Raw genomic sequence first — 57,884 nt, 5'->3', positions numbered from 1 at the left:
GTACCCGGGGGGACAAGGGGAAAAAAAAATTTAAATAAAAAAAGCATATGGGGGACCAATGGGCTGTGGACCCAAATGGGACTGTGGGATACCAATGGGGCCTAAAATAATGATAAAAAGTCCCTTAGTGACATGGACCAATGGGCTGTGGGACCAATGGGTTGTTGGAGCCAATGGGGCGTGGGGAACATACTGTAAGTGTACCGCTCCGTCACACCTTCCACATTCTTTTCTGTTGATGGTCTATGAAGAAGTCGGTTACGTGGCGCTACTACGACAGTGTGCAAGTTTCTTGGGAGGGTCAGTTGGGGAATCCAAACGACAAAGCACCAGACAGGGCTTTTCGACCTGAATTTCGCGCACCGCAGAAATGGCAAGTGCCTTGTGTACGATAACTACCCGCTACAGCCGAAAATAGAACAAGAAAGATGTTAATACTGGGCTTGCGAGCGAACGTGCTGCGGTACATTTATAAAAACCAACTTTGTGGATGTTGAAGCCGAGGACCCAGACATCCGAATATTAAACCAGCCGGGCGAGCACACATACGAACCCGAAAGGGATCTGGTCGAAACGGGAGCGTACCTAGGTTTTCCCACGCCCCATTGGTCCCACAGCCCATTGGGCCACACGGCCCACTGTCCCACAGCCAATTGGTCCCCACGTCCACTAAGACGTTTTTTTCATTGTTTAGGCCCATTGGTCCCACGCCCATCTGGCCCACACGTCCATTGGTCCCCATGAGCTATTTTTATTTGAGTTTTTTGGCCCATTGGTCCCGACAGGACTCACGAATTCGACACCCTTTCGGGTACTTACCGCTTACGATCATACGGCCCCTAAACCGAAACCTTTAACCGAACCCTGTACCTTAAACCTAACCCCTAACCTTAACCCTAAACCTAAAACCCTTTAAAATTGCTGTTTGAATGTTTGATGACCATGTGAAGTACAGAGAGGGCGTCAAACTATTGGGTCCCTTGGTCCACAGCCCATTGAAGTGTTTGGTGAGTGGACCAATGGACTGTGGGACCACTGGACCTAAAAGAATGAAATAATCTTAGTGAGGTAGGACCAATGGCCTTGGGACCCAAATGGCTGGGGGGTACCAGTGGGCCTAATTTTGGGAGAAAAACGAAAAAGTCTTAGCTAGGTGGGACCAATGGGCCGTGGGAACATTGGGGCTGACCCCGGTCGTACGACAGCCCTTTCTGACCTGTTGCGCGTGGTGGCTAAGACCCTACCCCCGAGTTTATAAAATTCAGGTAAGGTTAAATAAGTTAATGGATTCAATTTGTAATGAGGGACTCATTGGGATCTAAGGTGCTAGAGCTTAATAATATGTGGACACGGTACCTACTAGATGCTAACAAGAGATAGGGTGCATTATAGCTGAGTGGCTGACGAGTCCCCGTGCCCATCAGAGAATTGGTGAGCGTATTTTCCTAGATATTGGTGTGTGCCATCTATTGTGGAACCCCACCCAATTAAACTGAACTTTTTAATTTGCATGATGCACTTGACCCACATGTTGACAACTGGGTCTTTCCAGCTGGGATAGCAGCTAAATTTGCCTTGAAAAAATCTCCACGCGACCCGCGCGTGTGAGGGCCCGGAATAAAAAATGGATGTGATGGCTTTAAAACAATCCAATATATTCTGATCCACAATATTCAGAACCTCAGCTGTGGATTCTTTTGAGGCACATAAAATCTGTAAATAAGGTCACCCCCTACGCTTGTTTTAGCCGACCATTGCATGAGTGACCATGTTCAGAGCTCAATTATACTCCAGATCTTTTTGTGTCAGAGTCATTAATATCGTCTCTCTAGTCGAGGCAGATGTTTTTGAAAAGGTTGCTTATTTAAGGTCCTGACAGGGGTCAAATCGCTGTTAATTTTTTTCGCTTATCACACTGATTTATGGGTAATCAAAGGGGTGCTGATCCAAAGTCTGCCGTATGGGGCCGGACGCAAAAAATGGTACACTAAATGGCCCTCACAACCGGGCATAAACCAATATGGCCTGCCGCCCACCTTGTGAAAAGTCCGGCAATCCCTTTTTTCTTTGGACTAAATAAGGTATGAAGTGTGAAAATAGCACTTATTTTTATGTTTTCAGACATGGGGAAAGCCATTATGTCATCAAATTGTAAGCTCCAGATTGGAGAGGAAAATGCTTATGTCATTGTCCTGGCACGCCATTTTTAAAAGGCAGAGAAGCCGTCAGATTGTCAACGATTTTTAACATTCTTACTAATTCTTTCAAGAATTTTTCACAGAAAAAAATGTTCTTGTTTTCTGTGTAATCACAAATACTACTATTCTAAACTGCACTGAACTGTCTACTTTACACCTGAAAGCTAAAAAAGAAGTTTGTGTCTACCTTTTTTCCATTCATTTAGTTAGTGGCAGGAGAAACATGGGATGACACCACACACAAAAAGCACAGATTTTTGACCAAAAAATACTGCACTTCTCACTGCCCATATTTTTGCTTTTAAGGACATATTGTCTTTGTATATAGTGTTCTTGTTTATACAACATGTTCCAGGGGGTTTTGAAGGGATGCTTAATGCCTATTAATTCCCATGGACATCAAAATGAAGAGGAATCCAATACGGACCCGCCCAAGGTCACCAGTCCTACAGTGTACATTTCTTTTGATTTACACAAGGTAAACATTATGGTAGCAGCAGGTTTTGCATTACAATGAGAATAAAATGTCCATACTCAGATTTAAGAAAGATATCAAATGGAAATTATTTCAGTGTAGACGGACGGAATTTCCATGTTTGCAACAGGAGATTATCTTTTCCATAAATTGACCATTTGTATTTTAAAAATCCTCTCCCATTATTTCCATTTACACTTTTAATGCAGTAATATATTTATACCATGAACAAATGAGTTCCCACCTCAAACACACCACACAATGTTTCCACACCTCTTCACCAACAACAATAAATGACCACCAAGAGTCCTCGAAATCAAAATCTATCTTTCTAAATATTATCCTTTGTACAATGGAGAATTACATTGCATGTTTGTTACCGGTTTTAATTGCTGTGCTGCTAGATCACAGTATATTTCTAGGACTATAAAAGGGGATCAAGAGGCAGGAGACTGATGTTGAAATGATACTACATAGCGAATAGAATAGAATAGAAGAGAATAATCGATAGATGAGAATATAGGAAATCTAGAATAGAAGAGTGTACAGATAAAGGTGATGTGGCATTGTGTGTGTGTGGGGATGTGTGTGTGTGGTTGTGTGTGTGTGTGTGTGTGTGTGCTTGTTGTTGGGTGTGCTGTGGTGTGTGGGGTGTGTTGTGTGTGTGTGAATATATACACAAAGGACATACTCAGTCTGGTATTGCACATCAGTCATCTAAAGTTATTGCATAGATTGCCTTGCTTAAATGTACATATTTCAGCTGAGATGGCCACTCTGTAACAATTATAACCATTAATTACAAGGCTGGCCTTTGTTCTGTTAGTACGGCAAGGAATTCAGCTCAAACACATTGCACTGTATCAATTATTTCACACACCGGAAAGGATGGAAGGAGATCAGGGGAACAAGAGATTGTAATGAACAGTCAGACAGTCCATGTGTTGTGAAATGTGGTTTTTAGGTCTTTGGTCCTTACTTTGATTGAACATCTGTAGTGCCAATGATACATCTGTAGAGACCCAAGAACTCAGAACCAGGATAATGTCCAGACAATGTTTTAGCTCTGTGACAGTCGGGAAGTTCAGAGAGGGCTAGGTCTATTCTTGACTATATGTGTGCCTCCTGAAGGGCAGCAATGGTCTCTTTGGTTTCTTTTCATTCAGAGCTAGGAGAAATTTGTGTCTTGGTCTCTGTACACCAGGCTGCCACCTTCACTCCCTTTTGCTGCCATGCTGCAGTCATGGACGGATTTAGACTTTAGATGGGGGCTCAGCATGCAGCCATGTGGGGATCCAGCCCTGCTGAACAGGGGAGCAGGAGGAAAAGAGAGGCCTGTCTTTTATCTTCTGTTGGTAGAATTGTGCAAGTATAGACCTTAAATTGGCCTAGTTGAAATATACTGGAATGTACATCCTGCCAGTGTATCAATAACGGTGCTCAGCTGGAGAGAGAGAGAGCCAATGGCAGGCAGAAGAGCAAGTGGTAGTTTTAAGGTGCCTAGGCACAGAAATGGGCACTTCCCTGTCTTTCTCACAGCACATGAACACAATACTAAAAAAATGGACTGCTAATTAACCCATTTTGTCCTACGCCCTTTTTGGGAAAGGGTGCCCTCTTCCTATTAAATCTGCAATGTCTCAGCCTCTGAAGCACATACAAACATGAAATGAGTTACATTTAAAGCCAATACCCTCCCCTTGCATGTGTAATGTGTTCATTCAGCTCCAACATAGCTCCCAACACAGTTAATAAAACAGCTAAAATCTCAAGATCCTGAAAAACCTATATGTGTTTCCAGGACACAATGGGTTAAGTTATACGAGGAGGAGGTATCAAAAATCAGAATGTCCTTGCTGACTTGGAATGTCCTTTTTTGAATATTGTGTTCATGTGCTGTGAGAAAGACAGGAGGGTGCCCATTTTTATTAACCTTGCGCACCATCCTACATATTTCCGCCAAGAGACTTGACTCCACACTACAGTACTTCTGATACCAGTTTATAGGCCTATATATGCACATACAGTCACCCTCCTCTACTCTAACCAAAATTGTTTACTTGGTATACTAAGTTAACCTATTCCTAATCACCCCTCCTTGAGTTGCTGAATTGCAGCAACTGCTTGACTCCATGTACTCCATGCCACTTCTTGCAGATGCAGTGTTAGATGAGGCAAGCACAAGTTGTGATGTCTTTGTGTGCCTTGAGAATACAGTACATGGGTTCTAAATTTTGTTTATAACCTGACTGCGAACCTAGCCGCGCACAAGTCAGCCTCTGATTGTTGGAAACCGCTGTCTGTCAAAAAAAAAAATAGCTCACGTGGTTGGCTGCCAGTGTCTTGCCCCTCTTCATAACATTGTGTTGATAAACAATGAGAACCCATGTATAAGTGGCAGATACAGGACCAGTGGGACTAAAGCCCTGTTCAATACCACCCATCCCACTTCGGTGACTGGCAGGAGGATAGGAAGGGGTGTGTGGGCCTGACTCAATATAGAGATTTGATGATATGGGGGCATTTTATGTAACCATGTGACATCTGAATTAGATAGGACTGATCATTGCAAAACGCCATACTTTGCTTTTGTTGCATTTGCAGCCAAAGTGCCATGCAGTGCATGATATTGTGTGTCCTGCCAAATCACTGGAGAGGAGGAGGTTGATAGGCCTAATGGTTGGGAATGAGTTAACATATATCAAGTAAATTCCTCACAATAACATAAACTGTTTTGATCCACGTTTCACCTTTCCACCATTCAAAGATATAATGTAAGCACCGCAATAAAATCGGCAAACAATGAATTCCTAATGCACAAAATGTAGATGTGCATATTATATATTTAGGCACATTCAGATTTATGGGTCATTCCACGCCAAATCTCCGAATCATCCCGCACGACCATCTCAGATTTGGCAGAAAAAAATCAAGGAGGTACACAAACGTCCCGATAGGAAAAGTGCAAAATTATAGCTCTCAACTCCTCATAGTTTTGTCATTAAAAATGTTTTTGTCAGGTACCCCCCTGACTCGTTTGGAACAGACTTCTCAGAGAGCCCACTTTCAGAGTGTTGTATCTAAAAAACTACTTTAAGTAGGTTCTTATGAATTTCAAGGGGTAACATTTGGAACATGTACTTGTGAAATGTGGATTTTCACACATCCTCTTGCCATTTACCACCGTTTTCTGGGGGCTTAAAGTTGCTTGAAAAATTCTCACCTTTGAATTTGTGGGCATCTTTGAAGGACTGTGGTAAGTGCAGTTTTAAAGACAGAGGTTTGATATGGACAATGTATGTTCCCAACCATTCTGTGCATGTTGTGTTGGAAGACTGATCTTCTGCGATTAACAGTTTAGAAGATATGACGTCTTTAAACTGGAAAAACTGAAACTTGGTGCCATCTTTGCCACGTTATTAAAAAAAAATGTCACGACTCACCACCATATTATCAACAGTTTTGGAAAGATTAGATGTCTGTTCTTAACATATCCAAAAACTGGGATGGTATTCTGCCTCATTTGGTCACAATGATTTTTTAAAAACCCACCGTTGTGTGACTTCCACTGCTCCTATGAAGACCTGATATTGAGGGGCAACTTTGCCATGCTATACCAAAACAATGACAGCAATCATCACAATGAACTAAACAGTTTTGGAAAGATAGGATGTCTGTTTGTAACATATCCAAAAACTGGGATGGTGTTCTGCATCAATGTCTTGTAATGACTCTTGAAAAACCCTTTGCTGTTACATCAGCAGCTCCTGTGAAAATGCCTAAGTCACATGAATTACCAGGGGCGGAGCTATAGGGGGACAAGCAGGGCATTTGTCCAGGGCCCTCCTGAATTTGTGGTAGGGGCCATAATCATGACCTTTGCAGACTTTTGGGTGCCAATCTATTTGGGCTGACACTGTGAATGACAGGCAGTTTGACTTGGGCATTTTTGATACAAGAAATGTGACGAGTATTTTAAGCACTCAATAAGAAACAGTTGAGTGATTTATATACCATTATTATTTTTCTTTTTCTTTTAGCTTTTAGGTAACTACATTTTTTGGTAACTAAATGTTCGTGAATTAAAGGTTATGGCCATGTGTTTAAACCTCAACACTGTAGGAGTTAACATTTTGCTATTGTACCGTAAAGTAAGTCTTGAATTGCAGTAGTGATAAAATATTCGAATCATTCTGATTTGTAAAGTAGCATTGTTAACACATATTCTTGATACAGGATGTTTGCCAAACTTTATTTCAGCATTTGAATTTTAAAACACATTTCTTTTAGCTGGAAAGATGTTTTGATATTTTACATCAATACATTTTATACTTTCCATCACTTCTGTAACTTTGCTATGTTAGTAGAGGTGCATATCAAATGATTGAACACACAGACTTTTGCCATGACCCAATACAATGCGCTAGGTTCCTCGGTCATGGTTAGGACTGGGGTGGGGCCAAGTTCTATGAACAGGTCACCTATGTCATGGTTTTTTTTTGGGGGGTGGGACACTTTTATTATCATGGAGAAGAGAAAAAAACAGTGATGATACAAAAGGAGGAGACTGTTCGTAAGGAGGTAACCTGACTAAACAGCTGTCCTGCCCCTCCAATCACCATGACTGAGCTACCCTGAGCATGGTGCTAGACCACTGCAATACTAACTAACTGCTCGACAAGGGTCAACTCTGTCACGGAGCTGAGCAATGCAAGCATTAATGTTTAATGTTCTACATTAACCCTGATGAGTTTGCACAAATGGACATACATGTATACATGGAATGAAACACATATCAAATGTAGAAAGATTAAACTCATGATAAAAGATAATATCTCATAAATAATCCACAGCAGGCCTCAGAACTGCATCAAAGTTGGTAAACAAGTTATTAAAGATTGTTATGAATTGTAATCAAAAGCATTGAGATGTGGAGATAGTCAGGATGTACTTGTTTCAAGATCTACAGGGATGTTTCAGTGATTCAACATTTCATCACTTTATTCCGGTATTTGGTTTTCAGTGTCTAAAGATGAAGTTTACACACGTCTATAACCTTTGATTTACTGAAATGTAGTTACAGAAAAAGCTGGAAAAAAAACTCTGTCAACAGCCACTTTTACTTTTTTGCCGTATTATATTGAGTGTGTCGAAAATGCTCAAGTCAAATATCTTGTATCAAAAATGTCTGACTCAAATTGCTCAAGTCATTCACAGTGGCGGAACAATTGCACACAGGGCCTCATGGCAAATACTGGTAGATAGGGCCCCCATGTAGCCTGCAAAGATCAGAGCAGGGGCCCCACCTCAATAGAGCAGCAAGCTGCAGATGTCACACAGCCGTTTTTACAAGTCCATTCTTAAAAAATGAGACAGAGCACCACCCCAGTTTTTGGATATGTTAAAAACAGACATTGAGTCTTCCTAAAACTGTAAATGTCATAGAGGTGAGTTCTGTCATTTCTTTTGTATAGCATGGCGAAGAAGCCACTAATATCAATTTTTCATAGGAGCTGTGGAAGTCACACAACAGTGGGTTTTTGAAAAATCATTGTGACCAAATGAGGCAGAATACCATCACAGTTTTTGGATATGTTAAGAACAGACATCTAATCTTTCCAAAACTGTTGATAATATGGTGGTAAGTCGTGACATTTTTTTTTAATAACATGGCAAAGATGGCACCAAGTTTCAGTTGTTCCATTTAAAGACTTCATATCTTCTAAACTGTTCATCGCAGAAGATCAGTCTTTCAACACAACAAGCACAGAATGGTTGGGAACATACATTGTCCATATCAAACCTCTGTCTTTAAAACTGTGCTTACCACGGTCCTTCAAAGATGCCCACAAATTCAAAGGTGAGAATTTTTCAAGCTACTTTAAGCCCCTAGAAAACGGTGGTAAATGACAAGAGGATGTGTGAAAATCCACATTTCATAAGTACATGTTCCAAATGTTACCCCTTGAAATTTGTAAGGACCTACTTATAGCAGTTTTTTAGATACGGCAATCTGAAAGTGGGCTCTCTGAGAAGTCTGTTCCAAACGAGTCAGGGGGGTACCTGACAAAAACATTTTTAATGACAAAACTATGAGGAGTTGAGAGCTATAATTTTGCACTTTTCCTATTGGGACGTTTCTGAACCTCCTTGATTTTTTTCTGCCAAATCTGAGATGGTCGTGCGGGATGATTCGGAGATTTGGCGTGGAATGACCCTTATGTGTGTAAATTTGTCTCATAATGGAAGAGGTGGATTGAGGTGGACATATTGCATCATGTTATAATAAGCATTAAAATAAAAGTGGAAGTAGAGAAAACATTTTCATTCAAAAGAACAGCTTATTGACATGAAAGTCAACTGTCACTTGTAAACATGAATTCAACCTATGAAATCATGACCTTTGATTCTAATCTTTAATCTGAGTATGGAGATGAATTGTATGACAACCTATAGCTACAATGTAATTAAGAGTCCACCTTGTCTGGTGATGGCGTCCATATCCGATTAATTCATTTTGAGGTAGGCCTATTAAAGAGGTTTTGAGCCTAATACACAGCATATTTGAATATTTGAATTAAGCACCCTTCAAAACCCCTGAAAATGCTGCATATCAAACATGAACACTATCAAAGACACTTTGTCCTTAAAGCACAAATGTGGGTTGAGACAAGTGCAGTATTTTGGGGTCAAAAAATATTGTTTTTTTTGTGTCACCCTATGTTCCTGTTGCAATCATGAATTCAGACTACACTGAAATAATTTCCTTTGATATCTATCTTAAATCTGAGTATGGAAATTAATTCTCCCTGTATGAAAACCTAATGCTACATAATGTAGCCCACTTAAGAGTTTACCTTGTGTAATCAAAGAAACATACACTGTAGACTGGTGACGGCGGCCATATTGGATTCCTTCATTTTGATGTACTATGGGAATATACATTTATTTATACATCATATTGGCATTAAGCACCCTTCAAACCCCCTGAAAATGTTGCACATCAAACATGAACACTATCAAAGACAATATGTCCTTAAAGCAAAAATATGGGCAGTGAGAAGTGCAGTATTTTGGGGTCAAAAATCAGTGTTTTTTGTGGTGTCATCCCATGTTCTACTGCCCATAACTAAAGAATGGAAAAAGGTAGACACAAACTTCTTTTTTCAGGTGAAAGTAGACAGTTCAGTGTAGTTTTCTGTAGTATTTGTGTTCATAGAGACAAAGAGCATTTTTTCTGTGAATCTTGAAAGATTAGTAAAAATGTTAAAAATCGCTGACAATATGAGGATCTCTGCTTTTAAAATGGCTGCCAACCAATGACATAAGCATTTTCTTCCAATCTGAGCTTAAATCTGATGACATAATGGCTTTCCCCATGTCTGAAAACATAAAAATAAGTGCTATTTTCAAATTCATACCTTATTTAGTCCAAAAGAAAAGTGATTGTAGGATTTTAACACGGTGGCGGCGGCCATATTGGATTTTGCCCGTTTGAGGCATTTCGGTACATTTTTGCGTCCGGCATACGGCAGATTTGGATTCAGCACCCTTGAATACCCCTAAATCAGTTGTATGCCGAAAATTAACATGATTTGCCTTCAGGTGTCAACTTTTTGGAAAAATGACCCTGACTATTCAGGGTTAAGAGTCCCAGACCTGAATATCATATATTACAATTTGCAGCACTGTAAGTCAAATCACACTGTAATAATGAGCCTCTACTTTTTGTAGATATCATATGTTCTAGGGTTTCCAAATGTCTGTAAAAACCTCTAAAGTTCTACATGTAAGGTTCATCCTTGGTAAATGGTCTGATATGTACCATGACTTTCACATCATAGTATATCTAACAAAAGGCTCCAATGTTTGTTGAGATACAGAAGTCCAAAGATGGGAAACAAATAATTCGCACCAATGTTTGGAGCAATATTTCCAATGTATGACACTAGTTAGGAACTTTCTGTTTGGTGTTTCTGAAAGAGGATGTTTTTTTTTAACAACATATCAAAAAATTGGGATGGTGTTTTGCCTCATTCTTTTTATAACGGACTTCAAAATCTCAATTGGCTACAATTACTTGAAGCTATGAGGACCATGTCACCAACCGACTTGTCGCAACTCTCAAATCCATGGCTCTGATGTCATCTTAACAGTGAAAACAAGATGGCTACCCTGTGAATGACAAAGGAAATTTCTAGGGAAACTACAACACTTGAACATGATTGATTGATGCCACACACAGCAAGAATAGCACATTGCACATGGCTTTGATAGACATTAATTATTTTATTTGTAAAATCATAATAATAATCATTATCATTTTAGTAGTAGTAGTAGTAGTGGTAGCGGTAGTTGTAGTAGTCTTGGAATAAAGTGATGAAATAGGAGAGGATTAAAGAATTGTAGCACTCTTGTTTCCAACAAGGACTCCCATCCTAACTTGTCTTTCAATCAGCACCTGTAACTTTATATTTGCTATGAAGCTTGTGTCTTACTCGTTAAGTTACCAGCTGTATTGCAAAATAACTTAATTCATACTGGCTAGAGATTCCCTCAGACTATTTTGACAGCATGGTCCTGGAGTTTTTGTTAGAAGAGTTTGCTTGCATGCAGTATTCAATATCAGGTGAATATTGAAGGCACAGAAGTTCATATTGGCACCAGACAACCATGTGGTTCTTGTCACATTGTTGCGATCTAATTCAGCTGCTTGCATCATTGTAATAATATCCCACTGCAATGCTGACAAGTGGATTGCAGGTTAGCAGCAGTGATTACAACAATCATGGTTTGGATGCTTGTACACAATGTTCATTACTTGTAAAGTTCATCATCACATTGATCCAGGTGAGATGATGGAAGCCGAAAGGAAGCTTTGCAGCATGCAAAAGCGTTCAGATATGGTGATGGATTGGGGGCGGGGCACAGTTCTACAGTCAGGGTACCTCTGTCGTGGTGACTGTTGGCGGGGGTGGGACTTTTTTATGGCCGCATAGGAAAGTAAAAAATGATTAGAGATGACACATAGGAGGAGACAGTTTGTAAAGAGGTATCCTGATTGTAGAACTTCCCGCCCCCCATCATCCTCCCCTGACCGAAGTGCCCTGAGCATGGTGGTGGTATGCTTACTGAAATCGATAATTCTATTGACCTTCAAGGTGTTCCTCATTGAATTGCCAATGAAGGAAGACTGCACACAACAATATGAGTGCAGATACCTAAGGCATCATCAATGACAATGGCAAGCTACCTTGTAAAGTCAAAATCAAGGTTGCATCAAGGAAATCATATCAACGCCTTGTTTCATTTCCAGAGGTTGTTTTGTTTCATGACTTCTCTCAAAATGGTACTTCTCTCAACCATCTTGAATGTATTGCTAAGGTAGTGCCAGTGAGAACATGTTGCGTAGTCACTTGATCATCTGGCCGATAGTACACTTAAAAAGATGAGGCCAGAATCCCAGAAAAAAAATCTGAAATACTGAGCTGAACAAGCAGGGGTGTTAACAGCTTTACCTGGGCCCGGGATAAAGTCGTCTGAAGAGACCCCTTCCCAATACATGCAATGTAATGAGTACCCAATCTTGATTCCCCCATGTCCTTGGCCCAGAACAATTCACCACTTCCGCTTCCCTCTGCACTATTTGATCACAGGCTTATGTCACACCGCAATGCGCTTTACGATCATTAAAATAAATGAGTCAAAACACCATTCTATTTTTTTGCTATGTTGTTAATAAAAATATCCTCTCCCAGACACAACAAAAAACAAGTGCACAGCTGGTGTCATACTTCGGAGGTATTGCTCTAAAAAATGGTGGTTTTTTTTTTTTCATGACGCCACTTTGGATGGATTTGAGGGATGCATGAGATTTGAAAAGGCATTATACACATAAAGGGGCAAAACACCATCCCAATTTTTAGATATGTTGTTAATAAGAATATCCTCTTCCAGAAACAATAAACAGCAAGTTTACAACCGCTGTCATATATTGGAAATATTGCTCCAAACAATGGTGTATTGTTTCCTTCCCATGATGCTGACTTCCTGGAACTATTTTGGAACTATGCCATTGGCTCCATGAGCCGCCATCTTTGTGTGAAAATGGAACACAAAAATCAAGGGGATTGGCCACCTTCTTAGAATGGAATTGAGGGTTAAGTCAGAAATACTGAAATACTGAGCTGAACAAGTATAAAATCACCTATTTGGTATCAGATATTTTAGGTTTTAGTGTACACTGACTTGGCTATTCATTTTAGGTGTAGTAAACCCAATTTTTCTAAGGTAACAGGGCTTCTAAGGTACACCTGTGTGTCACACAGGAATGAGTTTTTAAAATTCATTATAAAAATAATGGGGCAAAACACCATCCCAATTTTTAGATATGTTATGAATAATAATATTATCTTTCAGAGACACCAAACAGCAAGTTCACAACTGGTGTCATACATTGGGAATATTGCTCCAAATAATGGTATAAATTAGTTTTTGCCCATCTTTGGACCTCGGCATCTCAACAACCATTGGGCCCTTATATCAAATATGATGCGATGTGAAAGTCATGGAACATATCTGACCATGTACCAAGAATGAACCTTGAATGTTGAAATTTGAGGTTTTTATGGACATCTGAAAACCCTTGCAATTTTAATTTCAAAGAAAAGTAGAGGGCCAGTATTAAGGTGCAATTTGACATACAGTGCTGCAAATTGTAATGTATGCTTGTCAGGTCGATGACTCTTAGCCCTGAAAAAATAATTGACCTACCACAAATAGTGTTGGAGATAATTAAGTCTGAATATGGTCACTCAGGCAATGACACCAAATCAGGGGGAGGGGGTGTCCTTATTTACAGATTTTTTGTGGAAAAATTATGCACAGCTGAAATCCGTAATGGTGGATATGTTCTATTGGATGTTTAAGCCATCACATATATTTTTTTCAAGCAAATCCGAGGGGGTCGAGTGGGGACCATTTGCTGATTCCAGCTGGAATGACCCAACTGTTGTCTTGGTTGGATAGATTAAAAGAGATGAAAACGTGTTTAGGCTCGACTACTTTCACTGTACAGATGTGCTCTTCTCTATGCTGCAAAACAAGTCGCTATATCAGTGACACCATGGCGGTGCTGTCTTGCCTGAGAGAGGACCTCTGATATATTTGATCAACGATTTGAAGAAAGGTGTCAGCAGCTGAGCCTAGTGGAAACATCCTCGCGTGAGCAGTGTTGTCAAGTCTGCTTATAATAACCTTGGGCTTCTTTTTTTGAGCAGTCGCTTTAATTTTTGGAAAGTCGCGGGTTGCGTTTTGTTGGGCTTGATGTTTTCTTCTGTTCTGCCGCTGATTTGAATGTGTTTGGGTGTGTGTAACTTAATGTTTCTCAATGGCAATTGTTTTTTCCAATTCATCCTCACAAGTTACCCTGCTACAGCATTTCAGCAGGGTTTCATTTAATTGGTAAAAAGTTATCTGAGATTAAGTGCTGTAGGATCAATGGGAAATGTTGACGCATCGGATCAATGGGGCGTCGGAAAAACGAGCAGACCCCTTAAATGAAACCCTTTGTCCCGACAGTCCAATGTTCCGACCAAAAGCTGCTTTAGATCACCATCATCTCTGAAGCCTGCGCAGTGGTCATGCAGCTGTCTGTGACAGGTTAGGTTTAGGTTAAGTTTTGGTCAAGGCACAAATTTAATTTTTTAAAATCACATTGCAATAGCCTACTGACAGATTTTGGGTAGGGCACAATTGTAAAACTTGGCAACATTGCATTAATGACAGGTTATGTTTAGGGGTGGTTTTGGTATGGGCACAGCAAGACCGACTCGGACGGCATCTATGTGCTCGTTGCAGCGCATGCAGTTGAAATCTACTCGGCACGGGGAAAAGCAGGACATATGACCTGGGATGATGACCAACCCCAAACAGCCATTGGTCGGAACATTGAGCTGTCGCAGCAAAGGGTTGAATTTAATTATTTCGAGTTAGTGGGCTGTAGGATCAATGTATGGGCACAGCAAGACCGACTCAGACGGCATCTATGTGCTCGTCGCAGCGCATGCAGCTGAAATCTACTCGGCACGGGGAAAAGCAGGACATATGACCTGGGTAGTGTTGCTGTCGTCAACGACAACGAGGACGACATATCTCAGTCAACGAACATTTTGCAAGCCAATTGTCATGACGAAAACGTTAACTGCTTGACGTTTTTTAAACTAGAGGTGACTTAAATGCATGGCCACATGAGGAAATCTTAGAGGAAACGCAACGCAAATACTTGCTGCATGACGATGACTATGACTAAACATTATTGTGGAAATAAAAACCATGACGTGATCCAAAACAAAACAAAAAGAGAAACGAAACATTTGCATGCACCATTGCGCGCCCCACTTCTGAGACTACCGCTGCTTGGATAGACGTTTTCTTCCCGACAAGGCTAAGTAATCTGTGCACAAATACAACGGAGCCCAGACACGTTGACATGCCATTATGTTAAATGCTCATTAATGATACGAAAGTCTTGTTTGTGTGAGAAGTCAGATTTTGTTGAACAGCAGAAAATAATGCATTACCCACGCAGTGAACGCAAGCGAGATTTTTTTTCCGATGCTCCATCTGACCTGTTAATCAGTCCCATCCGTCAATCTTCCATCGCCAATGAATTATTTGACGTTGATGCAGCAACATTGGAAGCCGAACCCCAGAGAAAGAGCGACTTCTGGGCTATAAGAATAATGAAATAGCTAATTGACAACATTCCCATGCAGATGGCGCGAAGTGGCACAATCAACTTATCTTTGAAAACGTAGCCGATAGTGAAACATGAACCCTTTTCCCGTAATGTGTTGTGCGTTATGCGGCTGTCCCATGGGACACGGGGCAATAATAATTTGAATCTGGATTAACCTCCAAAGAAGTGCATATCGTCGGATTATTGAACGTTTGGAAGACAGGAGCTTCTAAGACGTGCGCGTCTCTCTTCCTCTCCCTCTCCCCCCCTCTCTCTCTTTGTACCCCGAGACAGCAACAAGTCCACGTTAACATGAAACTGGTCCGTCATTCTGTCGAATTTCAGTTTAAGTGCATTTAAACAAAGGTTAATATTTATGTTAATTATTGCAGTTATGGGCATGTCACAGGCACCGGCAGCTCTGCGCTTATCGTTAATACATTGGAAGGGACACGTCTTTCAAACTCAAAGTGAACTAACCATTTTATTGAACAAACATAAAATATGTCCATCAATATCATTTTGATAAAGAACAAGATTGCCTGCCTGCATTCTCCTTCGCCACAATATGCTGGATTCAAGTTGATGTATAGGCTAAGGCCAGACTTTTTTTTTTATTAAGACATTTCATGGTCAAAAACAAAATCCCAGGGCTATAAAAAAAAAAGTCCAACGCCTTGCGGCATTGTTGCCGCGATGTAGGGCCTATTGACGAATTAAAATTAGGCCTACTATTACGCATAGCCTACTATCAGTTTTATTATTATGATGATGATGATGATGATGATGATGATGATGATGATGATGATGATGATGATGATTAGGCTAATAATAATGATGCCAATTCGAATGGTGCATAACTGTGTAGGAAGGTGTCCATATTCAGCAGAATACACTAGCCTACATTGTTGACGCAATGCACCTGCTGACGAATTTCATAACACTTCTCCTCTACTCTTACTCCTCCTTCTCATTATTAATAATTCATACATAGGCCTACTTGAACAAAGTTCATTTAACTTCTGTTAGTTGTGTTGATATAAGCTTTGTCTGTACACACAACATTCAAATTAGTTTGATTCCTGACCTGCAATTGGTGTAAGGAAACCTGCCCCCCCCCCCCCCCTCTCCTCCCCTCCCTCCCTCCTCCTCCCCTCTCTCCCTCCTCCTCCCCTCCATAACTGAGGTAGCCTACCATGATCATGGTTCTGTCCCACCTCCCATCCTTCACCGTGACTGAAGCACTCTTAGCATGGAACCACTCTGCCACTGTTCTCTTTAACTACTTTCCAGAGCTGTCTCTCACAAGCATGAGATCTTGAGAATTTTATCGGAGGCTTGTGCCACAATCATAAAGAGTATTGGTTGGACTTGATATCACTTTCTCATCATAAACTTTATCGAGAGGATGTATAACCAATTGTCTGCCATGCGGATGGTTCTTCCCTTAAAACCTCTCACCTGCATGACATGTGCAATGCAGCAAGCTAGTTATCAAGTCATGTTACAAGCTAGCTCACAAAGCAATGCATGATGTGCCTAGCAAGTTAACAAAAGCCATGAGCTAAAATTGCCTCAGGCTGGCTCGCATGGAATACCCACAAAGCTGTCAAGCAAGCACTTTGCTGAGCCATGCCAGTAGGCAGTCAGGTAAGCAACTCAGGCACTGTGGCAGTCCAGCTTTATATACAGGTGAAAGTGTGTCATGTGACCAGAGTGATGAGGAATTTGCAGGTGCAAGCAGTAATTGATTCATGACCTACCAGCCCTTAGTAATCAGGTGCCAGGCACTGATTGAGAGATTGGTTGGGATGAGGCTGCTTGATGTCGGATTTTTTTTTTTACAAGTTCTCAAAACGTTTCAATGTATCACTTTTGTTATGACACGTTTGTTGTGTTGTGTGACAAACTTTAATATCAACCCAACAAAGTGAAGTTAAATGAATGGATGTTTGAGATTTTTTTTCTTTGATGCTAAATGTGCTTGATTTAATCTGGTGGAAATATTTTCCACAATTTTCTTAGGTTAATCCAATAAATCATTTTTGGTTATATCCTCGTTATGGGTACTGCCAACGATGATGCTGTTTTACTGTTTAAGTGGCAAAAAAGCTGTCATTAAATAGAAAAAGGAAAAAAATCCTCAATGTCAAATGTGTTCATTGGTGCATCTGCAAGATAATCATTACTTAACAAAAACTAGACTGCAACTGTAGTCAGTTTTCATCATCATAAATGTATGACAAAAAGCAGGCTATGTAACATTCATTGTGAGGAAAAGTACGTGACATTTTAGTCTAGCCATTGTAGTCAGAGGAACATTTTAGTCTTACTAGCCGACTAAAATGTTAAGACTAAAAGGCCTTGTGACTTGACTAGACTAAAACAAGTAACAACAAAGCTCTCAAAGACAAGACTAGCTAAAGACTAAAAGTCTTGTGACTTGACTAGACTAAAACAACCCAACAAAAAACACTGTCAAAACATGACTAACTAAGACTAAAAATAAAATGTGCTGCCAAAAGCAACACTAGACCTGGGATGATGACCAACCCCAAACAGCCATTGGTCGGAACATTGAGCTGTCGCAGCAAAGGGTTGAATTTAATTATTTCGAGTTAGTGGGCTGTAGGATCAATGGGAAATTTTCGGAATATTGACGCATCGGAGTAAAGAGACGTTGGAACAATGACATGCTACCTTCATTTAATTGGTAAAAAGTTATGAGACGAAGTGCTGTAGGATCAATGGGAAATGTTCGGAACATTGACGCATCGGACCAATGGGGCGTTGGAAAAACGAGCAGACCCCGTTGTAAGCAGTGCTAAGTAAAGCCGGGCATACACTGTGCGATATTTTCACTCGTGGGTCTTAAGCTTCTGCTCACACTGCACGATGGAATTTCACTGTTTAAAAGTTCACAACTCAAGACTCACGTCCTCACACTGCACGAGCCGACAGTCGGATGCGAGCGAAATGCTTCCACCGTTCGACGCGACAGGCATGTTTCCCCGGGCTGCAGAGGAGGGAACATGCGCACCTGAGGTGGAGATGAGGTCGCGCTCAACAGCGAATCTTACGGCCCTATTCATTTGTTGCACTTTGGGCAATTTGCATAATTAGCATAAATATATCGTTAAGGTAAGACTACTATAGGTGAATAGGCAAAAAAACTTAAATCATAGATATCACCTTGAAACTTTCTCAGTTCATTACTGGTGATGAGAGAAGAAAAAAATGTATTGGATATTTTTTGTATTTTGATGTTAAGATATGCAAATGAGGGCACGAATGATCAATTATGCACTAATTTGCATACACACGAAATCAGCTTTGTATGGTAAAACCAGACTCAAAATTATTTTTCTGTTGGTAAAATATGTATATTTCAGGGTTGAGTTAGTGATAACCCTTTGAGGAACCTGGTCAAGAAGATGTTTTGACCTGGATAGATTAAGGAATTGCCCCATACAATATTATATACAGTGTATTACATAGCCTACTGCATAGTTTGTATACAGCATGAAGATATGCAGTGTAGAATAACTATTTGCAGCATGCTTGTGTATACAAACACAAAATAACTATACAAAAGTAATTTTACTGGTTTGAGGAAGGGCTATAAGGCCTTAAATATCATATATGGTAGCGAAACATTTTGGAGCAAAATCTGATTGTAGTACACTTTCACTACCTACTACTGCTAAGATGCTGAACAAATGGGCTGCTCTCCGGAGCTCAGTGAATTCATGTGTGAATTCTATTCTCATAGAATGTCACCTGTGTTACAAATTCAGTTGTGAAATTTTCTCATTTATACGTATTCCACAATTAACTATCAGCTTTATTATAAGAAAATGGACACTGGGAACAACAGCTCAACCATACTAAAGTGGTAGGCCAAACTGACGGAGAAGGACATAATGCAAAGATGTCATTGAATAGAGTTGATTGCTACAGAGCCCCAAACGTCATGTGACCTTCAGATTAGCCCAAATACAATGTGCAGAGTGCTTCATGGAATGGATTTCCATGGCCAAAAAGCTACACCCAAGTCATGTATCATCAAGTGCTAAGCGAAGCCTCAGATGCAATGGTGTAAAGCACACTGCCACTGGACTCTAGATTGTTGGAGACTTCTGTGGTTCTTTGGAGTGATACACAGGCTTTTCCATCTGGCAATCTGATGGACAAGTCTGGGTTTTGGAGGATGCCAGGAGAAGGGTCAATTTCGGACTGCATTGTGCCAAGTATGACATTTGGTGCATGAGAAATTATGATGTGGGATTGTTTTGGAGTTGGCCTTGGCCCCTTTGTTCCGGTGAGATGAACTTTGAATGCTTCAGGATACCAAAACATTTTGAACAATTCCATGCTCCCAACCTTGAAGGAACAGTTTGGAGAAGGCCCCTTCCTCTTACAACATGACTATGTACCTTGTACCTTGTTTGTGCATTGGTGCACACAGACCTGAATGACAGAGTATGGTCGGTGTGGATAAACTTGACTGGCACAGAGCACAGAGTCCTAACCTGAGCCTGATAGAACACATTTGGTATGAATTACTCAGAGCCAATCCATTATTGTATACCATTGTGTAAGCAGGCGCACACATGTAAACACATTTAGAACCACATAGCCTTCACCATCTCCATATTCTGTTTTGAGACACTCTTCAGCCTCATTATCTACTTGGTATTCATCATTATGAACTGTGAATGGTTTATTTTTGTTGTGGAGTAAGATATGGTCCCCCCAAAACTTTTTAAATGGTGTGGTGAGGGATGCAAATTATTGATTCATGTTATCACGATTGATAGATTATGCATAGAGTAAGCTACAGCTGTTTAGCATGAAACACCTAATTCATCCATCTACGGTACATGTCAAAACTTCCTCTTAACCAGGGTCCTCAAAAGGTTTTCACTAACTCAACCCTGAAATACACATATTTTACCCACAGAAAAATAATTTGGAGTCTGTTTTACCATGCAAAGCTGATTTCGTGTGTATGCAAATTAGTGCATAATTGATGATTCATGCCCTCATTTGCATATCTTAACATCAAAATACAAAAAACATCCAATACATTTTTTCCTTCTCTTATCATCAGTAATGAACTGAGAAAGTTTCAAGGTGATATCTATGATTTAAGTTTTTTTGCCTATTCACCTATAGTAGTCTTACCTTAACGATATATTTATGCTAATTATGCAAATTGCCCAAAGTGCAACTTTGGGCAACCAAGCTAAATCCCCTTCATTTGACCTATAGATGGCATTTCTGCAATAAAACTTTAGGGTACTCAACATTTCTGGGTTCAGTATAGGGGCCTATGGGGATCACGACTGGACTATGCTTTAACTGTGCGATTTACGCACGAGCCACGACCAGAATTTCAAACCGTTTTGATTTTCTTGCGACCCTGCGATTGCACGATAGTTAGGCGAAATCGCTTGTCGTTACCTCATGTAAACTGCACGATGCGAGACTCACGATTGACCTGCGATTGAGCAAGAAATCGGCCCGACTCTCAAAAAGTCGTGCGAGTGCCAAATCGGGGCAAAAGTCGCACAGTGTAAGCCCAGCTTAAGTCATGACGTATGACATAAAAACGTTAAGCACGAGACGCTGATCTCTAGAAAACGTGCCCACATGCCTTCATTCACAGAAAAAATGGCCAATGCTAGCTACTGTTTGGAGATCAGAGCTTATCTGCAGGTCTGCTTAAAGGACCAGTTGCTGTCGTATTGGTCACGCTACCCCTTGACTTGTCAGTACCTGGTGATGCCACATTTTTCGACTCAGCCCTTTCCGAGATATGAGCTATTCTAATAAGGGTAGCGTTTGTTTACATTTAAAAAAAAGTGAACATAGGCCTAGGCCTACTCTAAATATTTTCCTAAACGGTACCGCTGTTTGCTAGTTGTCTGCTGGTGTTGTATAACCTTTTGGATGTTTTTTGGGAATAAATGAAAATGTTTTTTTGAAATGTTAACAAAGTGCTGCCCCCATTATATTGACCAGGATATCGGAAAAGGCTGAAGAAGAAGAAAACAAAATCTCAGGTACTGACAAGTCCAGGGTAGTGTGAGCATTACAACTGCATGTTGAAATTGAGTGAACTGATCTTTTAAGCGTGGGAAACGCTTCTGGTAGCATGTCATTTTTCCGACGCCTCTTTGGTCCTACGCGTCAATATTCCTAACATTTCCCTTTGATCCTACAGCCCATTCACTCGAAACAATTAAATTAAACCCTTTGCTCCGACCAATGGCTGTTTGGGGACAGTCATCATAATTCCCCTGGTCGTATGTCCTTCTCCTCTTTTCCTCGGTACTAGACTTCAGCTGCATGGGCTGCGACGAGCACATAGATTGCGCTTGATCAAGGTATGCCCTTACCAAAATCACCCCTAAACCTAACCTGTCATTAATGCAATGTTTCTGAGTTTAAAATTTGTGCCTAGACCGAAACTTTCCCTTAACCTAACCTCTCACAGACAGCTGCATAACCACTGCGCACCATCAGAGATGACGGTAATCTAAACTAAAGCAGCTTTTGTTCGGGACATTGGACTGTCGGGACAAAGGGTTTCATTTTATCGGGTAAAAGGTCTGTAAGACTAAGTGTTGTAGGATCAATAGAACATTTTCGGAATATTGACGCATCGGACTAATGGTGCGTCAGAAAAACGAGTAGTCCCCACACTTCTGATGGTGTCGCAGCGTTACTATGATTTTTCATTGAAATTGAGCATTTTAAAAAGACGTTAGATGCACCAAAAAGTCGCCAGATGAGTTTAGATTCGCCAGGAATGTCAGAAGGTCGCTAAACTTCGCGACAAAGACCCTAAATTGGCAAACCTCAAGTAGGCCTTTCTCATGGATACCAGTGACACGAAAATGCATTTTCCCTGATGGGACACCAAAGTCACGCCCTCTACTTTCTGGTTCATGTGGCGGACAGTTGCTAAAAATTGAATGGAAGTGAATGAGGCACGTTGTGTTGGACTTGTGGTGCATAAGTGGAGGTCCAAGGTTTGGATTGTTGTCGACAAACCATTCATTTCAAGCCCAGTAATTATTTTTACTCCCTCTGCCCCATGAACCAGGAAGTAGAGGGTGTCACTTAGGTACCCCATTGGCTCCCTCCTCCTCTGTGTTCATCTGAAGCTGGGCTTGCACTGTGCGACTTTTGCCCTGATTTGGCACTCGCACGACTTTTTGAGAGTCTGGCCGATTTCTTGCTCAATCGCAGGTCAATCGTGAGTCTGGCATCGTGCAGTGTACATGGGGTAACGACAAGCGATTTTGCCTCACGATCGTGCAATCGCAGGGTCGCAAGAAAATCTGGTCGTGGCTCGTGCGTAAATCGCACAGTTAAAGCAGCGCTACGTCCCGATTGGACACTTCACATGCACAAATTAATAGGGCCATGCAACTCGCTGTTGACCACAACCTCATCTCCACCTCAGGTGCGCATGTTCCCTTCTCTGCAGATCGGGGAAACATGCCTGTCGCGTCGTACAGTGGAAGCATTTTGCTCGCATCCGACTGTCGGCTCGTGTAGTGTGAGGACGTGAGCTGTGAACTTTTAAACAGTGAAATTCCATCGTGCAGTGTGAGCAGAAGCTTAAGACCCACGAGTGAAAATATCGCACAGTGTATGCCCGGCTTGAGTCAAGCTGATAGTAGCAGCTAGCTGGTACCTAGGCTAAGATAGGGTTCGTGCCACCAGCCGTCACTTGTTTTGAAAACAAGCAAGAAAAATGATGCTTGACATGTTTTTACAAAAAAAAATGGCCATTGACAAATCCAAGTGGGCAACGCCGTTTTTTTTTGCGGTGATGTAACAGAGACGGGCTCTTCCTGATTCGCTCCTGGCTCTGTATTGTTTATCTAATTTGGTTAACGCAACTTGGGGAGGTGACGCACCACTAGAAAGCCTTGCATGTGTATTTAACCAGCGGTGACCATCATTTTTCCAAAAGGAGCGAGTAAACCGCTTTTTATCGTAAGTGGACACTTAGTAATGTTGTTTTGTCTAGGGAGTTACTGTATCACTTCAAAGAGTAGGTTGATTCTATAGTGCCTATAAGGTAGGGTGAACAGATTTTTGTAGTCTGAAACCGGGACACTTCGTGCGTGACTGAAGGACAATATTTGGGGGGCGAAAAATTGTATTTTTTTTTATGCAATTTCCTGCATTCTGGTCAATTTTAGAGGGAGGATTGACAAATCGGAACTGACTCCTTCAGACTTCCTATGCTATGGCTGCTTGCATACTGCCGGCGAATTTTCGCTGCGACAAAAAATAAAAAGCACGGCCTCATCTGCATCACATATGGCAATGGTCCCAGTTCAGGAGATACCGAGAGCACAGAGGGAGGGGGTACATGCATTTTCCCTTCTTTGAGGCCCTCTCCTAAATTTGAGTTGGCATAGACACCTCGGTCACTATTGCTGCCATACCCCCCCACATCGACAGCCAAAAAGCGGTAATCCGCATCCACCAATGCCAGTAGTACAACAGAGTACCTTCCCGTATAATTGTAGAATTTGGTGCCAGAATTGGCTGGTGCCTGCATGGTGACGTGTTTTCCATCAAGTGCACCAAGGCAATGGGGGAACCCACACTTTGCATTAAACCTCCTGGCGGTACTCCTCCATGTCTCTTCAGTGGGCTCCGGCATGTACCTCTCTTGAAGGACCTCCCAGATCATCTGGCAGGTATCTTTCACTATGGAACCCACAGTGGAGATGCCCATCCGAAAGCTTTGTAGTGAAGGAATCCCCTGTGGAGAGGAATCTAAATGGCAAGAAGATGTGAATGTGTCACCATCATATCAAGTGGTAATGTTGTAATGTGTGAATACAATCGGAGTGAGTATCATAATGAATACAACAGTGGTTGACAGAGGCCAGCAGGCCTACCTACATCTACTTTGCTTTATTTGTGTAAACACCGCCATCTACTGGTCACTGTTAATTCGCCTACTCTGACAACACAGACTGCGTCTTTGCCAAGCCGACAGCTTATTTACTAGGCCTACTGGTTATATGCTTACCTTGTTTGTGTTCAGACTGCTGAATTGTGATTATTGGGTTATCGATCTGATAATCATTCTTGTCTCACCAGCCAGAGCGAAGGTAAAGACCTGATTGTTGGAAACCTCTGTCGGTCAAAAAAAAATTGCTCACGAGGTTGCCTGCCAGTGTCTTGCCTCTCCTCACTTCCTCCCTAAAAGGAACCCTTTAGTTCGAACATGTCAGGTTTTTGGGGATATTCTACACCAAAAATTAAATAGATTTCCATAAGGCTTTGTAGGGCATGAATGATGTCCATCTCTCCAGTTGTGATGGTTGCTCCATCCATCTTGATGGATTCGCTGGTACACAGCAGACTCGTAACGTTGAAGCAGTGTCTCAGAAAAAGCAGTAATGTTCCTGTATTTGCTACACCTGATGACATGTAGGGCTTTGATATCCTTCATGCGTTTAAATTTGAAGTGCCGACTAAGCACCATGAGACGTACTGAATTAAATGTTTTGTCATCACTGTAACGTCTTTGAAAGGCTTCTTTCTGTTGTGACCTTTCTTTCTTGCGAAATGCAGGGTCTTTGCGATAGTGACACATTTTCTCTTGTATTCTTTGTTTTTGCTTCTGTAGAAGAACAGGGTTCATGGAGAATTGATCTCGAACATACTGCTTTTGCTTCTGTCGGAAAGCAGGGTCAGTGGAGTATCGATCTTGAACATACTGCTTTTTCTTCTGCTGTCGGAAAGCAAGGTCAATGCGATATCGATGTGTGATGCGCTGACTCTCCCTCTGTTGACGTCTGTCGAAATGCAGCGTCATTGTGGTATTTATCCTTACGGTGTTCTTTTTTCCTCTGGTAATACTCCTTCGAATCATATAATGCTGTCTTTTCATTCGAAAAGCATCGCTGGTCCTGGAGAGTTCTCTTACTTTGTCTTTCCTTGACTGCATGACAGGGTTTTTGGTTTTCATTTTTTCAGCTCTGTTGTTGCTCTGGGTCTTCAGACTCTTTGGGGCAGTCTGTTGTCTCTTCAGTTTTTTCGCTGCACATGTCCTCTTATGCTTTGGAATGCTCTGGACATGTGCTAGGCGTTGTCCCTCAATGTGTGTCTCGGCCTCGGTCTCGGCCTGTTCAATGTTCTGTACAGTCTCAGTTTCTCTTGCTGCCACTGAATGATCTTCAGGCACCATGCTGTGAATGCTGACTGGTAGCAGGTCATACTGAAAGTCACCGGGGAATTCTAAGGCCTCACAGAACAACTGCTGCGACTGAAAGGTAACCATCACAGCTTTTCCGTTCTCCACCAAAGCTGAACCATTTGCATTTCGCGAATGAGGATCAAAAAATCCGTATCGTCTTTGACTGTCTTGGAAAATACTGATGCACAGGGAACCAGTAAACAGTAAGCCCTGTGAAAACGCATCTGCAAGCTGTTGCAGTCGTTGTGTGAGATTAATGTAGTTGCCTCTCATGTCTTCAATGGTATCTTGACACAAACATCCATGCAGAGTGTCATATTTTGTGACAAGGTATTGTTTCCCTTCTGAGGTAAAAAGCTCTGGTACTTCTTCACAATATAACCAGTCACTTTGGAACACCTGTCTGTCCAACAAGTCTTGCTTTATTGTCCTGTACAGTTTGTCGCCCTTCTGAAGAACTCGATCCATTGCCTGCTCTTCTTGCAGTTGAGTGAGAAACATGTGGGAGTTAGCCACACACTGGGTCCCTCTGCTGAATCCATCAAATCTTGGGTCATGTTGAGAGTAGGAAGCCCTCACTGAAATTTAATTTCCTTTCCTGTAGTGGCTAATACCAGCTTCCTTTCTCCTCCTTTCTCGATGTTTGGCCGCTCTTGAACGCTTCCCCTTACCAGGCATTTTGAATTCCTAACTGTTAAAGCACTTTGAACTAGATATCTTGTATGAATTTGTCCTACAGAAATAGTTGATGATGATGATTATTATTATTACTATTGTAGTGATTTTAAGAGATTCAAATAATGACCTATTTAAGAAAGCTCTCAGGTTTCTCCGCCTCTCTCACAACTGTGTGTGTGTGTATGTGTGTTTGTGATGAAGGAATATCCCCAACAAGGCCCACTTACTGTTCTTGGTCCTATTTGTTTTTGGTGCCTGCAGTGCTCTTACTGTTGAACCAGGAGTCTTAATCAGTTTCAGGTTATGACCTGGGAATGAAACAAATTCTAACTGACGCGCACCAATTGTGTTGTAGATCTCAGTTGCAAGGCATGTAATCAGTGGACTATTTGCAAAAGCCACACTGCTAGCCCCAGATCACTTGTCCTTGGCCTGGACACCTAGATCCCTCCTCAGTAGGTTACTTGCTGTCTCTTCCCCATGCATTATGTATGTTTTGCTTCTATTAGCGGGATACTTACATCCGTCATCAATTTGGAGTCCATAGATTCAATTATATGCCATATTATAAGCACATGCCAAATTTGACAATGGAGATGTTTGTGAAAATGTGTTTTTGTTGCTCTCCAAGTTGTACTGTAAGTTGGCCCGGCCACCGTGAAATAGTAGCCTAGGCGACAAGTATGCGGCCCACCAGCAAAGTTTTGCTCGCAATAATAGTTCTACAATCTTGCATGCTGTTACGATAGCCAACACGAACATCTCTCTCTACCATTGTAGTTTCATAGTAGCCTAGAAATCTAGACGCCCCTAGCGACCGTCAATTGAATTTGCTCCCGGGGGCAGTCTAGCGGACCCCGGTAATTTTGTGAGGCTGAAAGTTATCCGATGACCGGGCCAATCAAATCGCGAGGGGGGCCGGGCTACCTAGTAAACAGGAAGCTTTCTAAGAAGAAGCATGGTGTCCGTCTGTGCTACGTACAGCACGAAAGTGTTTACTTAATTAAAAAAGCCTGGATGATAATACATTTCGTGGCTGACATGGATTGATGTAATAATACACCATGAACTTATCGGACACAAATAGATCTCAACACATTACCATTTGATCATTCGATGTTTTAAACTAGCTCGGTAAGCTAAGTTGAGCATTTTACAGAACCAGATAGTCACACGCTATTATCAGACTACTACTGTAGGTGTAGAATGAAATTGCTGCCCCAATTTCAAATAAGACACGTGCCATTAAAAACGAGACATTTGGGAGCTTTGAAAGTCTTTGAGTAGCTTACTAAATAGATGGGAATGACACCTAGTCTACCAAGCTAGTGGCTAGCTAACCCGTCGTCAACAACACAGAGCTAGGTATCCAGCCTTGTATTATATGCCTGCCCCAAATTCTAATAAGATCCATGTCCTTAAAAACGAGACATTTGGGGCCTTTGAGAGTCTGTAAGTCGCTTACTAAATAGATGGGAATGACACCTTGTCTACCGAGCTAGCGGCTAGCCAATGTATCCAGCCATGTATTAGTTATGGGTATACAGCTATCTAGCTAACACCGAACATGCCATGTTGACAACAATCATAAATATAACCATTTAACAAGCCCCAAATTGCTCGACATTTCGCTGATTGATCAAGGAGGGCCATGTGGTTGAAAACGAGGCATTTTTGAACTGTATAAATGAAAACACGATTTATTAGGAAACTTGTTTGTGGCTGTGGTCATCACACGCATTCACTGATACGACGGCTGGAAGTTGCCGCTTCACAAGACAGCTGTGACGTTACACAGAAGTGTGTGGGGATTGGTTGTTTACCATCCAATTGCGTGGCGTTGAGTGCTGAAGCAACCGTTTATCCCGCCCACACTGCCGCCCAGCCCTCCTAGACCCTGGTACAGCTTTTTGCTCTACGGGTCTGGCTGCGCTAGGCTAGTTTCATAGCACTTGCAAGCAGTGTTGCCCCCCCTAAAAAACAATAGAGGTCGCTATTGTACAGCTGAAAAGTCGCTAGAGGGCATCACATGACCTTACGTATGACGTTGCATATGGCGTCACATCATCACGCACGACACGCTGATGTCTAGGAGCAGCCAGGCAGCCTTCATATCATACGACGAAAGTGACACAAGTATTCGTAGAACTAATACAGTACAAACGGGCACAGCTAGTGATATATTAGAGCTAGATACTTCTTATAAGTTCAGAGCTAAACTGCTGCCCTGCTTGACCGTGGGAAATGCGTCAGGGGAGTTACAATTAGGTTGAAAAACAAATGGGCACAGCTAGTGCTAGTACAGCTAGCTACTTTTTGGAGAGCTCAGAGCTTACACAGCCTTGCTTGACCGTGGATATAACTAACACTTCAGACAGCAGCGGAGTAACAAAAAGGTTGAAAAACAATGATTTTGTCAGTGAAAATGCTAGTTTTGAAAAGTAACCAGCTTAACCAAAAGTAATTTACGTCGCTAGATGAAGTGTTAGTCGCCAGGGACGGTCAAAAGTAGCTAAATCCAATTTGGCAACACTTGTCTCAAGTGCAGAACAGGGAGCAGCGGTACTGCAGACTTACTTCAGTTCTTCGAAATTGCGACATGGACCAGTATTGGGGAGATGGCTCAAAATATAACTTGTCTGCTTGCTGAACATGCGTTACATCTCTGTAAATAACAGTAAGTAATACTTTTCCATGCCGCCGGGATGTTGGCTCACCAATGGAACGGAACGTTGAACTGTTGAGATTAGCTTCCTTGGTTCCTAGCTAACCACTTTAACGGTTTGCAGGTTTCATTTCAATTCATATGCCCAGTCGAAGAGATCTGACTGTCTGACCACCCGTAATACACTCAGAGTTTAGAATAGAGAATCTTTGATTCACTGTCACTGGAAAACGACAATTAACCTTGATATTATTCTCTGGAGATTAGAAAAGGTGCATTGACTGACCTGGTGAAACGGGCAGAGATTGTAGCTGCAGGGGATACAACCTCTGTCGTGTTAGCTGATCAGGGAGAAACTTCAGTGGAAGCAGTGCTCGCCAAACCAAAGTAGTTGGTGGACGATATCGCAGGGATGCTCAGATGAAGCGCTCGCCAAAAAATGTCGCCCAGAAAGAATTCAAAAGATGCGTTTTTGTCGCTATATTGAACCTACCCATGGACGCTTGCCAATCAGATTTAATCAAATACCAAACATACTTGGCCTTCTCCAGTCAGCGTGCAATGTTATGATAACAGTTTCGAAGACCCCGCCTTTGGACATGGTATGGATGCATCGTTTCTCACCTGGCACCACATTTCGACATATTCGGTGAATGACAGCCATTATTAAGCCATTATTATTTTTATAAGACATTTACATGTGCATATTCTTTGTGTAACATAGCAACTAACAGAAGTATCATTTTGTTTCAGAACAAGAATGGCATCAAGAATGCAATCTTCGGGACAAGGTAGGTGACAAAGTTGACTGAATTTGGCTGTTACGTTGGCTGTGTTTTTCGACTTCGACCTAGACATGTGGCAATCCTCTGAAGGATAGCCTAGCATGACTGCCCTTTACCCTGCTAAAAAACAATGCCTACGCAGCTTTAGCCATGGCTTGGTCACTAGCAGCATTTGAGTCTCAAGCCAAGGCTGCACAAATATGGCTACAGCCGATACGACTAGATTGTTCTATATACACCGATTCCGAGAAGCGATTTATGGGCGCCGCCATCATAGACATACTTGGCTCCCATAAATCGCTTCTTCGGTGTGTATAATAGAACAACGTAGTCGTATCAGCTGTAGCCATATTTGTGCAGCCTTGGCCATCCATTTTCACCAGTCAGATAGCTGGTATATGGCCCTCGCTGCGGCGATGAAGCGGGATTGACAGTACCTCCAGCAGCGTTTCCCCAAAATGTTGATTGGATATTCGCCCAGAGACGCTGCTGGGGTCCTGTACGTCCGAAGAAAATCGAGCGTTCTCGAAAGTGGGTGAACAGTGAAATGGCTACCTTTGTTTTGGGGCTGAACGGGTTTATTGTGCGTCACGATGGCATACGCCATTACATGCCGGAGCTGTTTCTTAGGGATGACGTTCATATGTTCGATAGGGGCAATGACATTTTTTTAAATTCTTTTGTAGACTGTCTGAGGGCTTTATTTACATAGGGGTGAAATGGAAATTCTGCTCTACAGCAGCCAATTGGCAATCAGCTCCGGCTTGCAAAACTGTGTGTGATTGTTGGTGCACCTTTGGGTATAGACAGCATTGATCACATTGGTAGCCATGGTACTGTTCATTTCGACTGAAATTAATCATACAGTTACCCCCATCTTAATTACCCCCACCTTCTGATTCAGTGGTCTTCAACCTTTTATGAACAAACATCCCTTGGCCTGATCACCAACCACGGAAAACGGGCAATAACATGAATGCACCACAAAGTTTAAAGTTAATTTCCCCATAGGGCTCACAGGGGATATAGATGAAATACAGTTCTGTTCTGTCTCTGCCTTGAGTAGTATATTCTATGTAGTATCTTCTGTTCTGGAGTAGTATCTTCTCTGTCCAGGAGTCGCTTTGGCAGCAACAAAAGTGACAGTACTTGTTTCAGACACATCATGTTGTTTTATGTTTAGGACATGACCTCACCAAAACCTTCCACATCAATGGTGCCATCTCCCTGGTGCATTTCCTTCGGTTTTTCCCTATCCAAAGAGCACCTCCGTCAACCAAACTTTTTCTGAGTATATTTTGTTATCATTCCATACAATTTAAACATTTATATAACTAACAACGGTCAGATCAATAATACTTTCTCATCTAAATTTGAAACTGTAGCCCTCTTTCTTATGACAGGCGTCAGAGGAAGAAGTTTCGGCGCACAGTCCCAGGGTTGCCAGATGAGACTGATCATTTCCAGCCCAAAAAATGCTCAAAACCCGTCTAGACCCACTAAACCCCATCCAATTTGACCTAAATTCTATTGATTTCTATGGCTGTACTTGGGATGAGCGTCTGCGGGTAAAAACGGCAAAAATTGGCCATTTGGCGTTTTTTTCAGCCGTTTTGGGGCCATAGAAGTCAATGTAATTTGTTGAATTTTGGCGGTTTGTGAGAACCTTTTGGGCGGGATTTGGTCAGACACATCTGGCAACACTGCACAGTCCTCCCTCCTGCACTCCCTGAGGCCAGCAGCTTGACATAGCGACTGTATTATGTCCTCAGGGAATGGATTTTCTTGTTGAGCTCTTCGGCTAAAGAAAGACCGACGGAAAGAAAGTAATTTCAAGAATCATTAACCGTAAACATCACAAATGAGAACAGGTTCACCAGTTAAACAAAATCAAGTCACACTCCATACGTAGAAGACAAACACAGTAGCATTTTAGGCCTACATACAGGCTTACAGTCCCACGGCCCACATCTCTTCAACCTTTCTTTTTAAAACAGAGATAGAAAACCTTTCCCTATCCATAACCACAGTGGAATCATGCCTACACCCAGGTCACTTAATATCACAATACAATTCAAGCTATTTACCTATGTGGGAGCAGTTAGCCTAACAACTATTTCTTAAGTCTTTGTAATGTTGTGATGTTGGGCCAATGGACTGTGGCAACATAGGGCTGACCCACACTGACCTACAGCGTCAATGGGCTGCTGACCCCGTTTAATCAACATCATTTTCTGAACTCGTCTCTGATACAGTAGCGATACCTAAGCTCCAAATCGACACTGTATTGACAACTTAATCCATGTCAGGAAGACTTTTTAAATCACATGTAACCTAGGGGGGGCGGGCCTTCTAAATCGGACCCTGCCCGCGGGTCAAGAAAAAAACTCACTATTTGACACAAGTGCCTTGGCGATGCTCCTAAGGGCATTGCCCTTACTGCACTTGTTGCTGTATGCCTTTAAAGTCGGGTCATACAGACAAGGAAACTCCTCAAACAAAGAAATCAAACGCTCTTTGTGTTCATCTGTCCAAAAGTCGGCCATGATCCTATCCCTAGTGTTGAACTGACTAACACCCGTAACGTATTTTTAACAAATTGTACACACAACCTAAACTCGCGTGAACCTGCACGCGACATAAACACTCGAAATGGGTTTTGAAAGGAACACATAGCTCTACAGTCAAAAACATATCAGAGAAGTTATAATATGCTAACCATACCCGTGCTAACGCAGACGTATAGCATTATCTATAACAGTAAACAACACTTATCTTTAACAGAAGTGCAGTGTCCTTCACTCTTCTGGTCATCTTTCGACTAGATACGGCTTGACTTCCTTTGGTGTAGTACCCGAAATGTAGATAAGGAGAAATACTTATTTTGAAGCTATTATTTAGTGAATTGAAGAACTACCAAACGCCATAGCACTGCAATGGTAGCCTACTATCGTGACGTGACGATAGCAAAAGAGACTGCCAAAGAGGCGTCTTCTTCTATTCTGGACGAAAAGACCCTTGCCTACGGCAAGTCAAGTTGATCAAAATACGCACATTTGTCATGTGATTGTAAAGTACGGCTCTGCCATTCGATATGCTCTTGCGCCCTCTTGTGACTACTGTCCACCACCAACAACAAACAACACACGCACACACACAAACATTGTCGGATGATGGCTGGACGACAAGGCGTCATAGTGGCTTATGTTCTAAAACCTTGCGACTGCGATTTGACATGATTAATCTTTTGAAACTACTCGCAACAGCTCGCAACGCCTAAAGCGGCGTACACACACAAAGCTAGCTTTTCGCTTGCTCGCCTACTCGCAACTCTTTCATGGAACGTTCAATGAAAGTTCCCGCGGCTTTAACCCTCTGACGTCTAATTGCCCTTGAGAGGGCAATTTGACATGTCTCCAAAAACAAATCTGTAACTCTGTGAGTTTTTGTCATTGAAACATATAAGTTACACCATTAGAAACCTCAGACCTTCCAGATTTCAAATATATATATATTGAATAAATTATATAGCTGGCCCAATTTAAAGAAAGTGAAAAGAAATCTTCGCATATTCTGTACTCTCTGCCTGTAGCAGCCACACGTATAGCTATTCACATGTAAAGTACCGGTGCTTGAGTGGCTATTCAGAGGTGACAACACGCCCCTTTCATCTAGGGTAAACACAGCCATGCTCCTCACTTGGCCACAGGACAAAGAGAGTGACAGGGGTGTGTGTTATCAGAGCACATGGAGATTGACAGGGGGGTGTGGGCCATTAGAGGTTTTTCACACCTATCTCATTAGTATTCAAATGAGACAGGCAGTGGCCTGACATAGTGTTTCTTTTTTGCATTTTGTATGAAAACAACAAAACATTTCTAAATGCCCTTTTTACTTTTATGCAGCCAACACATTTGTTTACAAGATTCAAACTTCAAAAGTCTTGGCTAGATATATTTATTGTGTGTTTTCTTGCATCTTTTGAAGACCTCTGAACCTGTTTTTTTTTACAGTTGTGTTTATACTCAATTTAAATAAAACATGTTTGTATGACACCCAATTTTCTTTCAGATTATTTATTGTCAGGCTTTTCAGAATGCAACCATATATTTCACTTTTGCATAGATGCTTACTGTTTGTTGAAAATACTTGAAAATGTCAGGGTGGTGCAAGCAGCCTAAAAGCCTCTGATAGGCCTTAGACCTCAGAGGGTTAACTGCCAATGAACAGGCGAGAAGTACCGAACTCTGCATTCCAATTGGTTACTCACTTACTCTCCTCGCTCGAAGATAAAATATTTTCAACTCGGATTCCCCCTTCATCGCATCGCTTGTACAGTGCTCGCCTGCGAGTCGCACTGGAACACATCGACATTCTATTGACTTCATCCGCTGAGCGAGTAACTAGTGGCGACGTGTGTGTACGGCCCTTTACGACGATTGATTCACACCGCTGCAACCGTCTCGTCTTGTCGCGAACAGTGTTGCCAAGTCCGCTTATTATAAGCGACCTTGGGCTTCTTTTTTTGAGCAGTCGCTTTCAATTTTGTAAAGTCGCGGGTTGCGTTTTTTTTGGGCTTGTTCTTTTCAGGGTTGGGCTTGCTGTTTTCTCCTGCTCTGCCGGTCATTTGAATGTTTCTCAATGGCAACTCGTCTTTTCTCACTCATCCTTACAAGTGACCCTATTACAGCTTTGTTAACTGCCACTTTCTGTGGTCACTTCAGGGGATTTTAGCTGCCACGCAGACCCCCGCAAAGAGCAAGGTCTTCCCTGACTAGGCACTCAACTGACAACCCACCCCTTCGGTTGCTTATTTTGGGCTTGTTTTCACTACGCCCGTCAGTCGCTTCTTTTGGGTTTGTTTTCAGGACGTCAGTCGCTTATTTGTCGCAGAAAATCTGGCAACACTGGTCGCAAATCTTTGATGTGAACTGGCCTTAAAGTGGTGGTTCGCTATTTTAGACATTAAGCCCTGTTTGTGTGACTTCTGGGGTGAATTAGAGCTGTTCTCATCACAATTTTGACATTTGGTGCTGAACGGAGCATTTGGGTGTCCAAGACTGCAGCCCCCCCACCTTTACATTGACTCCAATAGAGCACTCAAGCAATCGATTATGAAATGGCATTAAAGTGCCCATGGCGTAAAATTTTGACCTTAAGATGTTTTGGGGCCTTAAAATGAGTTACTCTGACCTCCTGAAGCCATCCCAGTGGTTTGCAATGTGTTACTGTGTACACCGAGCTGTGCTGGAGGTTCCTCCCAGTTTGTAAACAAACTCTGACACAGCATCCAATTGACGCAAAGCTCGTGTGTGCCCGAGATGACGTCATGCCCTTGTTCGCTCTCAACTCGTCCACGCCCTCTCTCCACCCACTAGCTCGCCCATTCATTTGAAAACTCTATAAATACCAGCAGAACACCACATTACGTGCCTGTTCAATGTCTGAGGGAACATTTTCCGGATTAATGCTTTCACAATCTGGGACAATACAGAGCAAGTTATGGCCAACACCTGACGCTGAAGTCTGGATCAATACCACCAAGCCTCCTGAACAAGTAAGTCATGAAAAGCTTCCAGTCTGTATAACAGTGTCATGGCTAACTAGCCTGCAGTATTAGCTGTGGGGGGAAACCCCCATACATTAGCCATGAAAGCTACACTGCTACAAAATCAATAGCCATACTCTGTCTTGTTTTTCTTGGGAAATCGTCTGTAAAATATGACCATGGTCTTTTGAACTTACATGTACATCAAGCATGAGCACAATTAACTAAATAGTTTCGATGGAAATGAAATGTTAGCCCACCTGCCCTGTCAAATAACACGGGCATCCAGCTAGCTAGCTAACAAGGAATGTGATGTTGACAATTATTCTATTAAACACCGATTCAACAAAACCAACATTTCTCAACATTTGGTTGGTTGACCAAGGAGGGTCCTGTGGTTGAAAACAAGGCATTTTAAAATGTTGCTGGTGAAAACACGATTTATTTAGGAAACCCTTTTTGTTGGCTGTGGTGCATGGTGCTGTACATATTCATTCCTATGGAGACTTGTGTTCGTAGTTTCACCTAGGGATGTTATAACTTGAGCTAACAGGTGTTAGAACTAACCGTATGTTCGGAAAGATCAGTTATGACTAGCGATACACACCGAACTCATGAATTGGCATTTGACCAGGCAAGCCTTTGACTAGATGTGGTCACCTAACTATACCGAGTGTAGAGCTACTGGCCACTGCATTGAAACGTAGCTGGCTGCAGTAATTACTCAGCGAGATGTGCGTGAATGCACGAGCTCAGCTGACACATACAACACAGACATCAAGCAGTTGTTACAGGCTGCTATTTAGTGGTTGTGACGGCATTTGATTGCGTTTTTGTTTTCATCATATAACACATTTGGCATAACCTCTGGTAGGTACACAGAATACAGCAGTCGGATCACTTGTCCATCTTGCATTGCTCCAGGGCAGGCAGCTGTGGAGTTACGAGTTGCTATGCAACCTGCTCCCACTGTCTGTCACATTTTCATTCATATCCGTGAATAGCTTGGAAAGCCAGATGCAGTCGAATATTAGGTTTATGTTTCCTTGACATTTCTGTCTCTGTTCTGACTCAGACCATTTTCTTGTATAGAATTCGAGAGGCTTATTGTAGATCATTGAAAGATATATTCTGTATTTCTTCCTAATGTCCGCAATTCTCATCTACAGAAGTTCCCGAAGAAAGCAACATGATGAAGCAAAACTCCACCCTCACCACTACGTTGGAGTCTTCCCATTCAGTCATCATCCAATTTGCTCCAAACACAAGCAGGTACCAGTAATTTGAGTGCTTCTGTGTCTTCACCTTTTTTCCGTGGTGCTCATCAGTGTAGGGGCTCTCAAACTTGGTCCAGGTAGACAGATGCAGAGGCACTAAAGGTTGCAATTTATACGCCCTGAAGAAGGCCATAAGGGCCGAAAAGCGTAAGCATTGTAGCCAAATAAAAAAGTAAAAAAAAATGCATCTGTCTAACTGGAACAAGTTGCTCCAAAGAATGTTGTCTTTCCTTATATGCTGTGCAGGTGAGAAGATGGATCTTGTTCTAGCGCCTGATTTTTTTTGTTTTTGTTTTTCTTTTTAAAAGCAGGATTACACTAAAGTGCAAAACATGTAGGCCTACCTTGTTTCCTTTCCACTATCCAAACTCTCATCCTCCTTTGTGCTTGTGGCCTTGTGATGACCTTGCAAAATATGATGTGGTATGCTGATAGATGGGCAATTCAACAACTCGTAGAAGATAAATTCAAATGTCTTTTTTTTATTAGTTGTTGTGCATAGCAGGGAAACTTATTTTCTCCATGGATGCTAGGTTGTTGGGCCACAAGCGCAAGTAGAAGACATGAGCTGGGATAATGCACTATGCCCCCTGAAAACACTCTTCTGTTGAGATGTCTATATTTGATTTACAAGGCAATGCAACACACACACACACACACACACACACACACACGGTTTCAGGTGATACTTGACTTGATGTAAGTAATTATAACTACACAATACAATTCATGGCATTAGTATAAAATGGCTCTTGCAGTGTTTTAGGAAGGAACCCTTCATATCCTTTCCAATGACAATAACAAGGTTTGTCTTTGAAACTGGCTAACCCTCACCCTCTTGACCAAATGAAAAATAAGAGGGACACTCTGTTCACACATTGTCTTTTGTACCTGCAGACACTTCTTACAGATGGCTGTCCTCTAGAATGAAAATGCACACCAACCACCGGCAAACATCAAAAGCTAATCCAACCTTTGGTAAGATTTGAAAAGAATTCAGTTCAACTAATTCTGACATAACATTTTAATAGTGTTACTTCAATAATTCAAAAATGACATAGCATTCTAAACAATATTTTTCTTTTCCTGTGTGCTTTGTGTGGAAAGGTCTTCGGAAACCCCGTGACTAATGCAATGTTGGTGCCCTAGAAGACAAGTCAGCGCAGTTCAGACGAGCCAGCCAGAGGAGGTCACCGCCAGCCTTGTATCGAGGTCCCAACGTCCTTCATCGGGGAACTCGGCATGGATATGCAAGACAACACTCGAATCACTGTTGGACAAATGCCTGAAACGGCTGGAAAAATAGAAAAGATGGTTACAGAGACTGTTATTGCTGTTCTTCTTTCAATACAATATTTGCCTTCCATAAAATATTCCCATGTTCCAATTTAATATTCTTGATGCTGTTGTAAATAAATGTGTACACTGTCTTCACACTGTCTGCATAATTGAATTAGCCGCTTATAGTGATCTTGAACTCTGTACAAAAAGTTCCAGCATGCGTTGTGGCTCTCCTGCCTTCTCTCCAAGTTTTAGTGATCAGATAAAGATAAGACATGGCAAGTTTGCTCTATGCACAGATGGCGTCAAATGAAAGTAATGCTACCTGAGGTAGGCAGCATAATGTCTCTTTCTGTGGGCATTGTCTCAGTTTCCACACTAGCAGCTAACCTTATTACAAAAAAGGCAGTTTTCTGATACTGTTAGCCAGGTTACTGTCAGGTAAACATGAGATGATGCTATTTTCGCAATGGAAACTTAACTGGCAACTATGGATAAATGTGATGTCAACAGAGCATGGAATATTTCACCATTGTATACAACCAGTGGTGTAGTCTACTTTTTTATGGTGGGTATACCGTATATTTGAGCATTTTTTGAAGTGGGTATACTGTATATATTTGTGCTATTCAAACAATGGATCAATCAATTTTAAGTGGGTATACTGAAAGTGAAATCCCTGAAATTTAGAAGTGGGTATACCCGCGTTCTACATAGACAAGACTACACCACTGTATACAACAGTGTCTCCCAACCAGGGGTACGTTGTGTACCAGTAGGGGTACGTGGAAAATGTGATGCTAACAAATATATGGAGTGTACTCATATTGGTATAGAGGATCATACAGAGCATGAAGGAGGGGGTACTCATGATGTGACAAAATTAATTAGGGGGTACACAGGGCAAAGAAGGTTGGGAATCACTGGAATACAAGGCATAATAGATGCATTTAATGCCATTTATTGGACAAAGGAAAGCTGGCTATTCTCCAGCACAGGCAGTGCACAGGGGAGCTGTTCAAATGCAGATTAGTTGTATGTAGACACATTTTATGATGAGCCGGTGAGGAAGTGCGTACATCATAAAGAGTAGCCTTTTGTCATGTCATCACCGCCCTCCTCAAACAGACTTGTGATGCATGATAAGCATTGCAGTGGTGAAACAGAACAATGCTGTAAACAAAGGTGTAAAAGTCTACTATAACCTGACAACTAACTTACCCCCTCGTTCATTTATAACATTTTTACCACGTTTGTGTTGCATGGCATAACATTACAAAGGGGAAGGACTTGCAATTGCATGCTAACCACACGGAGAAAGTTGCTGGGTTTAGAGACAGTTGCGATGCCAGTAACGTGCATCACACACATCAAATGGGGTTGTTTGCTCATATGTAAAAAAAAGAATATTGTAATTTATGACGGTGCTTGCCAGGTCCTTGCATGGTGAATGATTGCTGCTGTAGTTACAAAGTTACTGGCAAGTAACAGTGCTTCATAACTGCCCATTCAACGAAAATTGCAGACATAACATTTCAAACTCACCCTTCTGAGGCGTCCTGCACTGAAGCCCATGAGCAGGTAGGCAATAGATTGTGTCATCTTTCGGTCAAAACAAGCGAGAGTAAGTTCCATCAGGTGCTGGACGTCCCATTGATAACTAGGGCAAATTGCTAACTCTAGGTAACAGCTAGCCTGCCGTACCACCACCACAACACAGCGTTAGCCCGCGGCTCCGCCCCTGCTCATCAACGACACTCCCCCTCCTGCCCCCCTCCTCCTCCTGTTGCATATAATTAACAGAACGACGCACAGGGAGAGGAGACTTTCCAACAAAGAGGCCTAAATGGCGCGTTTCAGCTTTATTTTGAGAAAGATTGCGGATATAGCATCCTGACACCCCCGCAAACACATACAAAGCCCCAAAAGACCATGGAAATTTCATGCCATGGGAACTTTAAACTTTCGTTTGCAGAGACATGAGACTCACCGAGAGGTGGGCAGCTATACGATGGCTCGAAAATCACCGCGAAATTCGCTTCCAGAGAAGATATATTATCATTATTGTCCGTCTTCATTGATTGTATTGGTGGAATCACCAGGCAGTCGCGTGAGTAACCTAAACCACGTTTTAGTTTCTAAATTTGCCGGTCGTTTAATTAACGTGGGTTAAATACAGGGTTTGTCCCATTGTTTCCGCCGAGATACCGTTAGCAAGCTAACAGCTAAATGGCGTAAGTGTTGATTACGTCTGAAATCTGTTGGTTATCCTTTGCAAACAACAAACATCTAAGAGTTATCATGCGTGTGATGAATTAAGTTAATATAGTTCTAAACTCCAGTAGGAGCCACGACATCCTAACGTGAAGTTGGAAGCTGTTATTTTAACAGCATGTAAGAAATGTAGGCTATTCCAAATAATCATGAAATGGCTCTGGTGCTTCACTAGACATGTAGGAGTCATGTTCATTTATTTAAGTAGTAACCGTTGTTGTCCAGCCAGAATAATTGCAATTGAAAAACTAAGTTGCTGCCCACAAGTAGCCTAGTATTTGTTGTACTTTTCAAGCAGGTCTAGTAGCCTACTATGAACACGTGTTGGTGTTTTTGTCATTTAAAATTAAAATAAAAATAAAGTTTATTTTTGGAGCTTATCGGCAGTGTGCAGACCTACCTTTTTCAACTATCTGATTTTTTTGTCTGGCACCTGCAACAAGTGTTTTTGGATGTGCGCACCCTACCCAAAACTACTGGTATTTTTGTCATTGTCACCATTGTCAAGGCCTCGCTATGTTTACGAAATAGACAACCTCAAGACAAAGTGAGGTATAAAACGGTTGGGAGATGCTTTTGGAAGATGGAGACGGCTGAAAGTGGAGAATTGTTTTGACCATGATGGAAGTACCAGAGGTCACAAACACACTGCTTTTTGTCTACAGTAAGTAAGGGTTAACGTTCGGCGAGAAGGTCGCTACCGTGTAATAGCAGCACGACAGAGAGAATCTTTAGACCCCGACGCGGAGCGGAGGGGTCTTGTTCTCTCTGAAGTGCTGCTATTCCACAAAGCGACCGACTCGCCGAAAGTTAACCCGCTTATTATATGGATATACTTAAATGACTCACACATGGCGGGGACATTTCTTTAGGCCTATTTAATGTTAAGATTGTTGCTGCGCAAAACAAAACAGTGCGGTAACCGTTGTGGAACACCGCTAGGCAACAGCTAGGTAGCCAGGACAACAGTTGTTGTCTATCACAGCAGCTGATTAGAGTCTTGTTGAAAAGTCGCTTTAGCAGTGAAAAGTCTTGTTGCCATTGACAGGGGTCTGTTATAGACCAACCCGTCCGTTATCGAAAAATAACAGACGTGCGAACGTTGGGGAGCCCCGTTGAAATGAATGGAGCATTCGACAGATGACGTCACAACCATATAATAACATGCATTAAAATGTCCCACCTGTCTTTATGCCAGTAGGCCTACATGGCCCTCAATTTGATAATGGGGTCATTCCACGCCAAATCAACAAGTGCCCGCGCACTTAGGTCTCAAAAAATTCTGAAAATATTACCAAGTGTACCCATGGTACTTAAGAGAAACACTGTACATTTATTTGAATGTAAGATGTATACTCTCCGTGTTACAGCCAATTTTATTGGGGGAGGGGGGTGCCCATTTTGTTCACACTCTTTTTTTTGTCAAAGTTCACAAGCCCCTAGCTCAATAACTAAACCATGTATGAAGCTCAAATTTGGCATGCTGGTACATAGATAGGAATAGTTTGTTGCTAAACTGTCAGTTTTGGTCTGTATGATCGTGCATTGTCATAGCATTCCCTCAAAGATGATACAAATTGTACTGGAGTTTTTGGCTGTGCTCTGTTTAGGCCTTCAGAAGACATATTTGTGCCCAACATAGCCTCTTGATTTTTTTCCCTTGTAGAGACAAGTAGGAACACTCTCATAAAAAGCTATAAATAGAAAGGAAACCCCATCAGTGTTTGAAAAGAAGACCTCACAAGTCTGACAAATCATTTTGGGTGTCATTTTCAGAGCTCCAGAACCCCTTGTGGGATTGTCCACAGATTTTTATTTTAGTTTTTTCTTCATTCTCCATGAATTCTTCTTTTTAAAAATGCCAATGAGACTTGTCTTATGTGATGTTTTCTTTTGTAATTTCCAACCTGAACATGGGCAACATGCACATTGAGGGCAATATGTTTTCTATGCGTTTCTTCCGCTGCCATCTGCTGGTCAAAAAAAGTAACAACATGACTCCTTGTGCCTGACCTACAGTGCCTCCCAAAAGTCTATACACCCCTGTTCAAATTCCAGGTTTTTGTCATGTAAAAAAAATGACTGAAAGACAAATAATTTCACAACTTTTCCCACTTAAATCTAAACTATTATCCTGCACAATGCAGTTGAAAAACAAACCCAAAGCTTTAAAGGGAAAGAATAGAAAATAAAAAACTTGAATTAACATGGTTGCATAAATATGCACACCCTTGAACTAATACCTTGTTGCAGCACCTTTCCTTCGATTACAGTACTCAGTCTTTTTTGAGTAAGACTCTTATCAGCATGGCAAACGTTGATGTGACAATTTTTTCCACTTATCTTTGCAAAAGCACTCCAAATCTGACAGATTGCGAATGCATCTCATCTGCACAGTCCTTCTCAGATCGCCCAACAGATGTTCCGTGTCATACAGGTCTGAACTCTGTCTGGGCCATTCCAAAACCTCAATCTTATTCTAATGAAGCCATTTTTTGTTGATTTTTGGCATGTGTCTGAGGTAATTGTCGTTCTGAATGATTAAGTTCATCTGCATCATCATCTTTCTAACAGGGGGCAGAAGGTTTTGTGCCTCTACAATGGCCCCTGTGGAACTGTTCATAATTCCTGCCTCCCTGACTTAAGCCCCAGTTACAGCAGAAGAACAACAGTCACATAGCATGATACTGCCACCACCATGCTTCACTTTACGCATGGCGTTACCTTGGCAATGTAGTGTTGTTTTTGTGCCAAACATACCTCTTGGAATTATGTCCAAAATGTTCGACCTCGGTTTCACCTGACCATAACATATCTTCTCACATACATTTGGGAGATTACAGAAGTATTTTTTGCTAGATTTACTCCACCAAGAGATTGAACTTGGTCATAATTCCAAAGGGTATATTTGGCACAAAACATCACCTCAATAACACCATACCTAACATGAAGTATGGTGGTGGCAGCATTGTTCTTTTGTGCTGCTTTTCTTCAATTGTAACTGGGGCCTTCATTATGGAGGAGAGAATTATGAAAATTTCCACAGGGGCCGTGGTAGTGGCACAAAACCTTTCGGCCCCCTGGTAGAAAGGTGAAGATGCAGAGGAACTAATCTTTCAGAACGACAATTTCTCCAAGCACACGCCTAAGTCTACAAAAAGAATGGCTTCACCAGAATAATATTGAGGTTTTGGAATGGCCCAGACAAGCCAAAGGTGCTGCAACTAAGTATTAATTTAAGGGTGTGTATATTTTATTTTTTATTTTCTATTGTTTCCATTTAAAGCTTTATGCTTGTTTCTCAATTGCGTTGTACAGGTTAATAGTTTAGATTGAAGGTGGAAAAAGCTGTGAATTTATTTGTCTTTCGGTCATTTTTTTACATCTCAAAAACCTGACATTTGAAGAGGGGTGTGTAGACTTTTTGAAGCCACTGTACTGTCTCTTTTGGTGTGCGAACCTGCTCCCACATTGAACGCTCCTGAAATCATTTAAATTGAAAGGGATACCTGCACCCCTGCACAGGGACTCTCGGGTGATCATGTCTGGGCAAAATTTGCATTTGATTATTTAGCCTTTACATTAAATGTTATCGAAATCATGTTGCTCTCTTTTTGCATTTTGCCCATGTATAGGGTGGAAATTACAAAAGAAAACATCACATAAGACAAGTCTCATTGGCATTTTTAAAAAGAAGACTTCATGGAGAATGAAGAAAAATATAAAATAAAAATCTGTGGACAATCCCACAAGGTGTTCTGGTGCTCTGAAAATGACACCCAAAATGATTTGTCAGACTTGTGAGGTCTTCTGGTCAAACACTGATGGGGTTTCCTTTCTATTTATAGATTTTTATGGGAGTGTTTCTACTTGTATCTACAAGGGGAAAAAATCATGAGGCTATGTTGGGCACAAATATGTCTTCTGAAGGCCTTAACAGAGCACAGCCAAAAACTCCAGTACAATTTGTATCATCTTTGAGGGAATGCCATGACGATGCAGGATCATACAGACCAAAACTGACAGTTTTGCAACAAACTATTCATATCTATGTACCAGCATGCCAAATTTGAGCTTCCTACTAGGTTTAGTTCTTGAGCTACGGGCTTGTGAACTTTGACAAAAAAAAGAGTGTGAACAAAATGGGCGCCCCCCTCCCCCAGTGAAATTGGCTGTAACATGGAGAGTATACATCTTACATTCAAATAAAGTAACAGTGTTTGTCTTAAGTACCATGGGTACACTCAGTAATATTTTCAGATTTTTTTGAGACCTAAGTGTGCGGGCTCTTGTTGATTTGGCGTGGAATGACCCTGGTGTAATGAAAATGCATGACTTTTTCATCCACGTGGCTGATATAATTTTAAGAATTGCTAGAGAAACTTTGCCCCAGAAACCCACTCATTTAGCCAGGAAATGTCACCACCAATTTTACACCCATTTTTACACCTGCTGCGTTGACTGACATGAAATCATGACCAGAGATGTCTGTTTATTTTGGAGTAACATTTGTAAATAATGCTGAATATGTCTGTTGTTCATGTGTCTCCCACAGCATATATCTGTACAGCCAAAGGGCAGTCCAGTGCCACAGCCCCAACGGCTTAGTACGGATTCTTCAGAATTTCTCTGCCCTCTTTGCTCTACTGATAAATACCCCCCAAGAGAGTACCTTAAAGTTGCTACCCATATGGCCTCACACAGGCCAAGGGCTATTGAGTTTCAGGGTGAGATTGTTACTTAATTCTATTTTATTGTATGTGCTTGATAACATTGCAAATATATAAATTGATGTCTATTGATATGCATGTTGTTATTTTAACATGATGCTTCCATTTTTTTTAGACACTGTTATATACAGCTGCAGCCTAGACTGTCGTGGTGGGACACATTTACACTCTAGTATGTGTGCGGCTGTGTACATCAACAAGGGTGCTCTTATAAAGCATATTGCCAGTCACACTTCCGCTGCGCCACAGACGCCACTCTCTACTGTGCCACGCCGGGCTCCCTTCCCCAGTGCTGCGCCACAGGCGCCTCAGGCTCCACTCTCTGCTGTGCAACCTCGGGCTCCCTTCCCCAGTGAAAGAAAGAAAGCCCATTGGGAAACTCCAACTCCCATTGTCATTGTGACACAGCAATCCACAGCACACAAGTGAACACTGCACACAACGAAATTGCATTTATGCCTCACCCGTGCAAGGGGGCAGCCCTCAGTGGCACCCCATGGGGAGCAGTGCGGTGGGACGGTACCATGCTCAGGGTACCTCAGTCATGGAGGAGGATGGGGGAGAGCACTGGTTGATTACTCCCCCCACCAACCTGGCGGGTCGGGAGTCGAACCGGCAACCTCTGGGATGCAAGTCTGACGCCCTAACCGCTCACCCATGACTGCCCAGTGCTGCGCCACAGACGCCACAAGCGCCACTCTCTGCTGCGCCACAGACGCCACTCTTTGCTGTGCCACCTCGGGCTCCCTTCCCACGTGCTGTGCCACAGACTCCACTCTCTGCTGTGCCACGCCGGGCTCCCTTCCCCAGTGCTGCACCACAGATGCTACAGGCTCCACTCTCTACTGTGCCACCCCGGGCTCCCTTCCCACGTGCTGCGCCACAGGCTCCACTCTCTGCTGTGCCACCTCAGGCTCCCTTCCTCTTCCCCAGTGCTGCGCCACAGACTCCACTCTCTGCTGTTCCTCGCCGGGCTCCCTTCCCCTTCCCCAGTGCTGCGCCACAGGCTCCACTCTCTGCTGTGCCACCTCAGACTCCACTCTCTGCTGTGCCACCTCGGGCTCCTTTCCCAGTGCTGCGCCACAGACGCCACAGACTCCACTCTCTGCTGTGCCTCGCCGGGCTCCCTTTCCCAGTTGTGCGCCACAGACGCCACAGACTCCAGTCTCTGCTGTGCTACGCCCTAACCGCTCACCCATGACTGCCCAGTGCTGCGCCACAGACGCCACAGACGCCACTCTCTGCTGTGCCTCGCCGGGCTCCCTTCTCCAGTGCTGCGCCACAGACGCCACTCTCTGCTGTGCCACCCCGGGCTCCCTTCCCCAGTGCTGCACCACAGATGCTACAGGCTCCACTCTCTACTGTGCCACCCCGGGCTCCATTCCCCAGTGCTGCGCCACAGATGCCACAAGCGCCATTCTCCACTGTGCCACCCCGGGCTCCATTCCCCAGTGCTGCGCCACAGATGCCACAAGCGCCATCCTCCACTGTGCCACCCCGGGCTCTCTTCCCTTGGTGTTTCTGCATACACAGTTGCCGCCCGCACCCGAAATTCTTGAAATTATCTTCCTGGAGGCTGTCCAAGAGGAGGGTGATGTGGCAATCGCCAAGCTGGCCAGGACCTGCTGGACGTTTTACCGTGTTGTCAGCCACAGAGACTTCAGATCAAGGGGCCACCTCCAGTGGCTTGATAGTAAGTGCTTTTATGTCTTCACATGTGTCTTAGTAACATGTTCATTAGTGTATATGATTCACTTCCTTGCCTTGTGGAAAAAAAAAAAAGTTGGCGCGGTCCACCACCTTTGGACGATGTGTGGCACGAATGCCACAAGGCCTTAGGCCGCCAAAACACATCAGGCCTCCTCTCAGGCTCTCACCTCATGAGAGTAACAGAGATGGAAGGCTGAGGTGGTGGTGGTGGTGGTGGCGGCAGCTGCAACAAAAGCGCATCTGACAGTGGCCCTTTCTCAAAAGTTAGGCCAAGGACACTTGGAAGTGCATCAGCCTAATTAGTCACGCCCAGTGATTGGATACTCCGCAGATTTCACCAATGAGTATCCAATCACTGGGCGTGAGTAATTAGGCTGATACACTTCCAAGTGTCCTTGCCTTGCTTTTGAGAAATAGCCAGTGTGTGATTATGTACGCCACCACTTTTATAGGGTGACACCCCAATTGCGCCATGGATAGTCTGAAAAGACACAGAAAACAGATTTCTTCTTCTTTTTTTTCATTAGGTGTTGTCGACTGCAGTGCCCATCCTGCCTCTTTCGTGGAAGATTACAGGGTAGGGTGTGAGGTGGAGGTTTGCGTGGTCTGTGGAAATTTCTACAAAGAATATGGAGGTCCAGGGTTCAGGGGCCGGGGTAGAGAGGGGGAATATCTCGCATTTTATGTTGAGGACCCATACCCCCCTCGCTACTGCTCCATAGAGTGTGCTCTTGTTAATGGGCATGAGTGTGTGATTGATGACTGGTGGTGAATGGGATTTGTTGTGTGTGTGTGTGTGTGTGTGTGCGCGCGTCCGTGCGTNCGTGTCCACCTACTCTCGTTCAGGCAATCAGATGCAATGGTTGATATCCGCCTACTCTCGTTGACTTGCACTGGTGGAAAAACGCCCACCTCGGTTGATATCCGCCCTCTGCCCTGCAGAGACCCCTACTTGAACATATTGGGGATTTAGTGGAAGCAAACTGTGTGAATGAACATATTACTTTCCTGAATTATTTCCTAGATGGATAATACAGTGTCTCTCTCACGGAGAGAGAGAGAGAGATAACTCCATCACATGCTTCCCAGAGTAGCAGCCAGAAAGAAATGTAAATAAAACACAAGTTGGCTAACTGTGTGATTAGTTTTACAGCTGGAGATGATAGCAATATCTGTAAATCCCACCTTGTGTGTGTGTGTACATGTGACAGCTTTGGCTGGGCCCGAGACATCTGAGGCCCCTCTCTCTCTGGGCCCGGAACAGCTGACCCCTTTGTCCACCCCATTACGATTTTATATCAGTTTGTGTGTGTGTGTGTGTGTTTCTCCAGGCTGTGTGCATGTGTCGCCAAGGGCCTAATGGGCCCAGCTCTGCGGAGGGGCCCACTCTCCAGATTGGGCCAGCAGGGCAGTTACCCCTGGGTGTGGGCCCTGTAATGGGAGAAGTGGGCCCCCCTTATGGTAATTAATTAACAGTGGTGATATAGTCAAAAAAAAATTTCATGTACCACATTTAATTGTAAAATAACCAATGACAAACTCAGAATATGAATAAATATGAATATGAATAAAATACAAATAAAAGTCCCAAAAAGTCACTGCATTCAAAAGGAAGTTTGCATTGTGGGAAGACAGAGTAATCAAAGACAGGCTCCACATGTTCCCCAACACCTGTAAAGAGGCACTTCAGCTGGATGTCGCGGACAAAATGCTCTGAAGAGTACCGTCCCTGCACATCTCTACAAACTCCAAACGCGGTTTAATGACTAGTTCCCGTAGAGTGCACACAACAGAGAGGAAGAATGGGTGTGTGATCCCTTCGAATCAGAGGTTGACAGCCCTGCGCTGCCAAGCGAGGAAGAGATCGAGCTGATCGAACTTTCTTGTGACCAGACCATGGAGGCTTATTTCAGAAAAGTCACTTTGTGTCAGTTTTGGTGCAGTACTTTCACAAGAGTAGCCTGATAAACCAGCCTAAATGTGAGACTGGATGTGTAATTTAGTCTGGCCCCGATGAACAATACATCCGAAGACTTGATGAGAACAACACATTGTTTTTCAGGCCGTGCCTGTGCCTACAGGCCGGCGCTCTGACCAATCAGCAATAGTTCTCGTTTATATGCTTTCCCAACATTGCGAGCTTCGTCGTCACTCCCTCAAATCCCCGCCCGCTTTGATTCAAAACAAATCTCTGCGTTGTGATTGGTCTGCCAGACTCAGGGCAATGTGTTCAAAATGTTCAACCAATCCGAGGCTAGACCACTCGCGGCCAAAAAAATGTTGACGTCCAGCAGGTGGCGTTGGTTTACTAGGCTAACAGGAGAGCATTCCACCTTAGCGAGACAGGCTATAAAAATCGTATTGCCCTTCAGCAATAGCCTGGCTCTCAGGCAGACCCTTCGTGCTTCGTGCATCTCCGTTAAAGGGGCATTCCACCGGTGGAGACATGAATATTGTATTGAAAGTGGGTCATGTATATATAGCATACATTTCTAATTTGGTGCCTTCTTGGCCGAGAAAATTCAGAAAATGACTTTTTAGTGCTTGTGGATTTGTGACAACAATCCTCATAATGCACTGCAATGCTCAAGTTCCACAGGCCACACCCAGTTATTTGGGACTCTATGCATCATCCCTCACTCAGCTTGCAGGCAGTGTTGCCAGATTGGGCTGTTTCCCGCCCAATTGGGCTGCTTAGGATTGTCGTGTGCAGATAAAAATGGCATTTAGCCATATAAATCAATAGAATTGGGTGGGATTTTGAGCATTTTTTGGGCTGGAAGACATCAGCATCATCTGGCAACCCTGCTTGCAGGTGCATCACAGTGGGACAGACATCACTGGAAAGGAGAAGCTGGAGCACACTGCAGCTTAGTTTACAAGTCAGTGGTTGAAGTAGTAGTGATTTAAAAAAAGCCAGGTGAATTCTCCAATCAAATTCGAGCTGTTTTGAACACACCCGTGCCTTTCCATAGCTAAGCGATTGTCAATAACAACCATCGCGCGAGAACCAAGTTACTTCAGCAACACCTACCTCTGTGAAAGTGGATTGTCCACTCTTATCCAACTCAAATCAAAACAGAGGAACAGGTTGGACACTGAACATGATATGCGAGTTGCTCTGTCCACCATCCTGCCCGATTTCGAAGTCCTTATAATTAGCAAGAAGCATCCCCAACTCTCCCACTAGAGGTGCTCCTCGTACAGTCATGCATAGAGCCTACATGAGAATCTAGGCAATGGTTTTGCAATGTTTATGTTAACTGCTGCGTTCATATGCCTACTTGTTATTCATGATAAACCAGAATGTAAAAAATTCCATATCTGTATTGAAAGCCAAACTGACACTTATAATTGTTGCTCAAATTCCTGTTGCAATGTTATCAGCCGACTTAAATGTATTTATATAATAGTTGTTGCTCAATTTCCTGTCGCAGTGTTCATACAATCATAAATGTAGGATGAAGCTGAAGTCCTGTTTAGATTAATTAAACATTAATTAAATGTTAAAAATGTTTTTGCCTGTTTATTAATCACAGGTCTATGATAATAAGGATAATAATAATGACGATGATATACACTAGCCTGTAATGGATTGGCCTAGATATGGTTACATTATGGGTTATAATAACAACAATCATAATATAATGATGATATGAGGCCTAATGATAACAACAATAATATTATTACAACCATGAACTGATTGGCCAACTGTTCACTCACATGTGTGTAGGAGCATTTTCTGCCCCCCAACACAACCCCACTCCAGCTCCTCCTCTCCACCTGTCCCCCCATACCTCACACGAGGTGTGCTAGTAGATCAAATTGGTGCGAGCTCATCGTCACGTGCATATTTGTGGCTGACTTTAAATGCACAATGTTTAATACCACCCACATCATGGCAAGTTCTCGCTCATGTGCTTTGTCAACATCAACCATAGTCAACAAATTCAATCGCACCTATTGTATTGCACTGAGAGGATCAGCTGAGCAGGTGCAGCATCGTGGTGGCAATAATGGGAAGTGTTGCCAGATGTGTTTGATCAAATCCCCCAAAAGGTTATCAAAAACTGGCAGAATGCGCTAAATTCCGCCAAATTTCAACAAATTACACTGATTTCTATGGGCATTTCTATGAGCCACAGACGGCCATCACAAGTAGCCCAATTGTGCGGATAACCGCCCAATCTGGCAACACTGATACTGGGAATTTTTTGGCCTTATTGAAAATGCTTTCAAATCACAATGAAAAACTGAAGCAGCGATTGGAGATCCCAAAGCTTAAAAAAAGGCACATATCTATCACCTCAAAGTCAAAATGAAATGATTGATGGAATGGGAGTGTGTCTATGNTCCCACTGCCCATTGGTCCCACATCACTATAACTTTTAACATCAATAAGAATTAATATACATTTAGGCCCTATGTCTCATGGCGGGAAGAAAGGCTTGTTCTTTTAGTTTACTCGGAAATGTGGGAACATGGAGCTGTTGAACATGGGGCCTACATTTGGATAATTTCTTTAAAATGTGGGGACATGGAGCAGCAAGAATAAGCTGTGGGACCAATGGACTATGGGAACATAGGGCTGACCCCAATGTAATAGGGAAGCAAATGATTCAGGCCAAGATTGTGTAAGAGGTCTGGCATTCAGCTCTACACAGTCATAGCACATCCCACAATGAAGAGCGGATGCCAATGTGTGTTCGCTTTGTGAACAAAGGCTTAAATATCAGAGAGGAGTTGCTTTGCCACCGATCGCCGCCACATTGCAAGCGCGATCAAAGATGTGCCGAGTCATCTAAGCATAGAGTTTCCTGACTGTCAAGGCCAGGGGTACGATGGCGCCAGCAATATGAGCAGCGAAAATGTTGGCGTTCAAGCTTTGCTAAAAAAGGATGCACCCAAGGCAGTTTATATGCACTGCAGTGGGCATTGCTTGAACCTTGTAATTGCAACACTGTTGTACCAACTCAAGCTTGAAGATGGCAGAAGTGTCAAATTGTGCAAGGCGTTTTTTTTAATCTACAATTGGTCTCCCTTTCAGAACCCTTTCAGATTGGATTAACAACCCCCCTGTCAACAATGGTGAAGTGACTCCAACACACCCAATTAACGGTAGGAACACACAGACGTGAATTGGGCCAAGCAAAGCGAACTTCACTATTCATTCCTATGAGGGAGGCGAAGGCAAGTGAACAGGAGCCAAGCGAAATTACTCAACCCAGTTTAATATTGAGCAAATGAGGAGCGAATTTCGCGTAACGGCTGCCAATCCAATCAAGCATTGGAATCAAGACTGTTTCATTCCATTTAATTCGCTGCGTCGACCTGATGACGGTTGAGTTGTCCGAATGGAACACTAAATTTCGTCTCGCTCGTTTCGCCTGCCATGTGTCCCTAGGGCCTAGCGTAAATCTGGACCAAAAAGTGGAAAGCATGCAAAGCTTAAGAATGATGTTAAAGATTTCCTGGTTGAGGGACCTACCTACTGTAGATTCACACTACTGTAGAAGCTCAGACACCTACTAAAATAAGAGGTTCCTTCATCTAGGCACAACCATTGCCCAACTACACCGGGAATATCAACATGCATCTGCAGCTTCTGGAGTGAGGGCAGTAGGGAAAAATAATTTCTCATCTGTGTTCCATGAAGAGAACTAGTCCGTTTTTATTCCATTGAAATGTGATGTTTGTGTTTCATTAAAGCATGGAAATATCAGTAAGGATGATTATGATTCACATATCCTTAAGAAAGAGGAAGCAAGGCAGGATAAATGGCATGACAATGAGTCTGCAAATGTGGAGAAGTCTGCTTGGACAATGGATTTGCGTACAAGCTGTGTTGCTCTGTCCAAAAACCAAGCCGGCAGCAACATGTACTATACGAAACAAAACTCCAGGTGCACTTGAGAACAAAGGAAGGCTACTGCTACATTTGGGATGAATCACAGGGTCACCTGAGCAGTGAGGTCTTTGCTCACCTTCAATACCACCATGGATATCAGCAACCCGAATTCATGTGTGGCATGAGCTGGCAAGGAAGTATCAGGTTGAAATACCACATAAGTACCTGATCGCAGGGCGCACACACAGTGGAGCGTGACCGCATGCGTAGCACAATTGAGGGGAAAAAAATGGTTAGGGTACAGGCGCGGCCGGTTCATTAAGGGCAGATGGGCAGTGCCCCTCCAAAGATTCTTCCTCTGAGAAAAGTAGATCCATTCAGAAATTGTAGATAAAATATGTATTGCAACCTCAATCACACTGGGAATCGTATTACATCAATGTTGTGGTTTGTGACGATATTTGCGAGTGGAATCAGGTTTTATTTTTGTTGAGAAGTCTAGTTTACACCCAGTGTGGCTGTTTAACGTTAGGGTCTATGGCCACTGGCCTGGGCAGATTTCTCAGCGCCTCAGCTAAGCCCGGCCCCCTCGCCCCGATCCCATTCTACAAAATTAGCACTGTAGCCTACTTAGCATAATATCATAACATAAGCGCGACTTTATGGATGCTATCAGGGCAGATGTATGATCTGCCCTGACCAATGACAGGTTGGTGGCCCTGCCTGCTTTGAAAAAGACACAGCAAACATATTACTCCGCTCATCTCTAACCTGTGGGATTTTATTAACTCCATTGCCGCAAATTTCCCTCACAAAATCGGTGGATTAAACGGATAACCATGTCGGATTTGACGAAGGATATGTGTTGGCTGGTGAAGGATTCACGTTTGGGGTAGGTAGGCCTACAGTTTGTATATTTGATATTGCAAAGTCTAAGGTTTTATGACCGAAGTCTTTGCATAATGGGTAACTGTCTGTTATTTAATGAAATTTGAGGGCTTGCAATGTTGAGACAGCAAGCAAATGTGTAGCTTCGTAAAGTGTGCTGCTGCTACCCCCACGACTAGCCGACTAGTTGACGACATTCTCTGAGAAGCTGCGTTGGGCTTACATAGTTTAAAACAAAGCGTGAGGGATTATGAATCAAGTCTTTGTGAAATAGGGAAACTGGAAGTTATTTAATGAAATATCTGAGCTTACTGAGCTTGGGATGTTGTTGACAGCTTCATTTATGCTCAGTATTGTCTGCTGTGTCCCCGAAAAAGCTAAAAAATACACTTGCACCCGGTCCTGCCTAGCATTGCAGAACAGGAGCGAGTCTGTTGGATAGTGAGCTCCCCTGTTAAGTTTTAACCATGGCTACTCGTTTCGAAAATAGGCACGTCCTTTCCCGGTATTGATGGCATTTGGTTCTGTGGTGCATTTAAACCGGCAGCAAGGGGACGACTGACTGAATTGAATAGTGTTGCAGGGCTTTGGTTGCATCAATGTAATGTACGAACGGTGAAGGCGAGATGCTGTGCTGTGCTAGCCTTTTCCTGATTGCTGTTGCTGTCCGGTTGCGTGGAGTGCATATTCGTGTCGTGTTGCTTGTCGCAAACTCCAACTCCGCGAGCAGACAAAGCATTTTTCTTGTAATGTCTTAACATGTGTATGCAGTCACTCTGCTTAAATGAGCAAGATAACTAGCTGTGTGGAGAGAACTGTCAAAAACAGCTTTCTTCAGAACAGAAGTTGAACAGATAACGCGCATGCCTGGTGCGGTGTATCACGGGAGGTGGAGTTTTACTAACACACCAAACACTATGGGAAAACGCTCTCCTGTCTTGACTACACACGCAATGAAACGCGTAAATTATACCGCATACATTGATTTAATTATTATGGACTTGATCGCCAAAATTTCTGCCCTGCCTGTTTTCCCAGCCACAGGCCACTACTGTTAGGGTAACTGATGTGTTCCCTCGAGAGATTATGTCAAAATCCTTCAAACGGTTCAACTCCGTCAATCACCACCATATCATGTAAAGGTACTCAAGCACACTAGGATTCTGAAAATGAATGGATCATACTTCAGCAGCATCAGGCCACTGAGGCCAGGGGGAAAAGGCAGGAGACCCAACCGTGCAGACTCATTGCATTACTGACAGGTTAGGTTTAGGGAGCAGTGTTGCCAGATTTTCTACGACAAATAAGCGACTGACGTCCTGAAAACAAGCCCAAAAGAAGCGACTGACGGGCGTAGTGAAAACAAGCCCAAAATAAGCAACCGAAGGGGTGGGTCGTCAGTCGCGTGCCTAGTCAGGGAAGACCTTGCTCTTTGCAGGGGTCTGCGTGGCAGCTAAAATCCCCTCAAGTGACCACAGAAAGTGGCAGTTAACAATGCTGTAGTAGGGTCCCTTGTAAGGATGAGTGAGAAAAAACGAGTTGCCATTGAGAAACACATTCAAATGACCGGCAGAGCAGGAGAAAACAGCAAGCCCAACCCTGAAAAGAGCAAGCCCAAAAAAACCGCAACCCGCGACTTTACAAAATTCAAAGCGACTGCTCAAAAAAAGAAGCCCAATGTCGCTTATAATAAGCGGACTTGGCAACACTGTTAGGGAGGGTTTTAGGAAGGGCACAATTTGAAAACTCGGAAACGTACAACGTGGGGGAACATAGGACCCTTAAGGGTTCTATGTTTCCCGGTACCATACAAAGACAGGGGAACATAGGAACGCTCCCGTTCTTTTTTGTTTCTTCTTCAAACACCAACAAAACGCCTCATTCATAAATAAGTAGAACTAGCAGCTAAATTATAGCTAGAAGCGAATCAATTTTGCACTGTATAAGACGATTTTATTGATTTGCCCGTAATGATAGATTTGATTAACGGGATAACATTGTGATTAACGTCTGATTAAAGTGCTAACTTAACATAATTCTCTGCCGTATAGCAATTTATTTACTTGTTAGTAACAAATGGTTTGATATGGCAACGTGAGCTTGAAAAAATATCTGAAATTGCGTCGCAGACCTAAACATTTGGAGGAGGAGGCCAGCAGGGCGCTCCGACGGGTGATCCAAGTAAAACCAAGTAAGACATTTTATTACTTTGCCTCATAGATGTTAAGATGCAGTGTTGACCGTGGTCTCCTTTCAAGTATTTAAAAAAAAAAACGTCATCACAATAATTTAACATTATTTGGTGTGCCACACTACTTTGGCTCATAATTTCTAGTAGGGTAGGTTGGCGGCCGCTCGTCTTTTCAGTGCGTTTTCCAGCTTCTGGTAACTTAGAATTAAATCGGATGCCTAGTTCATTAAAATGCATGGTATTGCAAAATATTTTTTTCTGGTAGAGGACTGCCAGACCCCCATCCACAAATATGTCCTCCTTTTGCTGTCACAGACATAGTCATCCTATGTCTGACTACTCTAAGCGAGAATGTCACTGATGGTTGTTCTACACTGTTTTTTAGGTGAAACAGGTGCAGCAGTTGGCAGGGACCCAGGGGAGACACGCGGATCAGGTATACTCACACTTCCAGGGACGTTAAAGTGATATTGTGCCATTTTTGGAAATACACTTACAGAGTTTTCACACCTGGACCTTTGCCATTATTAGATATCATTTTGGTTTCTAATGCCTACTTTCTAGTTCTTAAACATGTTGCCAAGTCCGCTTATTATAAGCGACCTTGGGCTTCTTTTTTTGAGCAGTCGCTTTTAATTTTGTAAAGTCGCGGGTTGCGTTTTTTTTGGGCTTGTTCTTTTCAGGGTTGGGCTTGCTGTTTTCTCCTGCTCTGCCGGTGATTTGGATGTGTTTCTCAATGGCAACTCGTTTTTTTCACACTCATCCTTACAGGTGACCTACTACAAAATTTTTAACTCCCACTTTCTGCGGTCACTTGTGGGGATTTTCGCTCCCACGCAGACCCCCGCAAAGAGCAAGGTCTTCCCTGACCAGGCACGCGACTGACAACCCACCCCTTCGGTCGCTTCTTTTGGGCTTGTTTTTAGGACGTCAGTCGCTTCTTTTGGGCTTGTTTTTAGGGTGTCAGTCACTTATTTGTGATACAAAATCTGGCAACACTGGCACTAAGTCAGGGCTCTAGAGTGCGGCCAATTTGGTCAGAACCGTCTCTGCTCAAAACCACAGCTGGGTAACATAAAACCTCTCTGTCAAAACATCGTAGACCTATGTCATAGCAGTCATTAGGCTCGGGACGCAACCGCGCAGTTAGCCAAGGGATTGACTCACTTCATGGATTTCCTCTTATTAATAAAATTTCCCTGAAATACAATGATGCCACTCCATCCAGTGCTCCGATAGAGAGACTGTTAAGCCTGGGGAAACTGGTCTTCACACCCAAAAGGAACAGACTCTCGCTTATCTTGCAATACAACAACTGGTTTAAAAACTAAAATGTTGAAATGGCTGGGTGGATGGTTGTAAAGAGGATGCATGAACATTTCCGGTTCAATTTGCACTCCTGTAAGCAATTTTCTTTTTTTAATAAACAAAATTGGACCACTTTATGTCCATCTGTTGTGTACTAGTTCTGTTAAATTTGTGCAGTTTGCTGTTGTTGAGGCAATTGGATTGGCTGGGTGGATAAATGACTGCACAAATGCAAAATGAACAGATGCATTCATGCACTTAAAGCTGGATTTAAGAAATCCATCTTAATTTTCAGTTCAGTTTCAGTTTTTAGCCTCTGTTAGATTGCGTATTTCTTTTTTTTAAAATAAAATAAAAATAGTTTGAAAAGTCTATGTCCATCCATTGTCATTTATATGGAGTTGCAATAAATGCAAAACTCTATGCAGGTACTTTTCTTTTCCTATGCAGGTCTTTGTTGTCGTGCACTCTATTCATCCAACCCTCTGGGTGGTGAGGGTTACTTTTACTAGTTACTTTTATTGTGGAGTAACTCCGTTACTTTTTGGGAGAAATAACTAGTAACTATAACTAATTACTTTTTCAAAGTAACAAAGCAACACTGCTAATGACCTGTGTGTATTGCAAAGCATGTGGCAAGAATACGGCCAGCAATACATCTTTTGTGAGCGGGTGTAATTCATTCAGGATCGAAACACTCAAAAAGCGTAACGTCTCTGCCAGGCATGTAGCATGCCGGGATAAATGCACTGTAAAGGAGTCGCCTCTCCCAGATGCAATTTAATGCGACAAGCGATTGCAAATCGCTCAAATGAACAGGCGGAAATGATAATGAAATTCGACATAGCTTACCATATAGCCAAGGAGGAGGTCCTGTCTACCAAATTCTGGACCGAAGAAATGTTGCACAAAAAGAATGGGCTCACTATAAATCCCACATACAGTAATGATATGGCATGTGCACAGTTTATAGGAGTAATGGCAGACGAGGTGAAAACTAGCAAGGAGTTGGCAAACAGCCCATACATGGCCCTGCTAATTGACGG

At 42.6% G+C, this 57,884-nt stretch overlaps 2 long non-coding RNA genes across 3 annotated transcripts; one reads left to right on the top strand and one right to left on the bottom strand.

The window, feature by feature from the left end:
- The first annotated feature begins 35,218 nt into the window (after positions 1–35,218).
- LOC134443010 (uncharacterized) lies at positions 35,219–37,995 on the top strand. Of its 2 annotated transcripts, XR_010033535.1 has the most exons (4): positions 35,219–35,340; positions 36,501–36,603; positions 37,506–37,586; positions 37,716–37,995. It is a non-coding gene; the product is annotated as an uncharacterized LOC134443010 (long non-coding RNA). The 2 variants fall into 2 exon arrangements; XR_010033534.1 differs by lacking the exon at positions 35,219–35,340 and having other exon boundaries at positions 35,736–36,603.
- Positions 37,618–39,605, bottom strand: LOC134443011 (uncharacterized). The gene is made up of 2 exons (XR_010033536.1): positions 39,435–39,605; positions 37,618–37,902 (listed from the first exon to the last, which is right to left on the bottom strand). It is a non-coding gene; the product is annotated as an uncharacterized LOC134443011 (long non-coding RNA).
- Positions 39,606–57,884: the final 18,279 nt, after the last annotated feature.

Source organism: Engraulis encrasicolus, unplaced genomic scaffold, assembly GCF_034702125.1.
Source record: "Engraulis encrasicolus isolate BLACKSEA-1 unplaced genomic scaffold, IST_EnEncr_1.0 scaffold_27_np1212, whole genome shotgun sequence".
Taxonomy (NCBI): domain Eukaryota; kingdom Metazoa; phylum Chordata; class Actinopteri; order Clupeiformes; family Engraulidae; genus Engraulis; species Engraulis encrasicolus.
This window is presented reverse-complemented; position numbering and strand designations above follow the sequence as displayed.